The sequence below is a fragment of the Prosopis cineraria genome, unplaced genomic scaffold (assembly GCF_029017545.1).
Source record: "Prosopis cineraria cultivar Desert tree isolate PC_DT_omini unplaced genomic scaffold, ASM2901754v1 PC2, whole genome shotgun sequence".
In the NCBI taxonomy this organism is placed as follows: domain Eukaryota; kingdom Viridiplantae; phylum Streptophyta; class Magnoliopsida; order Fabales; family Fabaceae; genus Prosopis; species Prosopis cineraria.
In genome coordinates, this window is record NW_026555333.1 from 34130034 (window position 1) to 34202122 (window position 72089).

Consider the following 72089-nt stretch of genomic DNA (forward strand, 5'->3'; position numbering starts at 1 on the left):
CTTATCCTTTTCTTTAGGGAATTTAATACTTCATTATCCTTGGCTTTGGCCATGAGAGTCCAACATTTTTATTGCCTAGAAGAAGTTTACAAGTGTTGATATAGACTTAAAAACTATTACCTAAATATATAGGCAATAGTTTGCAAGTATTTCCAAGTTGAGTGCTGCCTATTGCTTTAAGCAACACTTATCTTTGGCTAGACCATTTTGAAAACTGTTGTCTCAAACTATAATAATAAGCAACAATTTTTGGGAGACCTATTGCAATGTAATAATTGTGAAATGTTGCTTATCATTTAAAATAGGTAATTTTTAAGAATTATTGTGAAATATTGCTTGCTTGGCATCTAAGCCTACCCACGTACCCACTACTGTGGTACCCTCGGTGAGATGGAGCATCATACACACAAGCAAGATTTCAACCACAATTCATATACACATTCACATATACTCATGCATTCTAATTAGCAACTCAAACCTCTAACTATAACTTTATACATTCATTACACACTAGTGGTCATACCACTACCAATTGAGGCTACTCTTTCCTCACTTCCTTTCTCAACCTTCTCGTGTACTCCTTACCTGTATACAAAGGCAACTGACTAAGAGATACGTCCCAGTAACTTAGATAAATCCCATATATCAGTTAATAAGTAAAATCATAAACAAGAAATATAGTAGCATTGTTTCAATAAAACAATATAGATATACATGCACATAATATCATTTACAACTATGCTTATGCACTCCCGGTTCCCTTAGCAGAGCAAGCTCTATGCTCAAACTAGGACTTCCAGCCTTAGTTGAAATAGGGCTCACCAAACCACTATCTCAATCTAGGAATCATCACTATGGGTGGTCTCCTGAGTCCCTCTAGTGGAGCATTTTCAATACTTGGACTGTCAAGACTTCCTAACCTTACACAGAGTAGGACTATGACCCCTACCCTAATCTAGGGTACACTTGTGGATCATTCTCCTAGGTCCTTCTTAGCGAAGCAAGCTCTACAATTAAGACATTTAGGACTTTTAGGCCTTGCATTGAGTAAGGACGTCACCCCTTACCCTAATCTAGGGTACACTCACCAATGTAATGCATATGCACATGTCACTTTGTATATGTTTCAAACATCACTTACACACCTACATGCATATTCCTTTCATAATATTGCTACTCTATCAATTCATAAAACAAAAATGCATTCAGTTGTATATAAAATACTTGTAAATAAGTTTACAAATTTGTTGGATCATATGTTTTAATGACTACAAAACTAAGAGAAGAGGTATGTGTTATGTGTGTAGATATAAAGAATCATGGATGAAGACAAAATCTCAAAGAACATGAAGAAGAATCAAGAGAGGATGAAGATGTTTAGGATAAGTTATTTAAATTCTCTTGGATTCAATGTGAAAACTTTGAAAGCTAAATCACTTTTCATAATCATTAAAATAAATGCGTCATGTGTCTCATTTATATGCATTAAGACTCATCTAAGTTTATTAAGGTTTGCAAATAATGTCTTTCTTGAGTGTTAAAAATCATTGTGGCTGAAATTTGTGAAAGCTAAAGAATCACGCGTGATTCAATTGGGCACTCATGAGAAACTACAAGTTGGGCACACTAACTGATGAATCACACAAGAGTCAGAAAGTGATTCACACATGATTTGTCACTTATGTTATGTGATGCGTTGACCCTTGCCTTTATATGCAAAATTACTCGTAACAACCATTGTTGTCCATGCAAGTTTTAGCAATTGTGCTTCATTACATTGTGTCAAAGTGCTATTTCACGCATGAGATCTGATAGTAGCCACACGTGATTCGTCACTTGTTACACAATCACATATTACTATGTTGAGTCTTAAGTCATCTCAACCCAAGTTTAATTTGTTCACTTGTATGATCTATGCTTCACAAATCCATATCTATTGAACATGCAAAATCTTGCTCGAGTCATGTGCAATTCCATGCGTGAAAATGAACTCAGACTACTTTGTGCATTATTCCTTGCTATTTCACACATGATTGAATATGTGATCCACATCTCATTTGTCTTCCCGAATAGACTAAGTTTGGATGTGGTTATTTAATGCATGATAGCAAAGAGGTTCCACGTGAGTTTTAGCACATAGAACTAAATGCATATTCATAGATGTAAAACTATACATAAGAGCAAAGAAGTTCCATAGGAGTTTTAGCATATAAAATTGAATGCACATTCATTGATGCAAAACTGTGCGTGAGAGTTTATGAGGTTCATGTGTGATTTATCACATATACATATTTGGAACAAGCCAAGTGCAATTTCATGCGTGATTCAACATGTTACTCACAAGAAATTACACCAACAAATATAATCACTATTTCATCGATCTATCAACTACCAAAATTATACATGTGATTCATTTTAAGCCTGAACCAGAACTAATGATCTTTAAGCGAACTAATCTTTATTTGAGCATTTGAAAAGCTTTCAAATTGTTCTTTTACATCTTGCATTTATTCATTATTCTTGAAAAGAATTGTGAAAAAACTCTCATAAGTTTATAAGTTTTCAATTATAATTTCATCTACTTTTAAAGAGAGTTTTCTATGAAAGTTTATTTTATTCTTCAGAAATTTTAAAAAGGTATTTTTTAAGTATTAGTAACAACTTGTTAGGTTGTAGCAAGTGTTGTTGAGTGATTTAGGATAAGTTAAGTCTTTGAAAGCTTTGGGATCCTAATAAAAAACTTTTAAAAATCTCTTTATACAAACCATTTTTGTTATTCAACTTAGCACACAGTAGAAGTACTAAACATAAAGACATCAAATAGCAACATAAAACATCATAATTCACATAAAAAGTAGGTCATGCTATTGAAAATTCTGACCTAAGGCCAATCATTATATTATGCATTGTTATTTAATAAATTTCTCTTTTATTATTATATATCAATTGTATGTTCAATATAATAATTGTATCCTTGGACAAACTATAGTGATTTTCCTAAATGTCCCTGGTTGGTCATCTTTAAGGGATCATAGATAAAACAAGACTAATATGACTTTGATTAATTATAAAGATATAAATTAAAGTCATAGGCATTTGAAAGAGTACAAGGTGCTAGATATAACTTCCCTGAGGTTAAACCACAAATTAACTTCAATCTTATAATTATTTGAGGTGTCAAAGAGAATTTCTCAAAATTATTTCAAAGGAATTCCAATTTGCCATTTCAAATCCCAAACATAAAATTTAAGGATTCCAAATCAGAGTTTTAAAAACAAAGCGGAAGCTTGAAAATCAATTGGGACCTAAGAAGTGAGTTTTAAAACTCAAAAACCATTCCTATGTAGAAAATGACATGTACGTTGCGGCTTATAGCTCGTGCGCTGCGGCGTGACTTCTTTGTGCCATGCACTGTGGCACATTACATGAAATTTGACAGATTAGTGCTATCATTTGACAGCATAGGGAACGAACTTCTAACGCATCCCAAATCTCCATTCGATGTTCGATTGAGGTGGTTTCGGTGTCTACATGGAGCTTTCTCCTAACTCTAGCTAATGGAATTGGTTTCATACTCAAATTCATTTTCTATCAAAAGTTAGACACCAAAACCCATTTTGACACATTTTCACGAAATTTCCCAAATGGGATGTCCCAACTCAACCACACGTGCCAATAGCCTACATCAACCCTCCGACCTTACTCAATGGACTCTTACAGACTCGTGCAACACACCACACACAATCAAATACACTTATTTCGTAAAATCATCACTTAGCCCTAATTTTCACAAAACATATAGGGGGAGCAAAAGTTGCACAAAATCAACAATTTCATTCGTACTTCTAAAAAATACATATGTTCATACTTGCATAAGTATTTTGGCCTTATCCTCAGGTTCACAACAAAAACTCACTAACTGAGGGCACAAAATACACTAGTTAAACACAAAATCATGCAAGTAGTACACCAATCATGACAATTAATCTTAGTTGGCAATTACAATAATAAATACACATGAAAATAACTAAAGAGAGGCATAAAGAAAATTTGCTCCACAAATCCTAAGCGTCTATATGTTTTCCCCGACTTGGATCCGATGAGTTCGTCCTTGAAAATATTGAGAATTGAGGGGTGAGTACAACCACTCAGTAACCAAGTTTCACTTAACCCTTACATTTATAAATAGATGCAATTAGGCACATAAACATATATATCACATAGTATTCGGCCATGGTTCGCAAAACTAACAACCATGTGATTAGGCTTGCCACAAAACACTGTATCATGTTAATTTCAAAAACATAACTCAGGGTCGTAAAAATAATAACCATGCGCCCTTAACACACGCCGGACCACAAAACTAACAACCATATGGCTGGACTTATATGCGTGATCATTTGCCAACCTTATATCCTCTTGTTACATCCGACACAAAACTGGTGGCTATCACGAGGCTACATCCTTCACGAACTAACCCAGCCTTTCACTTGTGAGGAGCTACTGGGCTATGGTTAACTTACTCACTTATGTAATCCAGTTTCCCCTAATACTAATAACCATGGGGTGTCGTACCCCTAATCTAGCCTCCTCATGAACTGGTAAAGACTAGTTAGGTTCAAATCCCTCATAGAACAAGTAGGACAATCTTGGAACAACCATGAGACAAGGGCTACTTCCTGATTCCAACGGTCGGTGCCAAGGCTAGTTCTTAATTCCAACGGTTACTGCCAATACTACATGGGTTTCAACCAATCTACTCCTCTCCCTGGGTAAACTCCTGCCAATGATCATGCTATGCACATTTCACACATAATATGCATTTAACAATCTTTTCTCAACACATGAACTCACTTAACACAAAGCTCTACACTTTAACACATATTTCATCACAATTCTCTACTCTTATTCATAAATCACAATTAATTTCACAAAATGTTAAGGGTGGTAGAAATTAAGGTTTTCTTTCAAAAGAAACCATTTCACAATCACGACTTGCCAACATGCATAATCAAATTAACCATAAAACATATTTCACAACACAATTAACATATAATTATAAAAATTAAGTTTCCCCCGGTTACCTCAAATTTTTGAGAGGTCAAAGGTTTACCTCTCACTATATCAACTTTCCCAAGCTTTAATGAGCTTTAATGGTGCCAAGATGAACCTCTCTACAATCATATCATAAGGATATCATCATCATCTAGCTCTTTAAGCTTTATTAATATAAAACTCCTCATACACTATTTTACCAATTCATAACCACTACCTATTCATACCCAATGGGTTCATTAGATTTTATTAATACACATTATCATTAATAACACCTCAAACCATCATTAATGCACATTAACCTCTCCCAATTACCTTAGAAATATCAATTTCGGATATTAAATGCTCCCATGGACCAACCACTTCTAAAATCATTAATGGGGTGTTCCAATACATTAAATCACTTCTATTAATCTCATTTTAACTAATGGAATCAGACCCATACTCTTATGGACTGAAAATCTATCTCCTAACTCAAACCCTACCATAAATAACCATAAATGAGGGAGAGAAAGGAAGAAGAAAGCACCATGATCTTACCTTGGGTGTTTGGGAGCTTTAATCTATCAACAATGGAACCAAATGTCGTGCTCTAGTAGAGCCAAAACCAAGCTCTTCATTTTTCTCTCTCCTATTTTTATGTAGCTCATGAGCTAATTTATCTGATTTTTAGCCGTGCGCCGCGGTGCATGGCATAAAGAAGCCCATTACGTTTAAATTGTGTTCGTGTACCACGGTGGACCAACCACGCACTACAGCGTGTGGCACAAAACACAACTCTTTACTTTTTCATTCTTTTTCCTTGCCCGCTCGCCATTGATTTGGACCCACTTTTAGGGCTGAAATTACATCAATTATGCCAAGTTAAGCCCCACTAGCCATACACCTTATTAACTCACTAACTACCCCAATTAAGGTAATAAATTAGGGTTAAATTTTTTTCAATGTTACAACTCTCCCTTCTTTTTAAGAATTTTGTCCCTAAAATTCAGTAAATTAAATGATTCTTACCTCAGTGAAAAGATGGGGATACTATTGCCTCATTTTCTCTTCTGTTTCCCAAGTGGCATCACTGAGAGTCATTCTTTTCCATATCACTTTTACTAAATGAATGGTCTTGTTTCTTAGTTGCTTATCTTTCACATCAACTATCCTTTCTAGCTCAATCTGGTAAGTTAAATTCTCCTGTAGCTCTACCTTTTCTGGTTCCATAATGTGAGATGGATCGGGTTAGTACTTCTTAAGTTATGAGACAAGAACACGTCATGTACACCCTATAAATATGGGGGTAATGCAATCCGATACGCCAAAGGCCCAATCCTCTCTAGAATCTTAAACGGACCAATGTATTTGTGAGTCAACTTCTTGGCTCGAATAGACCTCCCAATACTAGTCATAGGCAATACCTTTAAGAATACATAGTCTCCGACCATAAACTCTAGCGGTCTCCTTCTCTTATCTGCATAACTCTTCTTCCAACTCTAGGTAATCAACAACTTCTGTGGAATTACCTCTATCTTTTTTGTGGTTTGATCCATTAAATCTGGACCCAAAACACTTCTCTCACTTAACTCAATCCAGCAAATAGGCAATTGACACTTTCGACCATATACAGCTTCAGATGGAGCCATCTGAATACTTGCATGAAAGCTATTGTTATAAGCAAACATTGCAAATTGTAAGTGTTTATCTAAACTTCCACTAAACTCAATAGCACACGCTCACAACATATCCTCAAGAGTTTGAATCGTTCTCTCAGTCTGACCACCGGTCTGTAGGTGATAGGCCATACTAAGCTTCAATTTAGTACCCATACCCTAGTGTAAAGCTCTCTAAAAGTTTGATGTGAATCTCAGATCATGATCTGACACAATCTCCTTTGGTACCCCATGCTGTAATGTCCACCTTGACATTTTAAAATTCATCACACAATCACAACAAATAATCATAATTAGGAGCAAAGTTTGCTCCTAAGATCACATTATAAATATAAGGGTTAAAACTAATAATCCTTTAAAAATAATTATGGAATATTTAGGATCCTATAAAAACCCTTCAAATTAATAGTTTGAGCTCAAATTTAATGATTTATAAAGGTATTGAAAGCATGAAAAAGTTTTGGGAAGCAAAACACTTTAAAACAGGGCCAAAAATGTCATTTTTGAGTGTTTTGGTCCATGTGCCATGGTTAGTGGTCCATGCGCCATGGCATATGGCATAGAAAGCCAAGTTTGCTCGCTATACCATGTGCCGTGGCTTGCGCAAAATGCACCGCAGCGTAATGCCGTCATGATAGCTTTTCTAGACAAACTTCGAACGCCTGCCATTTTTGCATCTGATGTCTGATTGGAGTGATTTAAGCACCTACACGAAGCTTATTCAATAAGCTAACTAATGGTACAAGTTTTGTTATGATCCGACACCGTATGAGAATTTTAGATGCTCAGATGAAAAAGTCAGTTTTTAAAGAGATTTTCAAGCATCCAAGTACCCAAAACTCATGACTTATACCATTAACCCATTGTACGGCTTGAACTAAGTTCAATGGACCAAAATACACTTGAGTGAAAATTCAAACACACAAAAATATACCAAACACAAAATTTGGCCACTCAATGGCCATTTTGCCCAATATGGCCAAAATACCAAATCAACATTACAAGTACTATTTGGCCTCTATTGCTATATAATGCACTACAAATACATTTTCACCATATAAATAAAACATTCCTTGCACTTGTAATAGCATTTTAGCCCATCACCACAAAAATTTCCACATATTCACATCATATACAATATTAGGTTAAAATATAAAACAACATAGTATAAATCAAGTGCAACCAATTAAAATAATATGCATTCTTAGTTGGCAACATGTAATATCATATAATGAGTTTATGTACATCACTCAAACTAAAATCAGGCATTACTATTCGATGTAGTAAATCTACTAATCCTTGCTCGATTCCTTCCCTCGCTCAGTCTCAGCTGTAGAACCTGTAAAATGATAACCACGGGATGAGATAAAAATCTCAGTAAGTAAGATAATCTACATTATTGATTAATATGACAAGTTATAGACAAGCCTTAAATCAAGTAAAATAAGCATAACATATAAAATCACCATAAGTCACATGCATGATCCCTAACCATCCGGTCCTCTAATACTCTCGACCGAATCGATAAGCTATTTTACAGAACCAAACCACATGTATAGTCCCCAAGCTCACCATTTATGGTAGAACTACCCAACTAAGGTGTCCTAAACCACTTTTGGACTACTGGTTTCCCTTATTAGAAGTAATTACGGTGTCGTTACTCTAACACTGCATCCTACGAATGCTAAGGAGCATAGTCTCCAACTCCGCATCCTTTTAGGTACTAAGGAGAGTAAGTCTCCAACACCGTATCCATTTTCGGGTACTAAGGAGAATAAATGCTGCACCTAGCATTCCAAGGTGCCAACAGTGTCATATAGATTTAATCTTCACTAACTCCACTAGGGTAACCTCCTACCCTCTAATATGCCACAATTCACTACATATTTCCACTTGACCATGCATAAACAACATTCCAAACAAATATAACAAATCTTACCATTTACTTTAAAAATATAGACTTTCACAAACTAATACTCCACTCATTTTCTAAAATAGGTAACCTTTAAAGAATTTATACATATATACTTAACAAATTATAGAAAAGCAACTTGAGAATAACTTATACAAGGTAATAAATAATGCAAATCATCTAGTTATCTTAACCCTTTTGTTACTAAAAGGGTTACCCATGGTACTAAATTTCTTCTTGTGTCAAGATAAATCTTCCCACACCATAATTGATATCAAAAAATACTATATGTTAATTTTTAATTAATACAAGCACTATTAGCTACTAATAACCTCCCAATTCTCCTACTTCTCACTTATATTCTCAATAAAGAGGCTTGTTAAGATTAGAATTTGTTCACACAATCCCTTTAACCCTCATTCTAACTTTCTCACAACATAAAACTCAATATCTCAACTAATCATAGTTGAAAACCCTATGATCAAGTTGGGGCTTGATCCAACTTTCACTAAACAATAAAGTAGCTTGATATTACCATAAATCCATAAGTCAGATAGCTTCATCATTGACTAGGTTGACCCGAAAAGATTAGCCGTTCATTTAAGATGAAAAGTATGAGATTGCATTTCAAAAGTTGAAGGAGAAACTGACTACAGCATCGACGTTGATTATTCTTAATCCACGATTGCCATATAAAGTGTATACAGATGCATTTCTAAAGGGTCTGGGATATATGTTGATGCAAGATGAGCGGGTAATGGCTTATTCCTCTAGACAGCTCAGGCCATATGAAAAAAATTACCCTACCCATGACTTAGAGCTTGCTACAGTTGTGTTTGCACTAAAGATTTGGTGGCATTATTTGTATGGAGCAGTGTTTAGTGTTTTTAGTGACCACAAGAGCCTGAAATATTTAGTGGATCAAAAGGAACTTAATATAAGGCAAAGAAGGTTGATGGAGTTCTTGAAAGACTATAGCTTCTAATTTAAATACCATCCGGGGAAAGCAAATGTGGTTGTAGATGCCTTAAATCGAAAGTCATTACATGTCACTTATCTAATGGTGCAAGAGCATAAATTGCTGGAATCCTACTTGGATATTTAGCATGACTCACCGAAATTTACTTTGTGTAGCCTACATTCCACAAAGATTACTAATGAGTTTTGGAGAGAGTTAAGGAAAGCACAACTTGAGGATGAGTATCTGTTGAAAATTCAAGAATATGTGGAGGAAAAGTGAACCACAAACTTTGGTTTCAGTGATGATGGATATGTTGTATATCGAGATAGGGTTTGTGTACCAAATAAGGGTGATTTGAGAAAGAAAATTTTGAATGAGGCACATAAGAGTAGATATACAATTTACCTTGGAGCAACTAAGATGTACTAGGATATGTAGCGGTATTGGTGGTGGCTTGGAATGAAAAGGGATGTTATAGATTTTGTGTCTCTGTGTTTAATTTATCAAAAGGTTAAAATTAAGCATCAGAGACTAGCAGGAACCTTACAACCACTAGAGATATCAAAGTGAAAGTAGGATAGTATATCTATAGATTTTATTTCAGGATTACCAAGAACCCAATCCAGTTACGATTCTATTTAGGTGATCGTAGATAGGTTAACAAAGTCAGACCATTTCTTGGCAATGCAAATAAGTGATTCATTAGAGAAGTTGGCAGAGATCTACATTTGGGAAGTTGTGAGATTGCATGGGGTACCAAAGGACATTGTCTCTGATCGTGACCTAAGGTTTACCTTGAACTTTTGGAAAGCGTTGCAGAGAATAATGGGTACTGAATTAAGATTCAACACAGCATATCATCCACAGACTGATGAACAGACAGAAAGGACTATACAGACTTTAGAGGACATGTTGAGAGCTTATGCCTTGGAACTGAGAGGCAAATTGGGATAGCCATCTTCCTTTGGCAGAGTTTGCCTACAATAATAGTCTCCACTCCAGTATAAGGATGGCTCCCTATGAGGCATTATATGGAAGAAAATGTCGATCTTCTCTTTATTGGGTTGAACTGAGTGAGAGAAGTATTATGGGTCCTGATATTACGGATCAAACGATGTAAAAGATTCAAATGATAAGGTAGAAACTTCAACGGCTCAGAGTAGGCAGAAGAGTTATACAGATAAATGCCAAAGGCTGTTGGAATTTGTGGTTGGTAACCATGTTTTTTAAGAGTTTCACCTGTGATAGGAATCAGGAGGTCAATCAGAGCAAAGAAATTATATCCTCGATTCATGAGTCCATTTGAGATCCTCAGGAAAGTTAGGCTAGTTGCCTACCAAATCACCTTGCCACTACAATTATCTGGGATTCATGATGTTTTTCATGTTTCTCAATTGAAGAAATATCAACCTGATCCATCTCATGTGATTGAACCCGAAGAGGTAGAGCTATAAGAGAATATGACTTATCGAGCAAAGCTAGAACAAATAGTATATGTTAAAGATAAGCAATTGCAGAATAAGACTATTCAATTGGTTAAGGTGGTGTGGAAAGGAATAGCTCTTGGTGATGCTACTTAGCAGACAGAGGACAAAATGAAGCAGCAATATCTTATCTGTTTCCCTAGGTATGTGTTATGGTTGTTCTTGAATTTTGGGGGCAAAATTCCTTTAAAGGAGGGGAGAATCGCACATTTTAAAACTTCAAGTTTGGAAAAGTTGATTAATTAAGGGATAAATTAGTTTAAAATATGATTAATTTATTTAAATATGTTTTTGGGTTGGTAATTAGATTTTTGGGTCATATTTGGCTCTAAATTGAGATAGGATGAAAGTCAGATCAAGTCGGGTGGCATTGAGGGTAGCAAAATCAATATTTTGCTCGCTGTGTTGTGAGCCACGGCTTGCGTGGCGTGCACTGCGGCACACGGCACAGTAGGCAACTTAAAATTTCACAAATCATCAGAAATTAATAGCTTTTGGGGTGGAAAACCTAGAGCACGAAGTGGGAAACCTTGGGAACTGCTAAGGCATCATCTTGGGAGGATTTTAAAGACAAATTGAGCCTTCAAACTCTTGAATAAGTTTCCTACCCTTCTCCTCTACCTTTTTATCTCATTTTCCATGGGATTTAGAAGAGTGAGAATTTGGTTGATTAGATTAAGCCATGAGTCAATATTTTGAAGGTTTCTATTGATTTTAAAGGTTTAATTTAGGTTTATTGATCTTGAATATGGGGCAATAGGAAGCTACTTTCTTGTTTGGTGAATTTTGGATTAAGCCCTAACTTGATCATAGGGTGTTGAAGTGTGATAAGTTGAGATATTAAGTTTTATATTGTGATAGAGTAGAAGGAGGCTTAAAGGGATTGTATAAATAAATTGTAATCTTGACAAGCTTATTTGTTGAGAATATGAGTGAGAAATGGGAGAATTGGGAGGTTATTATTAGCTAATAGTGATTGTGTTAATTGAAAATTAACATATAGTACTTGTTGATGTAGATTGTGGAGTAGGAAGACTTACCTTGACGCAAGAAGAGAATTGGTACCACGAGTAACCCTTTTAGTAATAAAAGGGTTGAGGTAACTAGATAATTTGCATTATTTATTACCTTGCATAAGTTATTCTCAAGTTTCTTTTCTATGATTTATTAAGTATATATGTATAAATTCTTTAAAGGTTACTTATTTTAGAAAATGAGTGGAGTATTGGTTTGTGAAAGTCTATATTTTTGAAGTAAATGGTAAGATTTGTTATATTTGTTTGGAATGTTGTTTATGCATAGTCGAGTGATATGTAGTGAAATGTAGCATATTAGAGGGTAAGAGGTCACCCTAGTGGAGTTAGTAAAGATTAAGTCCATATGACACTGCTGGCACCTTAGGATGCCAGGTGTAGCATTTAGTCTCCTTAGTGCCCAAAAATGAGTGCGGTGTTGGAGACTTACTCTCCTTAGTACCTAAAAGGGTATAGAGTTGGAGACTATGCTCCTTAACATCTGTAGGATGTGGTGTTGGAGTAACGATACTGCAATTACTTGTAATAGGGGGAACCAGTAGTCCAGAAGTGATTTAGGACACCTTAGTTTGGTAGTTCTACCATAGATGGTGAGCTTGGGGACTATACATATGGTTTGGTTCTGTGAAATAGCTTATCGGTTCGGTCGGGAGTATTGAAGGATCGGATGGTTAGGGATCATGCATGTGACTTATGGTGATTTTATATGTTGTGCTTATTTTACTTGATTTAAGGCTTGTCTATAAACTGTCATGTTAATCAATAATATAGATTATCTTAGTTACTGAGATTTTTATCTCACCCTGTGGTTATTATTTTATAGGTTCTACAATTGAGACTGAGCGATGGAAGGAATCGAGCAAGGATTAGTAGATTTGCTACGTTGAATAGTAATGCCTAATTTTAGTTTGAGTGGTGTACATAAACTCGTTTTATAATACTACATGTTACCAATTAGGAATGCATATCATTTTGATTGGTTGCACTTGATTCATACTATATTGTTTTGTATTTTAGCCCAATATTGTATATGCTGTAAATATGTGAAAATTTTTATGGTGATGGGCTAAAATGCTATTACAAGTGCAAGAAATGTTTTATTTATATGGTGACAATGTATTTGTAGTGTATTATAAGGCAATAGAGGCCAAATAGTACTTGTAATATTGATTTGGTATTTTGGCCATATTGGGCAAAATGGCCATTGAGTGAAAAATTTTGTGTTTTGTATGTTTTTGTGTGTTTGAATTCTCACTCAAGTGTATTTTGGTCCATTGGACTTGGTTCAGGCCTTAAAATGAGTTAAGGGTATAAGTTATGAGTTTTGGGTACTTAAATGCTTGAAAATCTCTTTAAAAACTGACTTTTGCATCTAAGTATCTAAAATTCTCATAAGGTTTTGGATCATAATGAAACTTATACCGTTAGTTAGCTTATTGAATAAGCTTTATGTGGGTGTTTGAATCACTCCAATCGGACATTGGATGCAAAAATGGCAAGCGTTCGAAGTTTGTCTAGAAAAGCTATCGTGACAGCATTGCTGTCATGGACACGTGCACTACGATGCATTTTGCACAAGCTACGGCACATAGTACAGTGAGTGAACTTAGCTTTCTGTGCCACATGCCCCAGCGTATGGACCAGTAGCCGCGGCGCATGGACCAAAACACTCAAAAATGACATTTTGGGCCCTGTTTTAAAGTGTTTTGCTTCCTAAAACTTTTCCATACTTTCAATACCTTTATAAATCATTAAGTTTGAGCTTAAACTATCAATTTAAAGGGTTTTTATAGGATCCCAAATATTCCACAATTATTTTTAAAGGATTATTAGTTTTAACCCTTATATTTATAATGTGAGCTTAGGAGCAAACCTTGCTCTTAATTATGATTGTTTTTTGTGATTGTGTGGTGAATTTTAGTAATGTCAAGGTGGACATTACAATATGGAGTACCAAAGGAGATTGTGTTAGATCACGATCTGAGGTTCACATCGAACTTTTGGAGAGCTTTACACTTGGCTATGGGTACTAAATTGAAGTTTAGTATGGCTTATCACCCACAAATCGATGGTCAGACTGAGAGAACGATTCAAACTCTTGAGGATATGTTGTGAGCGTGTGCTATTGAGTTTAGTGGAAGTTTGGATAAACACTTACGATTTGCAATGTTTGCTTATAACAATAGCTTTCATGCAAGTATTCAGATGGCTCCACATGAAGCTCTATATGGTCGAAAGTGTCAATTACCTCTTTGCTAGACTGAGTTAAGTGAGAGAAGTGTTTTGGGTCCGGATTTAGTAGATCAAACCATGGAGAAGATAGAGGTAATTCCACAGAAGTTGTTGATTGCCTAGAGTCGGTAGAAGAGTTATGCAGATAAGAGAAGGAAATCACTAGAGTTTATGGTCGGAGACCATGTATTCTTAAAGGTATCGCCTATGACTGGTATTAGGAGGTCTATTCGAGCCAAGAAGTTGACTCCCAGATACGTTGGTTCGTTTAAGATTCTAGAGAGGATTGGGCCTTTGGCATATTAGATTACATTACCCCCACATTTATAGGGTGTACATGATATGTTTCATGTCTCACAACTCAAGAAGTACTAACCTGATCCATCTCACATTATGGAACCAAAAGAGGTAGAGCTATGAGAGAATTTGACTTACCAGATTGAGCTGGAAAGGATAGTTGATATGAAAGATAAGCAACTAAGAAACAAGACCATTCGTTTAGTAAAAGTGATATGAAAGGGATGACTCTTGGTGATGCCACTTGGGAAACAGAAGAGAAAATGAGGCAATAGTATCCCCATCTTTTCACTGAAGTAAGAATCATTTGATTTACTGAATTTTGGGGACAAAATTCTTAAAAGAAGGGGAGAGTTGTAACATCGAAAAAAATTTAACCCTGATTTATTAACTTAAATAGGGTAGTTAGTGAGTTAATAAGGTGTATGGTTAGAGGGGCTTAACTTGGCATAATTGATGTAATTTTAGCCTTAGAAGTAGGTCCGGATCGATGGTGGGCGGGCAAGGAAAAAGGACAAAAAAGTAAAGAGTTATGTTTTGTGTCACACACTGCGGTGCATAGTTGGTCCACCGTGGTGTACGGACACAATTTAAACATAACGGGCTTCTCTGTGCCATGCACCACGATGCACGACTAAAAATCGGATAAATTAGCTCATGAGCTGTGTAAAAACAGGAAGAGAAAGAGGAGAAAAATGAAGAGCTTGGTTTTGGCTCTACTAGAGCACGACATTTGGTCCCATTATTGATAGATTAAAGCTCCCAAACACCTAAGGTAAGATCATGGTGCTTTTTCCTTCCTTTCTCTCCCTCATTTATGATTATTTATGGGAGGGTTTGAGTTGGGAGATGGATTTTCGGTCCATAAGAGTATGGGTCTAATTCCATTAGTTAAAATGAGATTAATGGAAGTGATTTAATGTATTGGAACACCCCATTTATGATTTTAGAAGTGGTTGGTCTATGGGAGCATTTAATATATGAAATTGGTATTTCTAAGGTAATTGGGAGAGGTTAATGTGCATTAATGATGGTTTGAGGTGTTATTAATGATAATGTGTATTAATAAAATCTAATGAGCCCATTGGGTATGAATGGGTAGTGGTTATGAATTGGTAAAATAGTGTATGAAGAGTTCTATATTAATAAAGCTAAAAGAGCTAGATGATGATGATATCCTTATGATATGATTGTAGAGAGGTTCATCTTGGCACTATTAAAGCTCATTGAAGCTTAGGGAAGTTGATATAGTGAGAGTTAAACCTTTGACCTCTCAAAAATTTGAGGTAACCGGGGAAAACTTAATTTTTATAGTTGTATGTTAATTGTGTTGTGAAATGTGTTTTATGGTTAATTTGATGATGCATGTTGGCAAGTCGTGATTGTGAAATGGTTTCTTTTAAAAGAAAACCTTGATTTCTACCACCCTTAACGTTTTGTTAAATTAATTGTGATTTATGAATAAGGGTGGAGAATTGTGATGAAATATGTATTAAAGTGTAGAGCATTTGTGTTAAGTGAGTTCATGTGTTGAGAAAAGATTGTTAAATGTATATTATGTGTGAAATATGCATAGTATGATCATTGGCAGGAGTTCACCCAGGGAGAGGAGTAGATTGGTTGAAACCTATGTGGTATTGGTAGTGACTGTTGGAATCGGGAACTAGCCTTGGCACTAATCGTTGGAATCGAGAGGTAGCCCTTGTCCCATGGTTATTCTGGGATTGTCCCACTTGTTCTATAAGGGACTTGAACCTAACTAGTCTCCACCGGTTCATGAGGAGGCTAGATTAGGGGTACGACACCCCATGGTTATTAATATTAAGGGAAACTGGATTACATAAGTGAGTGAGTTAACCCCGACCTAGTAGCTCCTCACAAGTGGAAGGCTAGGTTAGTTCGTGAAAGATGTAGCCTCGTGATAGCCATCAATTTTGTGTCGGAGGTAACAGGAGGATAATCGATGCTCTAGTAGAGATGAACCCTTCTCACCCTTCTTATGCATTTTACCCTCTTGTTTACCTTTTAATCCATGGGCTAATTCATATAAGCTTTAAGAAAATTCTGTGCCATGCATCGCAATACATGCAGCACATGCCATGTGGCATAGTGAGACAAATCCTATTAGTTCTTGTGCATTAAGATCTAAATCGCAAGTCTACCATTTGATCCTGTAACTACATCAACCAATCAGCACCATCACCACATATTAATCCCTTATCCAAAACCATAATCAATCTACTAATTACTAATTTACCCTTACTTAGTAACTAGTTTCTTGGATTGAAATTTTGGATATTACAAATTCAAAATTATTAATCAACAATATGAATTCCTTATTTTACTTGTAATGAGAAAATGTTTTTTTATTGATCTGTATATTTTTTATTGCAATGAAAATAGCATAGATTATATTTTATGGGGAGAATTTGCAAAGGTTACTAAGGAAAGTTATGGACCCCATTTGGTGGTTCCTATTATAGTTGTGATAAATCTAGCACGTGTCAAAGGTTTTAAAGGTCAATTTTCCCTTTATCTTATTTCTTGGATAAATGGCCAATTTATTAAAAAGGTCTATGCCTGTACACACAAAAGAGCTCATTAAAAATACTACTGGAACCATATAAAGTCCCATCTCACATCCGAGCTTTACTATTCCACATCACACAATCAATCAACATAAACCAATGAAATATCAGAGTAATAGCCATTTATTTGTTTTCAAATTGTGGGATCTTAACTTTTTAAAACATATATTCAAATAACAGGGCTAATAGAAGTGTAAACATAATCAAATGACTCAGAAAGTCATAACTTCTCAACCTTGGAAAAGGGCCATGCACTGTGGCTTACAGCACATGCATTGTGGTATGTGGCATAAAACCACATGCTCTGTTTCTGACTGTGTCACGTATCGTGACAAGCACATCATGCATCGAGGTGCTCCTATCCAAAATTTTTGCTATCATTCATAAGCAAAAATGATGAAATTTCGGCATGTACCATTTTCACATCTGACGCCCAATTGGGGTGATTCAAGTGCCCACATAAAAACTTACAGCATATACAAGATAATGGAACAAGTTTGGACTTGATTTGATGACCTGATCTAAAATTGAACACCTAAGTGCAAAAAGTCACATTTTCTTTCAAAAACTTACACTCTAAGTGCTTAATTTTCATTCTTTATCCCATTAGACCACTTCAGGCCTTAAACTAAGTTCAAAAGGACCATATACACCTAATCAACATCACAATACACATATATCATATCAAAGCCCATTTTGGCCTCTCAAAGCCATATTACACAATTATGGTCTTATATGAGGAATACACACATACAATACATAATTACACATACAACTAGACTTGTTCTACTTTCAATCCTTTGACTCTTACATATGAAGCTTTGCCTTACCATATGGTCGGGAATCACAAATGTACTCGACTCTTCCAAATAGAGCTCCATCTCACCATTTGTGTCAAGTTCTCACCATTTGCTATTAAATTCTCACATCACAACATAATTCATAATCAAATTCATAATCATTTGACAATCAACACATATATACACTAGTGGAATAAGTTATAACATCATATATTGCCTTATTTCATATTTAGGCCTACCCACGTACGCTCTACTGGGGCAACCTCGACATAATGTAACATCATATGCATATATGCAAGCAAGGTTCACAACACAATTTCATATACAATTACTTATGCATCCTATTTAGCAACTTAACTTAATAAACAACTTTATACATTTATTTCATTGAAATGGTAGTCATACCACTATTAATTAAGGTTACTCTTTCCTCACTTCCTTTCCCAACCTTCTCGCACTCTCTTCACCTGTGTTCAAAAGTAACAAAGTGAGACATATGTTCCAGTAACTAGGAGGTAACCCTAATTACTGATTTGTAAGCAAAATTATAAACAAGTGATAAAGTAGCATGCATATCCATAAAACAATAACATATGCATATACAAGAATTCATTCTCATTAAACTTGTTATGCTCATGCAATGCATTTCTAGTTTCCTTAATAAAGTAATCTCTATACTCAGACTAAGACTTCTAGTCATAAAGAATAGGGCCCACCATACCACTGCTTAGATCGGGTCATTCTCTTTGAGTATGGGTGGTCTCTTAGGTCCATCATGGCGGAGTCAAGCTCTATACTTTGGATCATTAGGACTTCCTTGCCTTATATAGAGTAGGACCATAATCCCTTACCCTAGTCTAGGGTAACCTCATAGATCATTCAATATCTTAGGTCTATTATAGTAGAGTCAAGCTTTACGCCCTAGATCATCAAGATTCTTTTCTTAGGGCCATTCTGGTAGAGTCAAGCTCTACACTCTAGATCACTAAGACTTCTTGGACCTTCTCATGGTAGGGCTGTTTCCCCCTACCATAATCAGGGTATATCTCTGGATATGATGTATGTCAGTGCACGTGCCACTTCAAATTCATTTCAATCAATACTCACACACCTGTATAAATATACTTTCATAATGTTGCTACTCTATCAGTTTACAATACAATACATGTAGTTATATTAAAATACTTACAAAAAATTTCACAAACAAACAAGTAAAAAGGTTACTCCAGTTACCTTTAACCCTTACTACTAAGGGTTACCAAACACATTAAGCTCCTAAGGGCACAGATTCTCACGAGCAACTTCACAGGTGCTCAATCTACATAACACAGTGCCCTTCAGTTAATTTTCAACATATTTCATAGGCATTGATTTGACTAAATTGAATCCTTTAACACATGAAATAGTTCAATTGAACCATTTTCAATTCACTTATCCATTATTTATAGTCATTAGCTCTATAGGCTACTCAGTTAGCCATAACAGCTTCTTAACACATTCATTCCACCAATTTCATCCTATTGACCTAACTTGTATGCCATTTTGAGCCTAAATGCTCAAAGCTCAACCATTCAACCCTATACTAGTCATAAAACCTTAGTTCTGTATTTTAAACCTTTCTTTTAGATTACAACACCTCAAAATCTCATGATTTGATTTCACAACCAATGAAATTCAATGAAAAAAGGGTAGAATTGAAGCTTAGAGTTGCATGATACTTACCCAGAAAGTTACTAATCGAAGTAGACTCTCGAGTTCCAACTATGATTTGCCCTAGCAAAGATGGCTTCCTCTTTCCTTTTAGATATGTCTCCAGCTCTCCCTTTTCTAATTTTACATGCTGTTCATGTTAGCTTTAATTGATTCATAGATGGTGCACCGCAGTGCGTGGCACAGTGAGAAAATTCTCAGTTGTGCTCACCCGTTCTGTCCTAAATTGTCTTCCTACCCTTCAATCCTATCAATTTAACACCCAAACAACACAAAACATCAACTCAACACCTAAATCACAATCAACCCCCTAATTACTAATTTACCCCTAATTAGCAGCTAGTTCTTGGGATTGAAATTCAAGGTGTTACAAACTAGCTGAAAGAAACATAAAAAAAACTAATAAAACAATGGCTCTCAAAGATCTACTCCATGAAAAGAGTACCCATATGTAAAATCACGTACTCCTGATAAAGTAGAAGTATGGGAGATCTATGAGCATCGTCTACAACCATTACTAGAATGAATTTGGAATACCATATCCAAGGTAAAATGTACCAACAACATATTGAGATGAGAATAAAAAGTTCTTAAAGTGGCTTAGAAGCCAACTAATAGCATCTAACTTCCAACTACCTAAAGGAGTTGACAACTTTAACATGAGTAAGTTTAAAGGAAAATAGCTTTGATATATGTTACAAATGAGTAAAAAGTAACATTGCATTTTTTATTTACTCATTCATATGATCTGTTCTCTAATTTGTAGGTATTCTTGAATTGACTAACTTTCAAGCTCCAACAAGAATATCTTTCAATCTAGAAATTCTTGAAGTTAAAGAATTATTAACAAGGTTATTTTTTATTCTATTTTTCAAATAAATTAAAGCTTACATATTCTATATGACAAAATCAATCAATTCAGGGCTATTTTTAATAGTATTGAGAATTCACCAGCATTGTCAAGTATGAAATTTAAACAATTTATACAGCTATAAAACTCAGAGATGTTGAGGCATTAGTTTGTTGATGTAAAAGATGTTATCCTATGCCTACATTATTGAATATTACTGAGGTATGTTCTACATGTCAATACAAAGTACAATTTTCACATTGACTTAGTCTTATAGGTTGTTTGAAACATATTCATTTATATATAGAACATCAACAACCTCAAATGGTCACTATTAAGGGTAAATTGCTGAAATTGGAGACAATATATGGATGGTGCTATTGTAGTTACTCGATATGTCCAATAAGACTTTGTTCAATGATGATTCTATCTACTATGATAGATGTAAGAACCTTATTAATAAGGCACAATAGAGGTTGTTATTGAAATTAATTAGAATATAGCTCATTCATTTGGTTAATACTCAAGCATACGGTGAAATTGAATTTTTTTTATTATGGCTAAGGATAAAGTACACTATCAAGTGAGCAATGGCACAAGTTTCACATCTGCTGTATTCTTTAATGCACTAGCAAATGAATTACTTGGTTCATGCTTTACTAATTTGGCTAAGCATGTAATCTCCTCTATATCTACTCAATATAGAAGAAGATTACGGTGTTACTATTGCCTCACATCAAATACAATAATTAAATTTCATTTCAAAAGCTTTGGCTGAAGACTTATTTTGTAAAATCAATCAATTCACAACACAATCAAAGAAATACACAGTAAAAATAAATTATACGTAGTGGACATAACCCACTAGCATTCTGATAGAACACATTTGTTACCCACTTTTATTTGTCAATTAGGACCATTTTATTAATGATTTATCACCTTCAAGTGCACACATTGCATTAGATTTGGAACTTTGCCTAAGTTTCTAAGATCAGTGCACTAGGGGCATTTTGGTCCAAAAAATGACCTTTTGAGAAAATGTACAAGAAAAATTGACAAAGTGCATTTTATGTCCAGTTGATGAATGGTGAAATTATATTTTTAAAATTCATTTTAGTTTGGGAGTAATTAAATAAAAAAGTCAACACTTTCTTAAGTGTCTTAGTTTGTCCTAGTTTTTGGTCTGCCTTTGTGTGAAAATTTTTATATAATTTTGTGCAGCCTAAAACTTGGTTAATTTAATAAATTCTCCCTTCTAATTATGAATTTAATTCTGGACATGAATTAGATTTTATTATATCATATGCTATTTAATTGAATTATGTGATTTATGTGACATAGGTGGCATGTGACTTGTGCATCAATTGGGCAATTGAGGTCAACACTCCTTGAGGACAATGGCTGATGGTTTGCACGTGAATTATGATTATTTTGAGGGATTAGATCAGCTAAAATGATGTGGATGACACATGGGAAATTAGGCACACATTGGAATCATCTACAAACCAATAGGAAGTTGCCACCTTGCAAGTGTGACAAGGCTCCCATTTACATTTTAATTTTTTTTCCTTATTTTAATTAAGCTTCAGCTGATGGGAGACACCAAGGAGCACGCCATTTTAAGTCTCAAATGGGATCCAACACATATCTCATTCATCTTCCACATTCTCTCTCTCTTGTTCATAGTGTTCTTCATTTTCTCTCTTTTGTTCTTCATTTTCCAGCACCCTAACCTCCATTTTCAGCCACCAAACCTCCACAAAACTCATACCATTCTTCTCCTCTCTTCATTTTTGTTCCATCCCTTCCATTTTCACAAGGATTGAAGCTCATTTCCATCATTCAAGAGCTATGGAGTTTGGCCTTCACAAGCAATCACTAGGGTTCTTGAAGATGAAGATTGGCTAAGTTTCTTTGTGGAATCCTAGAGAGATGAAGATGGAGGATGAGTCTTGAGCTTCAAATTGGCTAAGTTCTTTTGTTTCCTATCCTCTTCTCTTTTTACTAGATGGTTAGATTCCTTAATCTAGGGTCTAATCATCTTAGCTTATAAATTCTAATTTGAATTTGATGTTGATGTAAAGAGAGAGGATTGTTTCATTTAATTTCTTCCTTGGACAGCCATGACTGAATTTTGCCACTCTTTGTTTGGCACATAATCTTGTGTTTTTCAATTAGTGAATTTCTTGTGTTAATATTGCATAATCTTGTGGTGTTAATGCTTGTGTTATTGAGTAGCTTGACATAATTTGTGGTTGCTCAATTTATGTGTTTGACCATGGCTGTTGAGAGAGGATTTTGAATGAATCACTTGGCTAATGTCTTCACCAATTGGTTAATTGAACTAGGGACTTTAATCTAAGACCTAGGGAGGTTAGCTAATTAGGTTAATTGGCTTAGGATAATTTTCTTAAGTCATGACAGCTTTAGTCAAGAGGAAAGGGAAGCTAAACTTAGCCTAATCATGAGAAGATAATGAGTCCAAAATCAACTAATCTCTAGGGTTCCATTATTGTAAAAAGGGAAGTTCATTTCACTCACTTTCACTAGCATTTTAATTACTTGCATATTAGGTAATTAGTTTAGATAATTAGATAGATAACTAAATTCCTACAAACTTTGGTTGATTTATTTCACTAGATAACTTTCAATTAGACTTAAAACCATTCCTTGGGAGATGACCTAGGGTTGGCCCTATATTGCATTAGGGTTAGCTTTAGTGTAATTTTGAGGATAAGCGACTAATTTCCTATCAAAATTTTGGCGCCGTTGCCGGGGAATGGTTTAAGTTTAATTCTAAGGTTGTTTAGTACTTAATTTACATTTTTAGTGTTCCTGGAAAATCTTTTGAAAAATTATAAAAATTTGTTTTTTGTGTCTTGTTTAGTGTTTTTTTGTGTGTTTTGAGTGTTTTTATTCTGTTTTGAAAAAGAAAAAAAAATTTAGTGCAATTTTCGTTGGTTTGGTGTAGAGCTGAAAATACTCTGTTTCTAGTGTCTCTGTCTGAAATTGAAAAATTAACTGGGAATGAGTCTGAGGGAATTTGAACATGGAATTTATTTCATTGAAAGCTCTATATCCTAGCTTCACTTTAAAATTGGTTTGGTCAATTTTGGACGTGGGAAGTGTCCTGTGGAAATTTTACAATCTAACAAGGTCCAGGGAGCCATTACAGAGGATTCCCAAAACCCTGTTTCAACTTTGAGTTAGCATATCTTCTCTTTGTGCGTTCAAATTGATTGATTCCAGTTTCATTTTTCTTATCGCTGTCTTATCTTTGTTTCTTGTGTTTAGGATTTTCTTCAATTTTTCCATTTTCCTATTTGAAAGTTTGTTAGAAGCTCTGAAGGTCTTCTGGACGAAATCCTGTTTCTCCAGACCTGAGGACCAACTTGTGAAAAATTCTGGGAACGATTGGGAAGGATTTTTAATCTAAAAGTTTTATATAATTTCCTGTATATCTCTTGTGTTTCTCATAAAAGTTTCAGGGGAATTTATCATGTGGATTTGCTGATAGAAAATTCACAAGTTCACTGTCTCCAGAGAGCCTACTGTGCGAATTCCAGAATTGCCAAAGCTTCTTGATTGAGCATTTCTAACTCTCTTTCTACTTGTTTGGTGTTATTTTTTTTTTTCATTTTGTTGCTATTGAGTTTAATAAAAAAATAAAAAAAATTATTTCTCTTGCTTTTGTGTGTTTTGAATTGTTTCATGTTGATTTGCATTTTAGTTTAGTTTGTTCTTTGTTCTTAATTTTCTTGAGCTTGATTAGTGCATGACCCGAAGAAAACATACCTCTTTTGTTGAATTAGATCCAGAAATTGAAAGAACTATTTCTAGATTGAGAAGATCACAACCTATTCTTGATTCTCATTTGGTTTGTAATTCAACAATGGAAGGTATCTTAGGACATGAGCATGTGCATAATGAGGGCCATGGGAATGGGAATGAGAATTTGCATGATGATGGCCATGTTAATAATGAATTTGAAGGCTTGCATAACCCTAGAGAGGAGAGGAGCATTAGGCAATTAACTCAACCTAATTGGCATGATAATCCTTATGGCTTATATGTTCCTCCTACTAATGTTCAATTTGAAATTAAATCCTCCTTGATTAATGCATTGCCTAAATTTCATGGGTTACCAGGAGAGGATTGTCATAGGTTTTTGCATACTTTCCTATTGGTTTGTGATACTATGAAGCCTATGCATGTAAATGTTGATGATGTTCAAGCTAAGGCTTTTGTATTTTCTCTTGAAGGTTTAGCAAAGGAATGGTATTTCAACTACCCTTCTTATGTGAAAGTGAGCACATGGGCTGAGCTAAGAAGACTCTTCTTAGATAAATTCTTTCCAAATTCCAAGGTCACCAATTTGAGAAAGCAAATCTATGGGGTCCAACAAGGAGAGGATGAGAGTCTCTGAGTATTGGACTAGATTCCAAGGCCTTTTGGCTAAATGCCCACACCATCAAATTTCTAGTGAGAATTTAGTCCAATATTTCTATGAGGGCTTGATTCCAAGAGACAAAGTTAACATTGATGCCGCTAGTGGTGGATGCTTGATTGACCTCACTTCCTTAAAGGCTTGGGAACTAATTGACAAGATGGCTTCAAGTGGTGCTCAATACTCTACAAGGGAAAAGAGAAATGTGAATATGGTAGGTTCTTCAATTCTTAATGATTCATATGTGGACTTGCTAGCTGCCAAGATTGGGAGAATGTTGGCTCCACAAATATCTCAAGTGAGCAATGTAAGTACTTCTCAAGCACTTGTCCCTTATTCTTGTACTTTTTGTGACTCACCTATGCATGTAGAAAGCAATTGTCCTATTAAGTTTGAACAAGTAAATGCTATCTACAATGGAAAACAATCCTATGGTGGGAGGCAAGGGCAAGGAGCTTATTCTAATACTTACAACCCTTCATGGAGAGACCATCCTAATTTCTCCTATTCAAATCCAAATGTGGCTTTACAAGACAATCAACAAAGAGGATCCTATCAAAACACCTTTGGCCGTGACCCTCCACCTCATTTGTCTCAAGGTAGCTCTTCTCAAAGCTACAATCCAAGTGGTAATTCTCTTACACCTTCTTCTAATTCTTATAGTGATAGGAGGCTTGTTCCAATTGAGAGTTCTTCTAATTCGAACTCTTCTAATGATGTGAATGTGTTACGTAAGCAGTTGATTGAAATGAACTCTTTGTATAAAAACATGTATGATGGCTTAGGGAACAAGGTAGAGAGTATGGGTAACAAGTGTGAGAACATGAACTCTAAAATTGATGCCCTTACTTCTCAAATGAATATGCTTGCTAACCAATTAAGTGCAGCCAATGCTCAAGCCTCTACATTACCATCCAACACCGTTGCTAATCCTAAAGCTAATCTTAATGCTATCACATTGAGGAGTGGCAAGGAGTTGGGAGAAAGAGTACAAGAAGACAAAAGACAAGGGAAGGCCGAGAAGCCCTCTTTAAATTCTTCAATTGATGTTAATGTTTCTAGTTCTTCTTTTGCTCCTAATGATGCATCTTTTTGTAGAGATGATGAGGATGAAAACATTGAGGAGATCATATGTGAGCAACCACCATCTAAGGTGGAAAAGGGGACTATGGCCGAGTTGTTTAGTAAGGAAAAAGAGGGAGAGGCCGAGCAAAGTGAAACAAGAAAGGAGAGTTCAAGGAAGGAAGAAGGAAAGCAAAGTCAAGAGATTATGAAGAAGCTTCCTTTTCCACAAGCACAAGTGGTCCCTAAGCAAGTAAAGGGACAATTTGATCAAGAGGTATATGATTTCTTCCACAAGATTCATGTTAATGTACCCTTGATGGATGTAGTTAAGAACTTTCCTAAGTATGCCAAATTTTTGAAAGATTGTTGTACAAATAAAAGAAAATTTAGGCCTAATGCAAGGGTACAATTACCCTCATCTGTGAGTGCTATCATGAAGCCTCAACTCCCTATAAAATGTGAGGACCCCGGTTCCTTCACAATTCCATGCAAGATTGGCAACACACATTTTTCTCATGCATTGATAGACTTAGGTGCAGCCATTAATGTTATGCCTCTTTCAATTTATCATGCCTTGAGTCTTGATTGCATGCATAAGACACCTATGATATGCCAATTAGCGGATAGAAGTGTTAGAAGACCACATGGAGTAGTAGAAGACTTGTTGGTTTGTGTTAAAGGTCTATTATTTCCTGTGGATTTCTATGTGCTTGATATGTCAAAAGAAGGGAGTGGGGATGATATTTTGATTTTAGGAAGGCCATTTATGAGGACTGCCCGTACATTGATTGACATGGAAAAAGGTAGTTTGATTTTGAAATGTGGAGAGGATCATGTTATTTTTAATATATATGAAGCAATGAAACATCCTTTTGAGGATTATTCTTTGTTAGGTGTAAGTTCCATTGAGTTATTGCTTCATGATGCTTGTGAGTCTCACATGCTTGATTCTTTCTCACATGTTGATGATGATTTGTCTCTTGTTACTACTACATGTATTGATGGATGTAGTTGTCCTATTTGTTTAGAGATTGATGCATGCTTGAATGATGCAACTACTTCTTCTCATGATTTGTTTAAAATATCTCCTATGCTTGATCTTGAAATGCTTGAGAAGGGTATATCTTCTTGTGTTGTAGGTACTAAAGCCATTAAGGCCGAATCTATGAGTTTTTCTCCACTCGAGCTTGATGTTCTTAGGATTCCCAAGCTATTGGAGGAAAATTCTACACTTTCACATGTCGAGGCCGTGGCTCAAGTCCAAGCACTTGAGGACAAGTTGCAAGAAAAGGGGGAGGCTGTAAAGAAAGAAGAGGAGAAATCAAAAACAAGTGAGAAGCCTAAAAGACAAGATAGTACCATGGAATATTCCACCAAATTAGACTTGAAGAAGCTCATTCCCTCTTGTGTAGAGCCACCTACCTTGGAGTTGAAGCCTTTACCATCCAATCTCAAGTATGCATATCTCATTGAGAATGAGAAGCTTCCGGTAATAATTTCTAACTCTTTATCTCTTGAGGAAGAAAATGCATTACTTGATGTGTTGAGAAAGAACATACATGCTATTGGTTGGACTTTGGCTGACATTCCTGGTATTGACCCTATTGTGTGCACACATAAAATTTTTCTTGAGGACAATGCTAAGCCCATTAGGCAACCACAAAGGAGACTTAACCCATTGATTTTAGATGTGGTAAAGAAAGAGGTTGTTAAGCTACTTAGTGCTGGGATCATCTATCCTATAGCTGACAGTGAGTGGGTGTCTCCAACCCAAGTTGTACCTAAGAAAGGGGGGATTACTGTGGTAAAAAATGAGAAAGGAGAGCTTGTTCCAACTAGAGTTCAAAATGCTTGGAGAGTGTGCATAGACTATAGGAAGCTCAATAATGTGACTAGGAAGGACCATTTTCCTTTGCCTTTTATTGATCAAATGCTTGAGAGATTGGCTTCCAAGTCCCATTATTGCTTCCTAGATGGGTTTAGTGGGTATTTTCAGATTCCTATAGCTCCTAGTGACCAAGATAAGACTACCTTTACATGCCCCTTTGGTACATTTGCCTATAGGAGGATGCCTTTTGGTCTTTGCAATGCACCTGGTACTTTTCAAAGATGCATGATGTCCATATTTTGTGATTTTATTGAACATTGCATGGAAGTCTTTATGGATGATTTTACTGTGTATGGTGAGTCCTTTGATTCATGCTTGCATTCTTTAGATAAAGTGCTTGGTAGGTGCATTGAAAAGAAGCTTGTGCTTAACTTTGAAAAATGCCATTTCATGGTAGATAAAGGAATTGTTTTAGGCCATTTGATTTCTTCCAATGGCATAGAGGTGGATAAGGCCAAAGTAGATGTGATTGCTTCTTTGCCATATCCTGTTTGTTTGAAAGATTTGAGATCATTTTTGGGACATGCAGGCTTTTATAGGAGATTTATAAAGGGGTTTAGTGAAATTGCTTTGCCTATGTCTAAACTCTTACAAAAAGATGTTGATTTTGTTTTTGATGATGCTTGCAAAAGGAGTTTTGACACTTTGAAAAGCATGCTCATTTCCCCTCCCATTCTTAAAGCCCCAAATTGGTCTTTACCTTTTGAGTTGTCATGTGATGCTTCTAATTTTGCTGTGGGAGCTATGCTTGGTCAAAGAGAGGGCAAGTTATCATATGTGATTGCTTATGCATCTAGGACCCTAGATTCAGCTCAGGTTAATTACACCACAACTGAGAAAGAGTTGTTTGCTATTGTTTTTGCACTTGATAAATTTAGATCATATCTTCTTAACTCTAAAGTTGTTGTGTACACTGACCATGCTGCTGTGAGGTACTTGTTTAAGAAGACAGATTCTAAGCCTCGCTTGATTCGATGGGTGATCTTAATGCAAGAATTTGATGTGGAGATAAGGGATAGGAGTGGTTCTACCAATCAAGTAGCGGATCATTTGTCTAGACTACCTCATTTAAAAGCTACTATGGTAAACTCTAACCCTACTATTCCTTGTGATTCATTTCCTGATGAGGCATTGTGTGCCATTTCATCTAAGCCTCCATGGTATGCCTCTTTTGCTAACTATATTGAGTGTAGAGTCTTGCCTCCTTGTGCTTCACGTTTTGCCATTGAAAAATTGAAAAGAGAGTCTAGATTTTACATTTGGGAACCACCTTTGATGTGGAAGATTTGTAGTGATAAAGTGATTAGGAGGTGTGTTGATGATGTTGATGTGCCTTCTGTTCTTGAATTTTGTCACTCTCATGCATGTGGTGGTCATTTTAGCTCAAATAAGACAGCTAGGAAGGTTTTAGATTGTGGATTGTATTGGCCTAGCTTGTTTAAAGACTCTTATGAATTTTGTAAAGCATGCTTGAAATGTCAAAAGGTTAGTAGTTGGGGTAAGAGACATGAAATGCCTCAACAACCCATTTTATTTTGTGAGATTTTTGATGTTTGGGGCATTGACTTCATGGGTCCCTTTCCACCATCCTTTAGTTTTGAGTACATATTACTTGGTGTTGATTATGTTTCAAAGTGGATTGAAGCCATTCCTACTAGAACTTGTGATGCTAAGATTGTTTTGAAGTTTCTCAAATCTAATATTTTTTGTAGGTATGGAGTTCCTAAGGCCTTGGTAAGTGACCAAGGATCCCACTTTTGCAATAAGATGATGAAGGCTCTCTTGGCTAAATATGGAGTGCATCACAAAATCTCTACACCATATCATCCCCAAACTAATGGCCAAGCCGAAGTATCAAATAGAGAAGTCAAGAAAATCCTAACCAAGGTGGTGAACACAAATAGGAAGGATTGGTCTTTACACTTGGAGGATGCTTTGTGGGCTTATCGGACCGCTTATAAGACTCCCATTGGCATGTCTCCTTTTCGATTGGTGTATGGAAAGGCTTGCCACCTCCCTGTGGAGATAGAGCATAGGGCCTATTGGGCCATCAAGAAACTAAACTTGGATTTCCATCTTTCGGCTAAGGAGAGATTTCTTCAAATGCAAGAACTTGAGGAGCTTAGGTTGGATGCCTATGAGTCTTCTAGAATCTATAAGGAGAAAACAAGGATCCTTCATGACAAGCTAATCTTGAGGAAAAAGTTCCAAGAAGGAGATCAAGTCCTCTTGTTCCAAACAAGGTTTATTCATAAGCATGCCAAGTTGAAGTCTAAGTGGGAGGGACCATATCTAGTGACCAAGGTGTTTCCCTATGGGGTTTTGCAACTCTTGAATAAAGCCACGGGTTCCACTATGCAAATCAATGGTCACCTATGCAAGCTCTACAAAGATGCCAAATCACTTCAAAAGGAGGAGGACTTCTCTCAACATGTTTTTGAACCACCATGATAAGGTTGTATCTCTCTAACCTTGAGCTTTTACCTTCCTTTAATTGATATATTTAATGATAGGTATAGTTCAAGTGTGGGGGAGATGAACCTAGTAGGAAAATTAGAGTTTATTTGCTTTATTTGACTTCTTTGTTTTGTGTTTTAGTTTGAAAAAAAAAATATCTGCACCACACTTTTGTTATGCATTCATTATTGATCTCACCTTATTTTATCACTAGTCTATACATACATTGAGGACAATGCATGATTTAAGTGTGGGGGAGAGAAATAAACATTTTGTTTTGTTTGTTTGGTTTTGTTTGGTTTTGCAAAAAAAAAAATTCAAAAAAAAAATTTTCTTTGTTTTGTTTTGTTTGAGGTTACTTAATTACCTAGCTCTTGAATGGATATTTTGATTCTTGAGATGTGGTAATTTTTAGGATTGAATAGGTGTGAAGTGAACATTCTTTTACCTTGAATTAATGGATTAGAGTGGCATATTACCCATTCATGGAAGAGGCTAAACACTCATGTGTGATTAATTCCTTAGTGATGTTACCCTCTAGAATTTGTTTCACTTCTTAATTAAGACCATATATCTTGCACTTGTTTGATAGGAGATGAGAGATGGCATTCATAAAAAATAGCCAAGAGCCAAATAGCCAACCTATTATTATTTATTATCCTTTGTTAGCCACTTTGAGCCTTTGGTTTGATTCCTAAAAAAAAAATATTCACCCTATTTTTCCCCAAGGAATGCATGTTACACTTTTATATGTCTTTTTAATATTCATTGCATGTCCTAGATCAAATGAGTGGATGCCTATTATCATTTCTCTATCCATTACTTCCATTGTTTTCAAAGAGTTAGGGGCAACCAAAAAAAAAAACAACAAAGATAGATTTGAAAAAAAAAATATAGTCAAAAAGAAAAGAAATAAAGTTGCTAGAAAAAGAAAAAAAAAAAAGAAGAAAAAAAGAAAAGAAAGAAAAAAAATAAAAATAAAAATAAAAAGTTGCCTAGCTCATCCATTCCATTTGTTTTATTATTTCTTATCATTTCTTTCCATCATCATTGTGTTAAGGTGTTCACTCAATTGAGTTAGGTTATGCTTTGCATATTAAGGGGATATATCTTGATTTAGCATTATTTTGATGCTAACCCTATTTTTTTTATATACATGCATTTCTTAGACATCCTTTCATTACCTATATCACAACCTAATAAAGTCCATTTGATTCTTGATTGCAAGTGCTATTTAGTGATGGAGATGTAGAAGGGTTACAAATTCATAGTAGGGTTTATCCTAAGAAATTTTGAGTGAAATTTAATACCTTATACACTTTGAGTGATGAGAGTAAACACTTAACCTAGAGAGGCTTACTCTTTGACATTGATTCTTGGTAAGGGTTTGTTTGTGATGTGCATAATTCTTTCGTAATTATTGCCACATTGATTGATAATTTGTAGAAGTTCATGAGCTAGTATTTTAGTGACTTGAAATAATGTTTTTCTCTTATTTCTTTGTCTTATAGTTTCTTTTGGGACCTTTTTCACTTGATTTTGCCCGGAGTGCAAAAGCTAAGTGTGGGGGAATTGATAGAACACATTTGTTACCCACTTTTATTTGTCAATTAGGACCATTTTATTAATGATTTATCACCTTCAAGTGCACACATTGCATTAGATTTGGAACTTTGCCTAAGTTTCTAAGATCAGTGCACTAGGGGCATTTTGGTCCAAAAAATAAACTTTTGAGAAAATGTACAAGAAAAATTGACAAAGTGCATTTTATGTCCAGTTGATGAATGGTGAAATTATATTTTTAAAATTCATTTTAGTTTGGGAGTAATTAAATAAAAAAGTCAACACTTTCTTAAGTGTCTTAGTTTGTCCTAGTTTTTGGTTGCCTTTGTGTGAAAATTTTTATATAATTTTGTGCAGCCTAAAACTTGGTTAATTTAATAAATTCTCCCTTCTAATTATGAATTTAATTCTGGACATGAATTAGATTTTATTATATCATATGCTATTTAATTGAATTATGTGATTTATGTGACATAGGTGGCATGTGACTTGTGCATCAATTGGGCAATTGAGGTCAACACTCCTTGAGGACAATGGCTGATGGTTTGCACGTGAATTATGATTATTTTGAGGGATTAGATCAGCTAAAATGATGTGGATGACACATGGGAAATTAGGCACACATTGGAATCATCTACAAACCAATAGGAAGTTGCCACCTTGCAAGTGTGACAAGGCTCCCATTTACATTTTAATTTTTTTTCCTTATTTTAATTAAGCTTCAGCTGATGGGAGACACCAAGGAGCACGCCATTTTAAGTCTCAAATGGGATCCAACACATATCTCATTCATCTTCCACATTCTCTCTCTCTTGTTCATAGTGTTCTTCATTTTCTCTCTTTTGTTCTTCATTTTCCAGCACCCTAACCTCCATTTTCAGCCACCAAACCTCCACAAAACTCATACCATTCTTCTCCTCTCTTCATTTTTGTTCCATCCCTTCCATTTTCACAAGGATTGAAGCTCATTTCCATCATTCAAGAGCTATGGAGTTTGGCCTTCACAAGCAATCACTAGGGTTCTTGAAGATGAAGATTGGCTAAGTTTCTTTGTGGAATCCTAGAGAGATGAAGATGGAGGATGAGTCTTGAGCTTCAAATTGGCTAAGTTCTTTTGTTTCCTATCCTCTTCTCTTTTTACTAGATGGTTAGATTCCTTAATCTAGGGTCTAATCATCTTAGCTTATAAATTCTAATTTGAATTTGATGTTGATGTAAAGAGAGAGGATTGTTTCATTTAATTTCTTCCTTGGACAGCCATGACTGAATTTTGCCACTCTTTGTTTGGCACATAATCTTGTGTTTTTCAATTAGTGAATTTCTTGTGTTAATATTGCATAATCTTGTGGTGTTAATGCTTGTGTTATTGAGTAGCTTGACATAATTTTGTGGTTGCTCAATTTATGTGTTTGACCATGGCTGTTGAGAGAGGATTTTGAATGAATCACTTGGCTAATGTCTTCACCAATTGGTTAATTGAACTAGGGACTTTAATCTAAGACCTAGGGAGGTTAGCTAATTAGGTTAATTGGCTTAGGATAATTTTCTTAAGTCATGACAGCTTTAGTCAAGAGGAAAGGGAAGCTAAACTTAGCCTAATCATGAGAAGATAATGAGTCCAAAATCAACTAATCTCTAGGGTTCCATTATTGTAAAAAGGGAAGTTCATTTCACTCACTTTCACTAGCATTTTAATTACTTGCATATTAGGTAATTAGTTTAGATAATTAGATAGATAACTAAATTCCTACAAACTTTGGTTGATTTATTTCACTAGATAACTTTCAATTAGACTTAAAACCATTCCTTGGGAGATGACCTAGGGTTGGCCCTATATTGCATTAGGGTTAGCTTTAGTGTAATTTTGAGGATAAGCGACTAATTTCCTATCACATTCCTATCCCAATGGCATGCATTACATCACAAAATGAAACTATGGTTTGGGTCGTGCGTCGTAGTGTGCAGTTCGTGCACAGTGGCATGTGGCACAAAGCCACACACTCACCCTTTTTGTGTCGTGTACTGTAGTATGTTTTACCATGTGCCGTGGCACACCTGTTTGAATTTCTGTTATCATTTTGATAGCAAAAATGACAATCGATCGGAGTGATTCAAGAGCCCACATGAAGCTTAGCTCATATACTAACTAATGAGATAGGTTTGGATATGATCTAATGGTCCAATCAAAATTCGAACACTTAAGTGCAAAAAGTCACTTTTTCTAAAAATTTTGCACACCTAAGCGCTTAAATTGATCCCTTTCTCTCATTAGACCATACTAAGCATTGAACTAAGTCTAAAAGGATCTAATACACCTGATGGATCGCAATTAGTCATAATCATACTTATATATCAAAATTTGACCCCTTTATGGTCAATTTTCACAATTCACTAACTTCATATACTTTGCCATTGCTTAGCAAAACTTAGCCCACTTAGCTATTTCTCAACCCATACATATACAATCATGTTCATAATACAATCTTAGCCCCTAAATTGCTTATTTCATCATAATTTGTTCCTTGGCTTAAGATTCACTAACAAAAAAATCATTTTAACACAATATACTCAAATCATAGCCCTTTTGTTTCAAACAATACATATACACATAATGGGGCTTGATTTCATAAAATCTCAATTCAATACATGTATGCAACCCTATAGCAACTCATATACACTTATATATATAATCTTTCAGTTCAATTCATAACACAACCTCAGAGTACACAGCTTCATACTCAAGCCAGTTTAGACTCTCTTCCTTTGCCTTGATCATTTTCCAATCTTGTAAACATGTAACCATGAAGGTAAGATAAAAATCTCAGTAACAAAATAACTCAATCCTATTGACTATCACATGTAACAATATGGTAGTAAATATAGTATATCATTAAAACCTCATAAAATAGCATTTATATCACATATCTCAATTCATTCTCAACTTTTTATCATTTACATATGATTCCATGTTATTTCAAACAATACTTAATCATATCACATCACATATTAGCATGATCTCTACTAACCAAACCTCCAAATCACCTCGACACGAAACCATAGGCTCATTTTTTACCAATGTACACTCTCATTAGTCTTGAGCTCACATGTAGTGGTAGAATCACCTGGCCAAAGATGTTCTAACACACAATATAGATTATGGTTTCTCTTAATACACACAGTGGGGCTTCGTTGACTCCAACACTGTATCACAAAGATACTAAGGAGTCTCTCATTTCCAATACCATACCTCAATAGGTATTAAGAAGATCTTCTCTAACACCGCACCTTTTAAGGCATTAAGGAGAATTGTTTCCAACACCGCACCCTAAAGGGTACTAAGGAAACCTTGCCATATAGTCTTTATCATCTCCTATACTTGGGTGAACTCCCACCCTTAGGATCATGCTTTCCTAAACCATTTAAGGTTCCTATTTACCTTTTCACACTTTCTTACATTATATATACAAATAATACTTTACATTACAAAACACACATTTTCATGCTTATTTCAACCAAAATTTATTTCACACACAACAATCACTCAATGCTATAAAATATGCTTAGTTCGAAATCATTTTATGCACTACATAGCATACTAACATACAGTTACAACAAACAGTCAAACAAAGGAAGTTATTTGATTACCTTAACCCTTCTATCAGTAAAAAGGTTATTTGTGGATTTCAACTATCACACAAGCTTATCTCAAGCTTCCTTTGTATACTCACATGTCTAATATGCCAATCTGAACACATTTAGCATATTTTAGTCATTTGGTCCACTTTGACCAAAAACTTATTTTTACTACTTAGGGCTACATTCTTTTGTAAACTCTTTTTCATTTATCCATTCTAAGTCCATGGCTACTTAATTATTACTTTACATTACCTCAACTAGTCTTATTTCACTCAAATCAAATTTTTGCCCTAACTTTCTCTCTCTAAAGGCTAAAATTGAGCTTACTGGTTTAAAGCTTTACCGTTCAGCTCTAAACCAGTTGCAAAGCTCTAATTTAACTTTTGAGAACTTTTTATTACTATTGAGCAAGAATCAAACCCCTTAAATTTTACCGATTTAATTTTCCTATAACTCATTTTTAGAGAAATTTATGTAGAATGGAAGGTATGAGTTATACATAGCTTACTTGGCAAGTTACCAATCCAAATCACCTTCTACCACTTCAAAATAACTTGTCTTAGCTTCTTAGCCCTTCTCCTCTCTCTATCTCGTGTGTTTCTAAATTTTCACTTCTGAAAATCACCTAATTTCATGACTTAAGAAGTGATTTTTTGGTTTATGCACCGTAGCATATGCAATACAAGCTGTGGTGCGTGGTATAGTGAGATTTATTCTCACCATGCACTTGCACTTGCTTTGACCTAAAACGCACTCCTATCACCCATATCTATTCATACAACACACAAACAAGTCAAAATACCAATTAATCATTCAAATCTTTAATCCAACGCTAACTTCTACTTTACCCTCAATTAACCTCTAAACTTAGGATTAAGAAATTTAAAATTTTACAAAGGACATGTGTATTTCTTTGTAAGTGATTCTCATGTCATGTTTTATCATGATACATTTTAGGATAATTAATGTTTTGATGTTTTTTTACTTATAGGATGATTACTCTTTCATTTTTCCTAATGACTTGGAGTTAGTTATTCATAGTGAATTAATAATGAAACTATCATTGTCGAAGTATAATGCTTTGTGGAAAAATTCTAGTCTTAGTATGATAGAGTTTAGTCATTGTGAGAATATAGAATCTGCAAGTTTTTAGGTGAATTCCCTAAAATTTTTTATGAACATTGTCCATTTGAATTGAGATTAGTGATGTAAGCAAGTTTTTTATACATATGTGTCTAATATTAATGAGAATATTTAGGTGCTAATAGCTCAACAAGTAGTGCTCTCTCTATAAAATTTTCTTATCCTCAGCATTGCACTAAAGAAAGTAATCATGGCATAATTAGTATATCATCTAATCAGGGGACCAAAACCAGGAGTCATTATTTGTCCAAAAGGAAAGGAAAGGAAATGCTAAAGTGCAGATTATGCCAATAAATTTTTCTAGTGAGGGGTGTTATAGTTATTGTGTGTATGTGTATCAAAAGAAGAAATCCCACATTGTCCATATGAAGAGAGTGGCTAGTGATAAATACTAAGGAATAAAATGGGCTAGTAAAATGGGCTTAGAGGAGAAGTGGATTCAAGCACACGAAACTGGCCAACTTAGGGCAATCATAGTTGGAAGCAGTAGATTCGCCCCTTAGTGTGCAAGTTAAAAAGGTACTGGGTTCCTTTTACATGATTATTTTTTCCAAAAATAAATAATTATTTATTTAAAATTAGCTTACTAGAAAAACTTTTTTTTCATTGTTTGAAGTTTGAATTTAAACCTTAAATGTTTCTAGACTTTAAGCTAATTCTTAAATGGATTTTACTAATCAATTTTCATTAGTGTCTTATTCCCTAATGACTCCAAACCATTGTTTAATGGTGTTTTATGTGTGTGTAATTAGGTTTAATGGTGGTTTATTCCGGTGATTAAATCCCAACATTCATGTTTATGTTCTCGACCTATATATAGGCATGCATGCATATTGAACCTTGTACCTAGCTCTTGAGTTTTTAAGCCTATTCTTTCCTCCTCCTACTTCTATTCTATTTGCTTGAGTTATATTATTAGTTTTTACTAATCTATTGCCTTACCTATTTGTAAGAAGAGCTTGTTTAATCCTAGGGAGCTATTAGTTCACCATACTAGTTTGCTAGAATAGTTCTTAAGGATAGTATCCTTTGACACAACTTAGGCTACAGTTTGCAATCTACCATCTACAATATTAAGAACTATTATAGCATCAAATATTGAGAACATCATCCCCGAGGATATCCTTGGTGGTTCTGGTGGAGATCAGTTCATCCCTGTTGCTATTGTCATCCCTTACTGAGGCCATTCCCAGACATTTGAAAGATAGAAGTCTTTAACAACAAGAATTTCAAATGCTGGTAGGAATGAGTCTTCACCATTCTTGATATGCATGGTGTAGCTACTGCTCTTACTCAACTCGAGCCCATTACAAACATTAACTAGGCCTATAGAGTTGTAAGGACTTATGTAAATAAGGTATGTCAACATACTATCATTAACATTTTATCTAATGATCTATTCGATATCTATTGCATTTGCAAAGAAGCTTGTAAGATATGAGAATCCATGGTGACAAAGTACACTACTAAGGATGTTGGCAAGCAAAAGTTCATTGTAGGAAATTACTACAGATAGGAGATGACAGAGAACAAAGATGTGAAGAAGCAAATTAATGAGTATCACAGGCTACTAGAGGAACTTTGTGCTAAGAATATCAACCTCCTAAATGAGTTCGTTATTGGAATTCTTATTAAGAAGCTGCCATAATTAGGGAATGACTATAAGAAATAGTTGAAGCACAAATAGAAGAAGTTGTCCTTGACTGACTTGATCACTCATATCATAATTGAGGACACCAACCAAAAGGTAGTTCATGTAGTTAGATGCAAAGAAATGAAGTCCAAAGCCAATATGGTGGAGATAAAGTCTCGCAATAAGAGGTATGACCCTAAAACAAAAGATAACAAAAATAATAGGAAATCTAATTATAAACCTAGTGTTTCTAACCCCTCTTTTAAGAAAAAAAGAGACTATTTTGTTTATGGTAAACTAGGACACTATGCAGTACAATGTAAGAAGAAAGCAAATCGTGATAAACCTCCAAGGCCCAATGTAAATTTGGTAGAGAGAGATGATGACATTATTGTTGCAGTGGTGTCACAAGCTCTCTTAATTTCTAATATGAAGAAATAGGTGGTGGACTTTAGGACTACCAGGTACATATGTGCTAACCAGGAGATGTTTACCTCTTATGATCCTGTAAAGGAAGAGTATAATGCCCTTAATGACATTACCATATGACCCTCCACACAATCTACTAAACAATTCAAAATCATTTATTTTAAAAGATTAGGATCCCAAGTAAAACATTTCCAAAACCATTTTGTAAATTACTCAAGTTATAAAACACTACACAATGGAAGCAATATACAAAAGTACATCAAAGAACAAGAAAACATGTGCATTTAAACCTAATTAAGTCAAAACAGGGGCCAACACCATGGCTTGTGCCACATGTGCCACAACATGTGGAATAAAGTCCTCAGTGTCACTCTTTGTGCCATGCGCTGTGGCACACATATTAGAATTTGATATGAAATTTCAGATTCTGATATGAACTTTGAAAGTACGCATTTTTTACATTTGACGTTTGATTGGAGTGATTCAAGTACCCATGTGATGCTTGTTTAAAAATCTAACTAATGACATTAGTTTCATTTAAATCTAATATCCTGTTTGAAAATTAAACACTCAAGTACATTTAGACTGTTCTAAGTCAAAGTTTTTCACTTGAGCATCACCAATTGAAAACATAAGTCATTGGCCACTTTTGGAGCTTTGACCATGTCTAATTGGACAATATACTTGATTTACTAGTTAAATAAATAATATGACATGCACATATTTGGCCTATAGATTTCTTATAACACATAAAGTGGGTAAATTCTTATTTTTCATTTTCATTCTCATACAAGGCTACATTTCACATATACATCTCACATACAATCATAGCACAACCATATATAGTCAATCACTAGCTTGCATGGCCATTCTCACTATTTATACACATAAACACACAAAGGGCTAGGATATTAAATTCATACAAATATACACACATTCACAACTTTACACATGTTTATGTAATATACTTGTTCCTATGGCAACTTATATACCTTATTCATACTATTAACAAGCATATTCATTATACCATCTTGCAATAGGCTTATTAGAAGAGCCTGCATTCAACCTGTTTCCTTTCCCTTTGCTTTACTACTACTAGAACTTGAAAATATAAATAATTACAGGTGAGATGAAAATCTCAATAACTAATATAATTCATTTAATGTCTATTAGTACAAATAACCATGCTAAAGTAGTAAAACCAAAATGTATCATAAATATTTATCATAACATAGCTTTACTCATAACTTTTCTCATATAAATCTTTTTTACATATTCTTACACACCATCATGATCATCTATTTGTCGATCCTCTAAAACTCCCTAACATGAAACCAAAGGCTCTACTAGGTCAATTACTCATTAAGCCAAGTACTCTTTCAGTGGTAGAAACACTCGACCAAAGGTAATCTATCCAACCTATGAACTATGGTTTCCCTCTTCTCACACACTTGTGATAGAGGTGTCATTGACTCCTAACCATACCCTAACAGGCACTAGGGAGTTGCTAGACTGCGTGGATATCCCATGGTAACAATCCTAATTCAGTGCTATACTGAACCCGTAATATGCTGTACTGGATATCCATGGTACCAGCCTGACCATATAGATTATTTGTCCATTCATGTCACACACACACATCCACACATACCCTGGGTGAACTCTCACCCCCTATTATCATGCTTTTCACACATTTTTCACTACTTTTCCATATTTCATAACACAGACACAGAGATATATATAAATATATACATAAACATATCAATTAAAACTAATAACCCTTCACATTACATTCCACAAATTGATTTTCATGCTAAAACTATTTGCAATGTCAAATCATGCATAAAAACTCATAAATCAATAATTCACAATTTCCTATTTACTTCTACACAATTATACTAGCTAATTAACATAATAAACTATATAGTTACCCCAACCCTTTTGTCTATTAGAAAGGGTTACCTGTATTCTACAACCTTATTCGAGCTTCTTTAGCTATTTAACTCATCACACATAGGAAATCTACACCAAATTGGCAAACTAAAGTCAATTTTACCATTGGCAAAAGTGCCAACTATAGCAATCTAGTGCTTAATTGCTACTACTTCATCTATTCATACTCATTCACATGCATTATGACTAGTTACCCTTCAATACAAGCTCAAATCTTTGTCTAGTTAGATTTCTCTCACTACTTTCTCTCTAAACAAGGTCAAATGATGCCTATAGCTTCAAAACTTAATCATTCCAACTCAAACCAATCACAAAGTACTAGTTTAGTCCTAAAGGACCTTTCTATTACTATATGGCAAGAAATTATCTCCTTAAAACTTTTGAATTTAATTTCTCAATAGTTAAAACTAAGAGAAAATAGAGTAGAATCGGAGGTTAATATAGTACGACACTTACTCGATAAGTAACAGGTCAGAAACATCATTCTTTCTCCTAAAAATTATTACCCTAGTAGAGGTTGGCTCCTTCTCTACGCCTAACCCCTCTTCTCTAGATCTCTCTTCTATTTTTCACAAGGTTAGAGTATTATGTTTGCTACCTTGAAATTTTCTTTTTTCCCTTGAATGATAAGGAGAAAAAAATGTTTTTTATAGTAAACAGAAAAAATATTTATTTTATATTTTAGTAAGCTATGGGCTAAAATTATGTTTGCATATGTTGATTTATTTTCTATTGATTATTAATTTGGTTATTGGTTAGAATATGTTAAATTAATTATTTTAGGTATTTACAAGTGTTGAATAGAGGGTTTAATACTCGAGAAACTTTTATTTTGAAGCTGTTATACTACTAAAATTTTTAAATTGTTTAATTAATATATAATTTGTTTAGATTTATTTTTTATTTGGTTGTTCAATTTCATTAATGTATGTTTATATATAATATTTTTGCATTTTTTGCTATCATAACTGTTGAGTAGAAGGTGTGAAACCTGAAAAATTTTCATTTTTAAATCATTGTGTTATTGGTTTTACTTTAAAATATAAATAATAAATTAAAAAAAATTATTAACAGACTATGCATACATGACACAATATGCCGACAAGTCATACCTAACACTTTCCTATAATAGGTAGTGATTATGGACTAAAAGTGGATATTTGCTAATTGATTGTCAGAAGAATATAGGGACTTTGTGAAAGAGTTTATTACTTTTGCAGTTGAACAAGTAAAAGATCCAAACAAAATTTTGTGTCCTTTCCTAGCTTGTTGCTATGGAAAGAAAATTACTCTAACTGAGTTGTTAGATCTTTTAATATGTCATGGAATTGATTAAAGTTATACATGTTGGACAAGGCATGGGGAGATGAATTGATGTATTTGGTGAATGAGTGTATACCACTCGGTCTTTTGAGAGACAATATGCATGTGATGATGTTGACATCAATGCGTATGGGATTGATTGTCTTGATGAAATGCTAAATGCAATATTATCATTTCCAATAACTTATCAAAGGCATGATATCATTGTCTTCTTTATATGCCTTTTTTCACTAACACTCTCTTTATCTTTCATATTACTGAAGCAAGGGACAATAAGCATTTGTCTATCGATCCTATAAGTATCTACCTAAGTTCTTCATAGATTTTGTTCATTACCCTAGAGAACAGTAACAATGTCCAGGAAAAACACATTACTACTTGGAAGGAAACACCTTACCATGCAAAGAATAAAGGGGCAAAAAAGCATGAGACTCGATCCATAAAGAAGCCATGTGCAACAAAAAAATTAAAGTTCGAGCATCCGAACTAACAGCATTATGGTCACATGCTTTACGACCATATAAATCAAGCCATTTTTTTATATTAATATCTTGTGATAGGCTCGCATGATATGGATCATCATATTTTGGTACGTAAGTACAAGAAAAATGAATCCCTGGTAAATTTATAAATAGAATTCTTTTAACTCTTATTTTTCTGCTAAAGGCCAGCAATTCTAATTCTATTTATTAGAAAAAGGAATACTGAATAAAATGACCTGTAAAGACAAATAAATTCATGAAAGGTTAATTCTGACGATAACACTAATTATCATAAATTGATGGAATCGATAAAATAACTAATGTAATGTTTTCTTGTAATAAATTATGTATAAAGTATTATACAGAAAGATTCAATATTCCCCAACCATAAATAAAAAAACTCAAATAATCTGTAGAGTTTTTAAAATATTTATTAAATTTACATTAAATAACACACTTCTAAGCCCCAGCATAATATATACTAGATTTGAAAATTTGTATTTCTACATATAATTATAAAATCGGTTACAATTTTATAGAGCAATGTCCTTTCATGAATAACTTACAAGTTTTTTTAAAATTATTTATAAATCATGTTGATGATAATCTTAGATGAGCTGTTGTATTTAATTTTGGGTATCTTGGAGTGTCATCAAAATAATAATAATTTAGTCCATTCAACAAGTGCATAATTTCGTGACCAATAAAAAGTGAGATTACTAAGGTAACTAGCATATTGGCATAAATGATACAATAAAAGTGTTTAATCTTATCTTTATTCACAAGAAAGTTTTCTATGCTAAACATTAAATTATATTTTGTGTAAATTTTGCAGAGGATCCTCCAATATTATAATATTGTGCATTTCAATGGTATCATAAAATAATGTCATATGCATCCATCCATGTGAAAATTGTAATTCTATAAATTATCACAAATATATTTAATTTGGTTAATTATTCATGTTAGAAAAATTTAATATATTTTTCTTACTTAAGAGAGTCTTCACATGATTTCTTTTCTCTATTTATATGTCATGTTATTCATGGCAATAGATTAGTGTCATTAATCCTAACAGATGACTAATTTATTTTAGTAATGTCATCCAAATTTTAATAGTGTCTAAGTCAGTTAAGATTTATATTATTAGTATATATTGTTATAAATATTCAAGTTATTTATAATATGTTGGGAAAATCACACTTAGGTCCTATAGAGCAAATATAAATATAGCTAAGTCCTACCAAATAGAGAAAATATTTTGTAGTTTCTTGGTCCTTTGGTGTGAATAATTCAACTAGTATAATTACTCATTTGCCCTGACTAAATCAAAAGGAAAGAATGAAGAAAGAGAAAGCATTCACACACACAGTAGAGGTAATAAGCTAAGCTCATGTGATTATCTTAGAAAAAGTGAACCAAGTAGGATCATTACTATAGCATCCTGATTTTCTAATTATGAAACTAGTTGATAATTGAGGGTCAATTAGTAGTTAGTGAGTGATTAAGATTTTGGATGACAATGTGATATTTTAACTTATTGAAATGTTGGATGAATAGATACAAGTAGGAAGGATCATGTTTTGAAATGAAGCACATGTGCGCATTGAGGATTTTCCTCATTGTGCCACGTGTCGCGATGCACAGCACAGAAAATGAAGTGATAAAGATGTGATTAGTTCATGAAAATAGAGGGGAGAAAGGGGAAATACATGAAAGGAGAAGGGAAGGAGACATTTCTCTACTAGGGCATCAATTCTTAGACCCTTAGCTTCAATTCTACTATAATTTCTCTTAGGATGAATTATAGAGAAATTGAATTAGGGAATTTTAAGAGGTTTGTTTCTTACCTTTTTGTAATGAAAAGATTCTCTGAAAGTAAGCTAAGGTTTTGTGACTAACTATGAGTTAAACGATAAAGCCTTAAAGCTGTAAGCTTATATTAGCCCTAAACTAAAGGGAAATAAGAGTAAAAGCCATGAAAGAGGTGAATTGGGATTGGTTGAAGTGATAGAAAGTGGTGAATGGATTGTAAAGAATCTAGATTGGCTAAGCAAAAAGAAAAGAGTGGCTAAATATGGTTTAAAGTAATAATTAGTACTTTTGATTAATTTGATTAATTGACTAATAGTGCTAATTTTGTATAGATTGTTGTATTGTGTGTGTGATTTAGAAAAGGAAGCCTATAGAAACATTAACAGTTGAGAGAAATCCACAAGTAAACTTTCTTGTAACAGAAGGGTTAAGATAACAAAATAACTTCCTTTATATGATTACCTATTATAACTATCTATAAGTATGAATACTATTTTATGAAATTATTTTAGCATGAGCAGATTTATGAAATAAATGTTTATTGTATGAAAATGATTTTAAAAAGATGAGTTAAGAAAATATATGATTATATAACTAAATATATATGGTGATGAATACAAACAAGTGGTTTGTATTAAGCATGATCATAGGGGGTAGGAGTTCACTTGTAGAGAAAAGTAGTAAAACTTCATATGGCATATTCTCCTTAGTGATCGACGAGGTGCGGTGTTGGAGAATTGTCATCTCCTTAGACTTAGTGAGGTATAATACTGGAAATTATCTCCTTGGTGCCCATATAGGGTGCAGTGTTGGAGATCAGAGCTCCTTAGCATCTGTTAGATGTAGTGTTGGAGTAAGTACACCCTGATCATTATGTGTGCCCGGGCTAATAAGTGCATATTGGCCTATCGAGAGCCTATGGTTTTTATCGAGCTAATTCAGAGGTTCGAATGGTAGTGATCATGCTAAAAGTGATGACTTGTGGTGAAAATGATTTTATAAAGTGAAATATACACTATGTTCGTTCATAGATATATGTTATACTTGCTTATAAATTACCTATGGTGAGTTATTCTATTATTGAGATTATTATCTCACCACATGGTTACATTTTTATAAGACAAAATAGTGAGTCAAGTAAAGGAAAAGACACAAGACCAACACAATTATGCTATTGTTACATTACTGAGATTGTGTAATGAATTTATCTCTTGTATATTTATGAAAGGATTTAAGTTGCCATAGGATGCATATGCACGTTTTTATTGTGATGTGTGGTAATTTTGTGAATTTGAGCCTAACCAAGTAAAAAGTGGTGAAAAGTGAATTAAGCTAAAATTTGGTAGTGAATATGTTGTGATTAAGTAGTAAATTTCATGATGATATGTGTATCCTAGCCCAATTGTAATGCAAAGTGATTTAGGGTCAATATTATGTTATATAAATGTGAATATGTTTGATAGGGGTGATTTTATAATGAATGTATAAAAGATTGGTCAAAAGAATGTTTATGTGAATCTTGTGAAAATTAACCCTTTAGATGTATAAAAGGGCGCTTTAATGCCCAAATCTTGTTATATGTGTATATATGTTGTCATTATTGTTCAATCATGTGTGAATAGCCCTTTTGAACTTGGTTTTAAGCCCACAACAACTTAATGAGACAAAGTGTGTGATTTGAAAACTTTAGTGTGTAAAATATTTAGGAAAAGTATCTTTTTGCCCACTTTTTATCCAAATTTAAATTGGACCATTAGATTGCATCCAAACTTATCTCATTAACCAGCTTTTGAAATAATATTCGTGTGGGTGCTTGAATCATTTTGATAAGACATTGTATGTGGAAACAATGCATGTTAAAAGATTGCCTCAATGAACTATGATATGATAGTAAAATCCCGTCTTGTGCACCGTAGTACATGGTGCTACATGCCTCAATACATGGCATGAAATGGGAGCTTGTGGCTCTGTTTCACATATTACAATGCATATAGTGCACGCTGTAGTGCACTACCTACTTTTTGGCCTTTTTTGGCATCTTTTAGGGTGAATATTTGGAGTGATGAATGCGCACACACACACACATAAAGAGATATATATTACTATACATTGCTCTGATTTGATTGATTTTAAGATTGATTCTCAATGGTTTTTAAAATGGAGTCTTGAGTCCCAAGCTTTTCTAAATTATTTATTGTTTCAATGTGGTATAAGATATGCTGATTTTGTTAACCCCTCCTAGTATCAGGTTGTGAACCCACTATTATCCTCCCATCCCATATTGCTGCGTTTTTATCTTCTAAGTATGTTCCATGTCTACAACTGTAGAAGTTCGTCAAGAAAGAAAGCCCAGCTTTGACCTTCAGTTTTAGTGTTACTATGACCGTGTCAAACAAGATAAATGATGAGATTGGTTTGCATATGTTATTTGCTAGTCATTTAATTTGGTTGTTTATTATTTATTGGTCAAATAAAGTCATATGGGTTGTTTCTTTCTCTCTTTATGAGTATATTAGTATGGTGTCTCTCTTTCTCTTTTTATGTGGTATATGGTAAGCAATCATTGGCTTTGCATTTCTAATGGTGTATTCAAGATTATAGTGTAACTTGGTTGAGTTGATAAATTTATTATGAAATGGCAAGATATGTTATTAGCAGCCTAAATATAAGTTGTCAACATGATATAGATAGTTGTCAACATATATTTTGTGTGATTCAGGTTGAGCTGATAAATCTATTTTAAAATTCCAAGATGTGTTGTTAAGAGCCTAAGCATAAATTATCAATATGTTGTGTTTTGTATAGGTTGAGCTAATAAATTTGTTGTGAAATGGCAAGATATGTTATTAATAGCCTAAACGTAAGTTGTCAATATGCTACTGGTAGTTGTTTATATGTTATGTGGTATAGGTTGAGTTGATAAATCTATTGCTTACTCACTTTTTTAGGGACACAATTTCATTTTTGATTATTCATGTAGGATGACTTCCAAATGAAAAAGTTGAATACATGTGGTGGTTTCTCAATCATCACAACAATGAGAAGGAACTCACTATCATGTCCATGTTACATTGTCATGATTGGATCAATGTAAAAAGAGATGATAAAAGGGCTATCCAAATTGTGCATATCATTTTAGATATAAAATGTTTTATATTTTATGTACTTACCTTATTACATAGTATTCTGAACATTTCATTTTATATATTTTACTTCGTAAATACTTATATCAAGGATGAATACTATTTTTAATTTTAACTAGAATGATCATTACATTTTACTCACCACTATGTGATTGTTGACAAGACAAGTGCCCTACAATTATTGTAAAGAGGCCTTCACATTGTTTATCACATAATATACAATTGACTAATAAGCTGTAACAACTTTGTTGCAGACTAACCATTTAAAACTAGGTTAAGGGAAATAACAATAGGGTAAGGGAGAATGACAATAGGGAAAAGAGCATTAATAACTAATAATTTTTTAAGTATAACAAGCTATTGATAAAATACATAAGTGTTGCAGACCAACCATTTACAACTAGGCAAAGGACAATAACATGGCAAGGGGGAATGACAATTGGACGAAGGGCATCACCTTTTTAGACTCATTCATTTTGCATACTACACTTTGTAAATTCTTATATTAAGGGTGAATACTAGTTTTAATGCTTATATCATAACATTCAATAGATTAAATGGTGAAGTTTTGCAAGACATTCATTTACAATAGGACAAAGGGGCAATAATAACTAGGCAAAGGGAAATGACAATTTAGTGTGTTTTAGTTGTAAAAAGAATTTGATTAATTGTACAAGTATTGCTAACCATTCATTACAATTGGGCAAAGGGGAATAACAACAGGGCAAGGGGCAATGACAATTTAACATGTTTTAAGTGTAACAAGAATATGATTAATTGCACAAATGTTGCATGCCATTCGTTTATAACTAGGTAAGGAGTACTAACAACAGGGCAAGGGGCAATAACAATTGGGCAAGAAGTAATGACAACTTCCTATTCATTCATTGGCAACAGGGCTTACATTAGTATTTACAAATTCAAGATATATTATAGCTTTAAGAGCATCACCCATGTCATTATATAATATTGACAATGTAACCCTTCTCTATATCCACTAGATATAGGAAAGGATTAAATTAATCACCACATTTAACATACTAAACAATAATCAAATACTTTGTTTGAAAAGCTTGCATCCAATACTCGATTTGTAAAATCATCAAAATCAAAAGACATTAGAGCAATATGCAGTGAAAATAACTCACATATGTCTATGTCAATCATTGCATGCATTTAAAACAAGAAAATAAAGTTAGAATGGGGGCAATGTGCCACGACGGACGACACCTACGTCGCGGCATATGACACAAAACCACACGCCCAACCCTTAAATTTGTGGCATTAGGTAGATATATCCATATCTACTGTAGTCATCAATAAAGGTAATGAAGTACAAATAACCCCTTCTTGCAGCTGTGCTCATTTGTCCATATACATCTGTATGTATGAGTCCCAGTAAGTCATTAGCCCTCTTACCATGCCTAGTAAAAGGTGCTTTCATCATCTTTCCTAATAAACAAGATTCGCAAGTGTCATAAGATTCAAAATCAAATGAGTCAAGAAGTCCATCTTGATGGAGCCTAGAAATGCATTTCTCATTTATATGGTCAAGACGACAATGCCATAAGTAGGTTGGATTAAAATCGTTTGATTTGATCCTTTTAGTAGTTATGTTATGGATGTCTTCATTATTAGGATGTTTGAGATTTAAAAGATAATGACCAGAATGCAAATCACCATTAGCATAAAAAATGTCATTTCGGTAAATAGAACATTTACCATTCCCAGTAATGGAAATAAAACCTTATCCAAATAAGAAAGAGAAACAATGTTGCTACTCAAAGCAATAACATAATAGCAATTATTCAAAGCTAACAAAAGCCTACTATGCAAAAGTAATTCATAAGTGCCTACGGATAAAGCAGCAACTCTTGCTCTGTTTCTACTATGTTTGAGACCCTGAAGGAGTAGCCCCACTATCCTTCTTCTTTTTTAGATCTTCTAAGTAGAGCTTGTAGTTCCTCTTCTAATGACTTGGTTCATTGTAAAAGAAGCAAAATCCTTCCTTTGGAGGCTTTGCCTTCTTGGCTGGAGGCTTGATTTCAGGCTTATTTAACTCTTTGGTCTTACCATTTGAGCCTTTACCCTTTCTATTGCCCTCGACTCTACTTTTCATTTTCACACCCTTTCCTTTCTAAACCATTAAAAAAGTGCTAGGCTTTTTCTTAATGTTTTGATCAGCAGTTTTAAGCATCTTATGCAGTTCAGAGATGGATTTCTCCATGTCATTCATGTTATTGGTCATAACAAACTGGTCATAACTTTTCGAGAGTGAGTTCAAGATTAAATCTGTAGCCAACTCCTGGCTTAAAGGAAATTTAAGCCTCTCAAGGTGATCAATATAGCTCTTCATCTTCAAAACATGAGTGCTAACTGATGCACCCTTAGTTATCTTACAGGAGTGTAAGGCCTTTGTGGTCTCATACCTCTCTTACCTTGCCTATTGTTGGAACATTTCCTTAAGATGTACAATTATCTCATAAGCCTCCATGTGGTCCAAATCTCTTTGAAGTTTTGAAACTATAGTAGCTAGCATTAGGCATCCTACATCCACCGAGTCATTAGTGTGCTTTGTGTAAGCATCCCTTTGAGTTCTTAGAGCGTTAGCCATAGGCTCCTCAAGAATGGGTTCATCCAGGACATAAGCCTTTCTTTCCTACTTGAAAACAATTCTCAAGTTCCTAAACCAATCAAGAAAGTTCATCCTATTGAATTTGGCCTTCTCAAGGACTAATCACAATGATAGTATAGCAATATTACTAATCAACATGATTCTACAATAAAATACACAAAGTTAATTTTATATCTCCCACTAAAACTAACAACCCTCAAATTTGATTAGTAGGCTAAGACCCATATTTCAGTTAAATTTAAGTTTGCTTTGATAGGATGCTTAAAATTAAGTTATTTAGGTAGGTAACTCATTTACCAATTACATCACATATAACTCTTAGATCTTTATGGAATTCAATCATTATATAATTCGGTATGTTCAATCCTATCTAATGCCTTAAGATCTAAAATCATTTTGATAATCTCAATTAAGTCAAACAATAATGAATCTTTATGAGTAGCACTATTACTCATGCTTGTCTCACCAAGATAACCTAAATATATCCACTTTGGTGGATCCTACATTTGAGTGATCTAGATTTTGACAAGTATTCATTCATTGACGGCATTATGATTTAAGATTTTGATTACAGGTTTGACTTTTTAATTTAATAAATGTGTAAAGTGAAAGCAGTTGTATCTCACATAAAATCATGCATATTATGATCTAATCAAAAGCAAAATTAAACATGACACAATATGGCTCACCTAACCTATGTCCATCCCAAGCCAATAAGAGGACCTCTCTAAGAAGATAAATTATATCAAGAAACCTCATTTATTCATAAGAGGGGATTAAGATAAGAAGAGAATGTATATTCAGAGTTTATAGAGAGAGGCACGACATACAGGCTATATTTAAAATTTACAACCCTTGTAAAACTAGAGCCATATGTGTCATCATACCCAAACAACTTTAAGGCAAAAAAAATACAACAAATAAATAATTCATATATAATGAAAGGCTATAAATTATGAATTAGGTTGCACTACCTAAAGTTAGCCACGGTGGTCCTACTAACTCTTTGAATGAGTTGCTACCTCAGACCCTTTGGATTCATCAATCATATTGATAATCTAGCCTAAACCATATAAGAACTTGAATGAATAATAATGACATTAAGAACGTACATCATATGGATGAACATTAGTCATATTAAGAATGCACATCATATAGCTAAATATTAATCATATTAATTTATTTAAATTTATATAAATTTGAATATATATATATATATAATGAGTTTATAGATATATATGTTTCGAAAACATCACATGAAAAACATATATATATATATATATTTCAAAAATATCATATATAAATTTTGAAAATCTTAAAGCAACGTTCATCTAAAGAAGTTCATCACGTGAAGATTTAAGAATGTAATCAACTAAAACCCAACTTAAACAAAAATTTGACCTGGCTTTGGTACCACAGTAGGATAGGGAGGCGTAGCGAAAGATTAAAATTTTAAAGTCTCTATCCTAATATAGACCGAACGAACTTGTTTAAGTCAAGGTGGACAGAAGAGCTACCTTTTAATTCTTAGAAGTTGTCGTACATTCCCTTAAAGCAGCATTCATCCAAAGAAGTTCATCACATAAAGAGTTAAGAACATAATCAACCAAAACCCAACTTAAATGAAAATTCAACCTGGATCTAGTACCACTGTAGGATAGGAAGGCGCAGCAAAAGATTAAAATTTTAAAGTCTCTATCCTGATATAGACTTAATGAACTCGTTTAAGTCAAGGTGGATAGAAGAGTTACCTTTTAATTCTTTGAAGCCGGTACACATTCTCTTCAAGAGTTTGGATCTTAAGAGTTGACAACATAGATTTACTCCCTCTACTAGTATCCATACTAATAGCTCTCTAACTCGAACAATGTGCTAGCACTCTCAGCTTCCGTTCTTCTTTGAACGTTAATTTTCCTTTCTATAGGGTATTTCGTGGCTCTCAGAGTGTTTTTGTTATCAGAACTTCTCTAATTCTCTCATCCTTCATAAGGACATCCCTATTTATATATAGTATATAGATAAAGGTTTTCATCTTCCACTTAAAAGCTCACAAAAATTTAATTAAATTTATCTCACAAATTTAATCCATAATATCATATCTAATTTAAATTTATCTTATAAATTCAAATTATAAAACTGACATAATATTCTCTCTTGTCATGTTAGTTATTAAATTTAAGCTATCATATAAAATTAAATTTAAAACTAACATAACATAACATAATATAATATATATCACATATACATATTATATATATACGAATATATATACACACACATATATTTTCAAAATATATATTTATATATTATATTATCTATATTTAATTTTATATATCATATACATATATCATATATATCTAATGAATATATACATATATAGATATATAGATATATATATATTTTTTGAAAAAATATATATATACACATATATATATAATTATATTTTGAATTTTATATTTCATATAAATATATATAAATATTAATCAAATAAATATTCAAATATATATATATATATATAATTCATTCACCCTATATTACATTCATTGAATCTAGATATATTCCAGATTCAATGAACTTGGATATTATAGCTCGAGTTGAGCTATTCTTGTGAGCGACCCTGTAGGCCCATATGAAATTGACAGTAGGTTAATTACACTATTAGCCCACAAATCACAAGTAGCCTCTAGCAAGACATTGCAACTACCCAATTCACATAAGAATCGATGATCCAATATAACCTATCTTGTAACTATATCATATCTCCTTTATCACACAATATTTCGATCAAGTATGAGACATGGAATTATCATTTTCCTTTACTTGACTATTACTTTCTCGATCTCTGAGTGGATTGACAGGAGCAACGGAAAAACCCTTTCTATTGTAGTATAGCCATACATTTTCTCAATTTTACTCATCGAGAGGCCCAGTAATATCTCTCACTTAATATGAGGGACAAATTCTATCTTGACCACTCATATTCTTTTGCATGAATATCACTAAACTCAATCATAGCCTATATGATCACCCGGTCAAAGGTGACTTTTGACTAGGTCAAAGTTTAGTGGTCATGATATAGGAATCTATGATGATCTTAGGTCAAAGGGCTTAGTTTTTAAAAATTGTGCCCTAGGGCCAATCATTGTACTATACATATATTATTTAATGAATTTCTCTTTTGTTATCATAACAATTTCATGTCCAATATGATAACTGTATCCTTGGACAAACTATAGTGACTGTCTTAAATGTCCCTAATCGGTTATCTTTAAGGGATCATAGATGAAATAAGACTGGTATGACTTTGATTAATTATAGAGATATAAATTAAAGTCATAGGCACTGAAAAGAGTATAGGGTGTTGGACCGACCCGCTATGAGAAAGCTGCATGGTATAAGTCATAAGCTTATCTCATATGTAACTATATCACTGAGCCTTTTGACCTTAGATCATTATGGATTCCTGCATGATGACCACTGAACTTTGACCTAGTCAAAAGTCACCTTTGATTGGGTAATCATAAAAAGTTATGATTGAGTTTAATGATATTCATGCAGAGGATAAGTGGTTAAGATGGAATTTATCCCTCACATTAAGTGAGAGATATTGCTCGGCCCCATGATGAGAAAGACTGAGAAAATGTATGGCCATAGTATAATGGAAAGAATTTTTTCATTACTATTATCAGTTTACTCAAAGATCAAAAAAGTAATGTTTAGGTAAATGAGAATGACAATTCTATGAAATATAAAATTTAAAATATAATTATATATATATGTGTGTGTATATATATATTCTTGAAATATATATATATTTATATATATATATATATATATATCAAATATATATAATATATGTATATGATATATAAAATTAATTATAGATAATATAATATAATATATATATTTGAAATATATATGTATATATATATTCATATATATAATATAATATAATATGTATATGTGATATATATTATATTATATTATATTATATTATCTTATGTTAGTTTTAAATTTAATTTTATATGATAGATTAAATTTAATAACTAACATGATAAGAGATAATATCATGTTAGTTTTATTATTTGAATTTATAAGATAAATTTGAATTAGATATAATATTATAGATTAAATTTATGAGATAAAATTTAATTAAATTTTTTGTGAGTTTTTAAGTGAAATATAAAAACCCTTATCTATATACTATATATAGATAAGGACATCCTTATGAAGGGAGAGAGAGAGTTAGAAAAGTTTTAACGGCAAAAATACTCTGAGAGTCACGAAACACCCTATAGAAAAGAAAATTAATGTTAAAAAAAAGAATAGACGCTGAGAGCGCTAGCACGCCGTTCGAGTTAAAGAACTGTTCGTGTAGATACCGATAGAGGGAGCAGATCTATGTTGTCAGCTCCTGAGATCCAAACGTGCACCAACTTTAAAGAATTAAAAAAGGTAACTCTTCTATCTACCTTAACTTAAACGAGTTCATTCGGTCCATATCAGGATAGGGACTTTAAAATTTTAATCTTCCATGACACGTCCCTATCTAATATTAGTGATATAGTTACATATGAGATAAGCTTATGACTTGTATCATATAGCTTTCTCATAGCAGGTTGGTCCAGCATCTTGTACTCTTTCAAGTACCTATGACTTTAATTTGTATCTCTATAATTAATCAAAGTCATACTACTCTTGTTTCATCTATGATCCGTCAAAGATGATTGACTAGGGACATTTAGGACAATCATTGTGACACATACATGCCGATTTCATAAGCTTATTTCTTTCTAGTTAGTATTCCTAAAATACTATCTTCAACACTACTAATTATTCTTCCATCAGTTATTAATAATTCTATTGGAGAATTTCTTCCTTCTAAAAAAATAAGCTTTTACTAATAATTGCACTCCAGCAATATATATTTCTGTTACTTCATCTTTAAATGATAATTTATTAATTTCAATATCTATTAAAGCTTTACTTATTAATCGTATTCTCAAAACTCCTTCTGTTAGTGTTGATTCTATAGGGTGTTTCTTTTCTAATACTACACATGCATATTTTTCTTGTTTTTTAGACTTCACAAGTTTTCCAACTTTATTCATAAAACTTTCATTTTTTAATTCTTCAGGTTTTAAATTTAATTTTGAATCTCTTATTTTTTTATATTGTTTTTGATTAAAAGTCATTCTTTTTTGAACTATTTCTTCTTCTGCACTTACAACTTCTTCATATTCATCATATTCATTTTGATTACTACTTTCAGGTTCATCTTTTAATCTATTCATTATATACATATAACCTATTTCTTCTTCTTCAGATCCATTACTTTCAGATTCACTTTCACTGACTATTTTTAATTTATAAATTTTTGTTTCTAAATTATTTAAGTCATTTTTTATTTCAAATAATTCTTCATCATATCCTATTGGTTCTAAGTTCTCTTTATATGCTTCTTTCATTATTTTCATAATTTTCTTATCTTTTTTACTTGGACAGTTAGGTGATATATAACCTAATTCTCCACAATTATAACATTTACATTTTTTAGGTTTTTTATGATAATTTATATTTTTTCTTTTTCTTCTTTTAAAGAATTTTCTTGGTTTATATTTACTATATTTTTTATAATATTTTTCTTTAGGATATCTTTTGAATTTTATTTTCAATTTTCTTTTCTTCTTTTTTCTTCCATATTTTTCTGGTTTACATCCCATTTATGTCCTTTCATTATTTCTCCACATCTTAATATTGTTTTGTTTGTTTTATAATATTTCATATTTCTCCAAGCAGTTCTACATTTATTAGATATATATTTTCTTAAAAATAATTCTCTTCTTCCCATAGTATCTATTTTATTGAACACATTTATTGGACCTTGTCTCATATCATCTATTATTTTATCTCCTTTTGAAGTTACTTTATAAGTATCATAATAATCTTTTAATATTGTATCTGATAATAATCTTCAGTCTTCTTTTTACTTGTCGGCAGGCTAATCCAAAATATTCATGTTGATAGAAGGGTCTTCATAGTCTTTGTCTGCTTCTCTTTTTTCATCACAATATTTGCATTTATGGATAGCATATTCTGATAATACTTGACATATCTTCTTCTTTGTCCCTTCATCATTATCCATTGAATTATTTCTTAGTTTTTGGTACCAATTATTGAAGCTTCTTGAATTTCTGATATTCTTCCCTACTGAGAAAATACATGTTGTTGGGCCAGTGAAGTATGTCCATTGTTCTTCTTTTATTATAGTTGTCTTATTGAGCTCCTGGAAAATTATATGTACTTCTTAGGCTCTGATAGTAGATATCTTATATCTAAGATCTTCATCGTTAATAATATCTTCTTTTTCTTCTTGATCATATTCAAATGGTCTTCTTGTTGTCCCAAACTTAATCAGATTAATTGGAGGATAAAACTTGTCAGGAGTTATTTCTGCTATAGTTAAGTAATACCGAATAAAGACTTAATATTGGGTTACTATTCTAAAATAATGTTTGGCAGCTTCCTTGATGGATTCAAGAAGTTTAGATATTTCTGACATATCATTGGAAGGATATATAGAGTGGATAAGGCCATAACTATACAAGGTTTTTACAAGATCAGGGTTAGTGTTTGGATAAACAATGACTTTGTTGAAGGAATAATTAGAAACATATTTAATATTACTGGTATTAGGAAGGGTAAAGTGGTTGGTCTTATTGATGAGAAGTTTCAAATAATTATACTGGTCTAAGGCCTTAAAGGATGGTGAAGTTACTGGGCTTGGACTTCTTCTCCTAGAAGAGGTAGAAGTGGATGCACTATTTTGAGGTGCTCTTGTTACTATTTAGGCTTTAGACTTTTAAGCTTCTTTCACTATTTTAGTGAAAGGGATTATTGGACCGGTTTTTTCTAGACTATGAGGTTGGAATAATGAATCAGGAGTTTGAGTAGATGACTCAATTACTTGTTTTACTTGTCTCTCAGGAGATTGGGATAATGGACCCTTAGATTTCTCTAAGTCCTCCACTTTACTTGTCAAAATATTCACCTCATCTCTGAGATGAGAGATTGATTCAAATAATGATTGCATATTTGCATTTACTTGTCTAGCAAGAAGGGTCATATTCATCTCCAAAATATTTACCTTCATGATTACTTGATCTAGTGGGGTCATAATTGGTCCTGTAGGTGAACCACTTCTACTACTACTTGTCATCATATTTGTCTCCCTTCTATTTGGCTCCATCTAGATAAATAATCAGCAAGATTATTTTTTCCTTTAATATATTCAATTTCATAATCATAATAAGACATATTTGATTTCCATTTAATTAACATTTTATTACATAATTGGGTTGTCTTTATTCCTTTATTTAACCAATGCTTTACTTGACTATTATTAGTTCTTATAATAAATTTAGTATTAATAATAAATAATTCAAACTTTTGTATAACTTTTACTATTGCTAAAAATTCTTTTCAAATAGAATGATATTTTGTCTGAGAATCATTGAATTCTCCACTAGCATATCTAGTTATTACTTCTTCTTCTTTCTCATTGATGTGATATAAAGCTGCTCCCCAATAATTTTCACTAGCATCAGTATATATTATCCATATTACATCATTATTTACTGGAATAGTTAATTTAGGTAGATCTTGACATAATGCTTTTATCTGATTCACTATTTTTTCTTTTTCTTTATTCCATATCTATATTGTCTTTTCTCCAGCTAATTTACTTACTTTTGCAGTTAATTTTGATAAGTTTGGAATATAATTTCTAGCTTGATTTATTAGTCCTAAAAATGATTGAAGTTCTTTTTTATTTCTAATTTCTCCAAATTGCAATATTTTCTTACTAATATATTCTTGTAATTCTATTCATTATTAGTTATGTACTGTCCTAAAAATTCTATTCTTTCTTTTCTTAATTCAACTTTTTTAGGTGATATGTTTAATCCTTTTTCTTATATCAGATCTATAAATTGTTCTAAATGTTTTGCAGGTTCTTCTTTATTTTTTGAGAATATTAGAATGTCATCTATATATATGACAGCAAAATCTTTTATTGGCAATAATAATTTTGTTACATATTCTTGAAATATACTAGGACTATTATGAAATCCCATAGGTAATACATTCCATTCATACAATCCTTCAGATGTATTAAAAGCAGTATATTTCTTAATTTCTTCTTCTAATTTTATTTGAAAAAATCCAGATTTACAATCAAACTTACTAAATATATTTTTTCCTCTTATCAAGTTAAATAATAAATCTATTTTTGGAATTGGGTATCTATTTGTTATTGCTAGTTTATTTAATTTTTTATAATTTATAACTAATCTTAACTTTCCTCTTTTTTCTTCACTATGTTTAACTACAATCATAGCAGGTGATGAATATTCAGATCTACTTTCTCTTTTTAAATCATATTGCTTCATTTCATTAATATGCATAATAAATTCTTTTTTATCATTTTTTGTCCATGGATATGGTTTAAAATTTTTTCTTTACTATAATCTCTTAATTCTATTCTTGCTAAAGGTTTAGATTTTTCCCAATGAACTAAAGGATTATCACTATAATTTTCTAATAATCTTTGTTCAATTGTTTTAATTTCTTTTGCAGTATTTAACTTTTTTTATTGAATTTATAACTTCATTATTATACAAAGGTTTTTTATTTGGTAAAAATTGTACTTCATAATATTTTATTTTCTTTTAAAATTTTTCATCTCTTCTACTATAAGGTTTAGTTACTCTTACTCCCTATGCTTGATGTTTACAAGGTATTGTTAATATTATTGCTTTTTCAAACATATGTAAAGGATAATATTGTTCTATAAAATCTATTCCTAATATTACATCACATGAATTATCATTATATTGATTTAATTTCTTTATTTTTAATTCATATTCTCCTATCTGTACCATATTTTCTCTTGCTTCTAATTCAATACAATTAATTTCTTGTCCTACTCTTTGCATTCTTAATATTTTATTTTTTTTTCCATAATTCATCTGGTAATATATTTGCTTTTGCTACTGAAATATTTGCTCCTGTATCAACTAAAGTATGATATTTTCTAGATCTATATTTTTGATAATTAAATTTTACCAATATATAATATAATTTTGTCATATCAATTTTATTTTTTGGATAACTATTATTTGATGATTAATATTTATCATGATCCTATCTTGTTGTATTCTCTATGGTTTTACTTTCTCTAAGAACTCTATTCCTAGGATTATTTTACATTGATTATTATTATCTTTTATTAGCCAAAATTTTATTGTTAACACATCTCTTTGATTTATTCTTATTATAGATATTGTTCTATCTCCTTCATTTGTTATTTCAAGATTATTATTTGTTAATCCTAATTGTATTGTACTTTTTTGTTCTCTTGAATCTACTAAAGCCATTACATCTATCCAATTAGCATCTTGTTTTATTTGTATAAGTATAAAATTATTATTTTCTATAGGTGTCTTAGGTCTTATTGATTTTAAATTTGAACTTATAGGTGTCTCAATTCTAGATCTTAATAATAATCTTTCTTATCTAGACATTCCTCTACTTGTACTGGGTCTTGATTTATATTTACTATGTTTTTTTATAATATTTTTCTTTAGGATATCTTTTGAATTTTATTTTCAATTTATATATACATTTATATGAAATATAAAATTTAAAATATAATTTTATACATATTTATATATATTTTTGAAATATATATATATATATATATTCATATGTGTGTGTATATATATATATATCAGATATATATATGATACATGTACATGATATATAAAATTAAATATATATAATATAATATATATATATGTTTTTAAAATATATATGTATATATATATTCGTATATATATAATATAATATGTATATGTGGTATATATTATATTATATTATATTATGTTATGTTATGTTAGTTTTAAATTTAATTTTATATGATAGATTAAATTTAATAACTAACATGATATAAGATAATATCATGTGAGTTTTATAATTCGAATTTATAAGATAAATTTCAATTAGATATGATATCAAGGATTAAATTTTTTAGATAAATTTAATTAAATTTTTGTGGGTTTTTAAGTGGAAGATGAAAACCCTAATTCATATACTATATATAGATAGGGATGTCCTTTAAGAAGGAAGAGAGAGTTAGAAACATTCTAATGGCAAAAACACTTTAGGAGCCACAAAATACCCTATGGAAAGAAAACTAACGTTCAAAGAAGAATAGATACTAGGAGCGCTACCACGCTGTTTGAGTTAGAGAGCTATTCATGTGGATACCAGTAGAGGGAGTAGGTCTATGTTTTCAGCTCTTAAGATCCAAACTCTTGAAGAGAACATGTACCAAGTTTGAAGAAATAAAAGGTAAATCTTCTATTTACCTTGATTTAAACAAGTTTGTTCAATTCATATCAGGATAGGGACTTTAAAAAATTTAATCTTTCACTACGCTTCCCTATCCAACAATTATATATATACACATATATATACATATATATATATATATTTCAAATATATATATTATATATATCATATACATATTCATATATATAAATATATATTAGATGCACACACATACACACTATAGAAAGGAAAACTAATTTTTAAAGAAGAACAGATGCTGGAAGCGCTAGCCCATTATTTGAATTATAGAGTTGTTCATGTGGATACTAGTAGAGGGAACAAATTTGTGCTGTTAGCTCCTGAGATCTAAACTCTTGAAGAGAACACATGTCAAGTTCAAAGAATTATAGGGTAACTCTTCTATCCACCTTAACTTAAACGAGTTCATTCACTCCATATCAAGATAGAGATTTTAAAATTTTAATTTTTCATTGTGCCTCCCTATCTATCACAAGGCCCAAAAAAGTGGCTTTACATTTGGTTTCAAATTGAGACACTTAAGTGGCAAAGTTTTAGTGAAAAAATGGTTAAAATGCAATTTGGTGTCCAATTTTTTATATAAATATAGGATTAGAATGAAACCAGTATCATTAGTTGATTTTGAAATAAGTTTCATGTGGGCACTTGAACCATCCCAATTAGAGATCGAATGTAGGAATGGCGTGTGTAACATCCTGATTTTTTATATAATAAAGAAATTGTAGAATTTAGGTTTTGAGAAAAAAATGATAATAATAGGAATTTATATTATTTGAGGTTATTTAGAAATAATATTATGGTTAGGTATTTAATTATGAATTTAAAAATTTAAATTTAAAATCACATAAGTAATATTTAGTTAAGATATAATACATAAATAATTTTTTTTATGTATGTGTTGAAAAAAAAAAAGAGAAGGTAGAAGGAACAAAAAAAAAGGGAGTGGAAGGTTGTTGTTTCTAAGTCCCACATTGGTTAGATGAGGGAAGAGAAGAGGTGCCTTCATGTATAAAAAGGAGGGGGTGTGTGCATTAGGAAGCATGAGAGGCTAAGATGCAATTTAGAAGAAATTGCAACTTTTGGCCCAAAGGTTTGAATAATTAAATTCGAACCTATAGTTTTTTTTTAATATAATTTTAGGACCACAATCCCATTTTTATATTATTTTTCTCTCTTCCTCTCACGTTGCTCGACGTTTTTCTCGCGAGGGGGGATTATTTTCTTTTTCTTCAGGTATGTTCTAACTTTCCTATTTAGATTAGCATTTAAAAATTTATTTAATTACAACATTAATTTTATAGTTATTTTCTAAATAATATTAGCTTTCTAGTGATATGATTATTTTATAGGATAAAGTAAATATTCTGATTAGGATTTTTTTTCTATAGGATAGTTAATCTGATGATATGATGGATTAAAAATATAGGTTAAAACTCTTAGGGATATAATAAATATTATAGAATACTTTCTTGAGGTTGAAACTCATGTTTAAGAATTTTTGAGTTAAAATCTAGATTTATATGGTTGAATTTATGTGGAATCTGAGATGTAGGGATGAACTTCTGATTATTAAATATTTATTTAAGTATGAATAGGTATTTTTGAGGTTATAGAAAAGTGATTTGAGGCTTCAGGATAATTCTAAAATTTTTAATTTATTTTTGGATGAATTTTTAGAATATAAAAGGATGAAATTGTGATACTAGAAGTGAATTGAGGATAAAAAAAATAGTTCATTAGGGTACGAGAATTTTAGAAAAGAATTTGGGAAGTTAAATGAGGCATAAATCTTAAATTAGTGTTAATATGGACTATAGATCTAAGACTTTCTAACTCTTTAAATTAGAGTTATTTATTTTAATGTAAAATTAATATATAGTATTGTGAAATAATTATGTAGATTATATTGACAAAGATAGTGGTGAAAAAGGAGTTGTGAAGGGGAACTTGTTATTCAAGACACAAGGTAACCATTATTAATGTGTTGTAATGGGTGTGTTTGTGAATGGTTATGTGTTGTTTTGTTGTTTGGAAAAATTATGAATTATTGAAAATAAATACTGTTATATACTTCCGTGAAATCATTGCCAAGTGGGTTAAAAATTTATTTTTGTTTATCATGATGAGATATTATTGTTCGGATATATTTCTGTTTGGATATTTGAATGATGCATGACTTGTCAGGGTATTTTAATGTATGGTGTTAATGGGAATTTCTGTTCGGTTAATTATTACCACATGGTAAGCCCTCATTGGACCCAATGAGTGGCGTGTCGCTTGGTCCAACTCACCTTTGGCCGGGTGATTTGGCGTTCGAGCATGGCGAAAGGAGGATATAAGGTGCAGTCATGCAAATTAAATACTTGTTCGGTTTGTTTGAAAATATTGTTCGGTTAAATGTTTTGTGTGCCCACTTAGCAATCGCATGATTAGTTACAATCGCATGCATCATTACATATTAATTTTTGGTTACTGGGACTTTTAAGTCTCATTCCCCGTGGTTAATATTTTTACAGGAGCGAGTCCGGCCGAGAAAGCACCAGAGGTGTAACTATAGTGTATGAAACACCATCTTTTACGTTGCCTCTTATTTTGGATTATACAATGTATCTTGTGCCAACTTAGGACATATCTTCTTTGTGAAGCATGTAAACTCTAATCCTTTTTATTAAAAGTATTTATTTGACTAAGAGGATTATGTTTGTCTCTCTTGATTCATGACCTAATTTAAATATCATGCTATGAGGATCTTGACTGTCCCTCATGGTTCTAATTGCTTTTTTTGAGATATTTTAAGACCTGTGGTATATTGTTTTGGATGTATCATGGTAAGAAAATTTTCTACCATGATAATGGTTTTAATAATTTGCGAAAAATCGGTTTGTAAATTTGAGGGTGTTACAGCGTGCATCTGAAGTTTACCTCAGAAAGCTACAAAATGACAGCAATTTTAAGTGTATGCATTGTAGCGCAGGTACATGCATGCCGTGGTGCATGGCACAGAGCGAAGCTGTGGTCTTTAAGCCATATTCTGTGATGTGTAATGTCTACCTTGGCATTACCAAAATTTGCCACATAATCATAACAAACAATCATAATTAGGAGCAAGGATTGCTCTTAAGTTCACATTATAGATATAAGGGTTAAAACTAATAATCTTTTAGAAATAATTGTTAAAATATTTGGGATCCCATAAAAACCCTTCAAATTTGTAGTTTGAGCTCAAACTTAATGATTTATAAAGGTATTAGAAGTATGGAAAAGTATTGGGAAGCAAAACACTTTAAAATAGGGCCAAAAATGTCATTTTTAAGTATTTTGGTCCATGCACCGTAACTCGTGGTCCATGCACCAATACATGTGATACAGAAAGACAAGTTTACTCACTGTACCATGTGCCATGGCTTGCGTGAAATGAGCCACGACGCACTTGTCCATGACAGTATGATAGCTTGCCTGGACAAACTTTGAACATGTGCCATTTTCACATCCAATGTCCGATTGGAGTGATTCAAGTACCCACGCAAAGCTTATTCAATAAGCTAACTAATAGTATAAGTTTCATTACAATTTGACATCATATGTTAATTTTAGACACTCAGAAGTAAAAATCAGTTTTTAAAGAGATTTTCAAGCATCCAAGTACCTAAAACTCAAAACTTATACCATTAACCCATTTTGAGGCTTAGACTAAGTCCAATGGACCAAAATACACCTGATTGAGCATTCAAACACACCAAAATATACCAAACATAAAATTTGACCACTTAATGCCAATTTAACCCAAAATGGCTAGAATACAAAATCAACACTACATGTACTATTTGGCCTCTATTGCCACATAATACATTACATATACATTGTCACCACATAGATAAAACATTTCTTGCACCTGTATTAGTATTTTAGCTCATCACTATAAAAATTGTCACATATTCACATCATATATAAAGTTAGGCTAAAATACAATATAACATAGTATGAAACAAGTGCAACTAATCAAAATGATATGCATTCCTAGTCAGAAACATATAATATCATCTATATAAGTTTATGCACATGACTCAAAATAAAATTGGGCTTAACAATGATAACGTAGCAAGTACACTAGCCCTTGCTCGATTCCTTCCCTTGCTCAGTCTTAAGGGTAGAACTTGTCAAATGATAACCACGAGATGAGACAAAAATCTTAGTAACTAAGATAATCCACATTATTGATTAACATGCCAAGTTATAAACAAGCATTAAAATAAGTAACATAACCACACCATATAAAATCACACAAGTTACATGCATGATCCCTAACCATCTGATCCTCCAATACTCTCAACCGAACTGGTAAGCTATTTCATGGAACTAAACCACATGTATAGTCCCCAAGCTCACCATCCATGGTAGGACTACCTGGCCAAGGTGTCCTAAACTACTTTTGAACTACTGGTTCCCCTTATTACACGTAATTAGGGTCTCGTTACTCCAACATCACATCCTACGGATGCTAAGGAGCATATTCTTCAACTCTGCACCTTTTTAAGTACTAAGGAGAGTAAATCTATAACACCGCACCCATTTTCAGGTACTAAGGAGAGTAAGTGCTGCACCTGGTATCCCGAGGTACCCGCAGTGCCATATGGACTTAATATTCCCTACTCCACAAGGGTGACCTCCCACCTTCTAATATGCCACATTTCACTATATATCTCCACTTGACCATGCATAAACAACTTTCTAAATAAATATAACAAATTTTACCATTTACTTTAAAAATATGGAATTTCATAAACCAATACTCCACTCATTTTCAAAAATATGTTGATAAGCAGTATCGACCATTAGAATTTGAAGTGGGAGATCATGTGTTTCTCTAAGTTTCCCCATTAAATAGTATTAGTAGGGCCATACAAGCTATGAAATTATTGCCTCACTATAAGGGACCATATCAAATTCTGAGTAGAGTAGGTCCTATAACGTACAGGATCACTTTACCTCCACCTTATTTGAAATACATGATGTGGTTCACGTGTCACAGTTAAAAAAGTGTCAACTAAATCCATCACATATGATTAAGCCTGAAGAAGTGAAGCTTCATGAGAATCTCACATATCAAATAGAGCCAGATTGGATAGTGGATGTTAAAGAGAAACAATTGTTTAACAAGACTATCCAATTCATTAAGGTGTTTTAGCAAGGAATGGCTCCTGGTGATGTGACGTGGGACACAGAAGAGAGTATAAGGAAGCATTATGTAACATCTAGAATTTCTTAATCTCGTGATTAGTTGTTAACTAAGGATAAAGTTGTAATTAGTGGGATTAGATATTTGGATAATTACTTGATAGTTTGATTTGTTGGGATATTGTATGGATGGATATAGATGAGAGGATCACATTTCGGGTTAAAGCAAGTGCACAAGTCGTGGCTTGTGTTGCATACGTTGCAACGTATGGACCAAAAAGTGACTTAAGTCTTGAAATTTCAAAAATTTTAGAAAGGGGGAAATTGAAAACACATGAAAGGAGGAGAGAAAAAGGGTTGATGTGCTAGGGCAAGCTATTTTGGAGTAGTAAAAGGTACTTCTGATCAGTTACTTAATGAGTAAACTACATATAACTCTTACCTTCTATTCTACCCAAATTTCTCTGAATATGAGTTATAGAGAAATTGAATTGATGAAATTTTAGGGGTCTGATCTTTGCCAAATAGTGATAAGAAGGTTCTCAAGAGTTAAATTAGAGCTTTACGACTATTTTAAAGCTAAACGATAGAATGTTAAACTCATAGGCTCAATTTGGCCCTAAGAGAAAGAGATTTTAAGGTGAAAATCGTGTTTAAGTAAAATAAGACTAGTTGAGGTGATCTAAAGCAGTAATCGAGTAGTAATAGACATAAAATGGATAAATGAAAAAGAATATATGACTAAATATAGCCCTAAGTAGTAAATATGTGTTTTTGGTCAAATTAAAATAAATGACTAAAATGTGCCAAATAAGTTGAGATTGGCATATTAAGAGTGTGAATTGAGAAAGGAAGCTGCGATAAGCTATAGTGGTAATTGAAATTCACAGGTAACCTTTCTAGTGATAGAAGGGTTGAGGTAACTGAATAACTTTCTTTGTTTGACTATTTATTGTAATTGTGTATGAGTATGCTATGTAATGTATGAAATTTTTTTGAACAAAGTATGATTTATGGCATTTTTTAAATGTTTCATGAAATGGCTTTTGTCTGAATAAAAGTATTAAAACATATGATTTCCTATGGTATGAATATGTATATATGTTATGTGTGAGAAAACATGTAAAGTGGTGATTGAAAACCTATGTGGTTCGGAAAGCATGATCATAGGGGTGGGAGTTTACCCAAGTATAGAGGTGGTAATTAGACCATATGGTATATTCTCCTTGGTGCCTGACAAGGTGTAGTGTTAGAGATTTAAGACTCCTTAATGTCTGTGTGATTGGTGTTAAGAGTTAACGATACCCATTATGTGTATTGGGGGAAACCATAGTCCAGAAGTAAGATAAAACACTTTTAGCCAGGTGATTCTACCACAAAAGGTGAGCTTAGGGCTAATAAGAGTACATTAGTTTAAGGTAAGCTAATGCTTTTGTGTTAGGGTGATTTGGAGGTTTGGTCGGCACTGATCATGCTATATGATGCTATATGTTATTAAATGTTATAAAAGTGGAAAAAAAAAATGGTGAAGCAAGTATAAAAGTGATGAAATGATTGATATAAAGGATATTTGAAATGAAACATTTGATTATGTTATGATTAAGGGTATATTATGCTTTACTTTCATATAGTTGCATATGATAGTCAATAGGAGTGAGCTACTCTATTACTAAGATTTTTATCCCACACCCATAGTTACATATTTGTATAGGATAAAGCAGTGATCAGGGTATGGGAAGAGAGACAGTACCGACATAGTGATGTCATTATCATAGAAGTCTCTGAGATTGTATAATGAGCTGAGAACTTATGTATTTATATGTAAATAAGTTGCTATAGGATTGCATGCATGTTTTGATTAGTGATTTTGTGAAATCTTAGTCTAATTGTGTATATATGTGGTGAAATGAGAATTAGGGGCTAAGATTTGGTTGTGTATATGGTAAATATTGTAAATATTGGTGAATCTTAAGCCCATACGTGAAATTATGATGAAATGAGTAATTTAGGGCTAAGATTGTATTGTGAATAGGTTATGGATGTGCTTATATGTGAATGTGTTGAGAAAAGGGGGCCAAGTGGGTCAAAATGTGTTTATTTGTAAAAAGTTAAGAAATGTGAAAATTAACCGTTGAGGGACCATATATGTGCATATGTGATAAGTTGTGTTTAATCAGTGTATTAGGTCCCTTTGGACTTGATTTAAGGCCTTATGTGATCTAATGAGAGAAAGGGATCAATTTAAGTGCTTAGGTGTGCAAATTTTTCAAAAAGTGACTTTTTGCACTCGGGTGTTCTAATTTTGATTGGATCGTAGATCTTGTCCAAACCTATCTCATTAACTACCTTATGAGATAAGCTTTATCTGGGCACTTGAATCACTCTGATTGGACTTCATATATGGAAATAGTACATGCTAAAAGTTCGTTATTTTGCTCTAAAAATGACCATAGAAATTTTAGACTGGTGAGCCACGACATATAGTATCATATGCTATGGCATTTGACACAAAAAGTTTAGGTGTATGGCTCTATGCCACATGCCACAGGGCATGTGTTACACACCACAACAAATGGCCCATTTTCCAACTTGATATTGTGATTTTAAATGCATGCAATTGAGATAGAAATGCTTATGGCTTGCGTCCACTGTGCAATGATACAGATGCATTATGATTTTTGATGATTTTGAAAAATAAGTCTTTAGCCAAAGCTTTTCAAAGAATTTCTTTAATTACTAATAGGTGTCATTGATGTGGTGATTTGGTTAATCTTCTCCTATATTAAGTGGATACAGGAGAGGGTTATATAGTACCCTCATTTGTTTTCATGAGGTGAGTTTGTAATTGTATTTGAATTTTGGGGGAAAAATTCCTTTAAAGGATAGAAAAATTGTAACATCCTATATTCCAATCTAAGAAACTAGTTACTAATCAGGGGTAAATTAGTAATTAGTGGATTAATTATGGTTTAAGTGTTAGATTAATATATGGTGTTGGTTGGTTGTTATGTTAATAGGAATGAAGGGTAGAACAGCAATCCAAGGCATAATGCACAAAGAGCAGTGAAAGTTTCCTTACTGTGCCATGCATCGCGATGAAAGTTGCATGCATTATGGTGCATTGTATAGAAATTACTTAAAGGCTAAGTCAGAACTCGTAAAATTAGAAAGGGAAAGAGGGGAAAACACATCTAAAAGGTGAGAAGATTTTGGCTCTACTAAGGCTGATTGGGAATCTCTGCCTTGTTTAGTGACTTATCAGGTAAGTATCGTACATCCTTAAGCTTTACTTCTACTCTACTTTTATTGAATTTGATTGGTTGAAAAATTGAATCATAAAGTTTTAAGGTGTTGGAATCTGAGAGAAAGGTTTAAAAAGGGCTATCGAATACAAAACTAAGGTTTTGTGCTTAGTCTAGAGTTAAATGGTTGAACTTTAAGAGTGTAGACTCAATTAGCATAAGAAGTAGGTTAAAATGGCACAATTGGGCAAATAAATGAGTTAAGAGGTTATTATGATTGCCTATAGGGCTAATAAATATAGACAGCAGACTTATGAATTCAAAAGGCATTAATTGATCTGTTTTATGTGTTAAGGGATTTGGTTTAGCTGAATTAATGCTTATGATATGTGTTGGGAATTGATTGAGGGACATTGCATTATGCAGATTTTTGTAAAGTTACTCATGAGAATCTACACCCTTGGGAGCTTAATGTGATTGGTAAACCTTAGTAATAAGGGTAAATAGTAACTAGATCAATCCTTTTACTTGTTCGTTTGCAAAATTATTTTCAAGTATTCTTATATAACTATATGCATTGTGCTATAAACTAATAAAGTAGTAGTATTGTGAAAGAATATATGTAACATCCTGAATTTCAATCCCAGAAACTAGTTGCTAATCAGGGGTAAATTAGTAATTAGGAGATTGCTTATGATTTAGATGTTGAATTGATAATTTATGTTAATTAGATGTCATGATGATAGGATTGAAGGATAGAGAGATAGTCCGGGGCAGAACGCGCAAGCACAAGTGAGAATTTTCTCACTGTGCCACGCACCACGGTGCACCATCCAGGAATCACTTAAAGTTAACATGAATAGCTCATGAAAACAGAAGGGAGAAAGTTGGAGATGCGTTTGAAGGGAGAGAGGAGCCCATCTTTGCTTTAGCAAGCAATAATTGGAGCTTAAGAGTTTGCTTTGATTGATAATTTGCTGGGTAAGTATCACACAATTCCAAGCTTCAATTCTACCCCTTTTTCATTGAATTTCATTAGTTGAGAAATCAAATCATGGGATTCTAAGGTGTTGTAATATAAAAGAAAAGGTTAAATGGGATATCAAATACAAAACTAAGGTTTTGTTATTAGTATAGAGTTGAATAGTTGAGCTTTAAGCATTTAGGCTCAAAATGGCCTAAAAGTTAGGTCAATAGAATAAAATTGGTGAAATGAATGTGTTAGGAAGCTGTCATAGTTGTTTAAGTAGCCTATAGGGCTAATGACTATAAATAATAGATAAGTGAATCTAAAAGGGTTCAATTGAAATCCTTAGTTAGATTCGACTCAACCTCTTCTTGAATCCTAAGAAGATACTTATCTTCCAGCTATGCCATTCTCAACTTTTTCTAGAAATCACTATTGATCACAGTAGTATAGGCACCAACTAAAGCTTTTAATGGTGCATCTTGTTGAGAATCAATGAAAGACTCCATCAGATTGTGTTCTCAGACCATTGACTTAGCTATGTGTAGCATCTTCTTGCTTAATGTATCAGCTGCCACATTAGCTGTAACATTCTAGAACTTTAAATATGAAAAAATTGACTAATTAATGGATAAATTAGTTAAAAAGATGATTAATTAATTTGATTATGTTTTTGGGTTGCTAACTGGCTTTTTAGGTCATATTTGGCTGTAAATTGAGTTAGGATGGAAGCTGTATCAAATCGGGTGGTATCGAGGGGAGCAAAAGTAAGTTTTTGCTCTCTGTGTTATGAGCCACAGCTTGTGTGTCATACGCTATGATGCACTATATAGCACAGGCATAAAAACATGAAAATGATATGAAAAAGTCATTTTTAGTTCGTGAAAGCTTGGAACTCGAAGGAGGAAGATTTGGGCACTGCTAGTGTAGCATTTTAGGAGGATTTTGAAGATAAACTAGGCCTTCAAACTCTTGATTAAGTATCATACCATTCTCCTTTACCTTTTCATCTCATTTTCCATGGGATTTGGAAGTAGGAGAATTTTCTCTAAATGGATTAAGCTATGAGTCTATGTTTTAAGGGTTTCTATTGACTCTAAAGCTTTGATTTAAGTTTCTTAACCTTAGATAAGTGGTAATATGAAGTTAAATTATTGTTTGGTGAATGTTAAATCAAGCCCTAGCTTGATTATAGGGTTTTGAGGTGTGACAAGTTGAGATGTCAAGTGTTATATTGTGATAGAGTTAGAGGAAGGCTTAAAGGGATTGTGTGAGAAAAATTGTAATCTTGACAAGCTTATTTATTGAGAATATGAGTGAGAAGTAGGAGAATTGGGATGTTATGGATAGCAAATAGTACTTATGTTAATTGAAAATTAATATATAGTACTTGTTGATATGGATTGTGGTATGGGAAAACTCGCCTTAACACAAGAAGAGATTTAGTACCACAATAACCGTTTTAGTAATAAAAGGGTTGAGGAAACTAGATAATTTACATTATTTATTACCTTGTATAAGTTATTCTCAAGTTGTTCTTGTAAGATTTTTTTTATATATATGTATGAATTTTGTAAAAGTTAACTATTTTAGAAAATGAGTGGAGTTTTGATTTGTAAAATGTCATGTTTTTAAAGTAAGTGGTAATATTCATTATGTTGGTTTAGAAAGTGGTTTATGCTTGGTCAAGTGGAGATATGTAATGAAATATGGCATATTAGAGGGTGGGAGGTCACCCTAGTGGAGTTAGTAGATATTAAGTCCATATAGCATTGCTGGCACCTTAGGATGCTAGGTGCAACTTATATTTCTTCTTAATACACAAAAAAGGGTATAGTGTTGGAGACTTACTCTCCTTAGTACCCAATAGGGTGTAAAGTTGGAGACTATGCTCCTTAGCATTCATAGGATGTGGTGTTGGAGTAACGACACTTCAATTACTTGTAATAGGGGGAACTAGCAGTCTAGAAGTGGTTTAGGATACCTTGGTCAGGTAGTCGTATCATGGATAGTAAGCTAGCAGACCATGCATGTGGTTTGGTTCCATAAAATAGCCTACCGACTCAATCGGGAGTATTAGA